Genomic DNA, 72,089 nt, shown 5'->3' with positions numbered 1-72,089 from the left:
CTCTTCTATACAGCCGGTTATGACAGGGAGAAAAAATGTCCTGAAACTAAAAGCGCCCTTGTTTTCCGTATTTATGAAAATAAAGCGGCCAAGAACTATGAACAAATTAGTCTGATAAGCATTCTTTTGAAGGCTATAAAATAAGCTTTCGCGAACAACTATGTAAAGAATTATTTAAAGTCAACCCCATCGCAACTGGTCTGTAATGGTTAGCGGCCCTATGGAGTCTCTAGTGAACTGAACAAATTACTGATGTAAGCCAGATACAAAGTCACAAGGAGAAAAATCCAAGTAAATCTTGACTCACAGTTCAAAGTGAGAGATTCCGTAGTTCCGTATTCTGTTGAACCACCACACCAAGAATNCAGAAGAAATTCATAGCACCGCCAGGTCCTCACTTCGTACCCGCAAGTGGTGCAGTTGTGCTGGATGTACCGGCTTAAAGCATTGACCAGAGGACCGGAAGCAACCATCCACTATCCTCGACAGATGATTTGGACTGAACAATTCGACTCAGCTGTTTTACTGCACCCCTTTATGGATGAATGAAAATGTAAACTTTATGAATATCGAATTAGTTTTTGCGCGGACTCCGAGTAAATGAAGATAGTGTACGTAGGTAGTAAGAAAACCATGTACGAATCAGCGTTCATTATTTTCGTATGAATACTTCCCTATTTTTGAGTTTTTGTGCCAGTCTTGATAATAAATATGCTACTCCTGCAGCCACCACAGATTTCGCTCGAACCGTTTAAAATTGACCAAAAAAAAAATATGTTAGACAGTAAATCCCGTCTGATTTGTACGTTTGCTTGTGACCCAGCAGGGCCAGCGCCCTAGGAGCTCCCACCGGCAATAGTGGATGGTTAGTGAGTATTCAGACCAACATATATTGCCCTGCTCATATTTTTTGGTGGTGATGAACCTGTTGAGCTTGTTACGAAACATGCTTCAAGATAGTCTCAAGAAACCGGGCTGTCTATCAAGCAGTCAAGGAGCCTTTTAGAATGAGGACGCGGCACACACCTGCATCACGGGAGCCACTAATCTTGAGGTTCGCCAAAGACACTGGTACTTTTGTTGGTGCCACTTGCGGAAAACAGATCATGTTATCCTAAAAGTTTGACCAATCTGGAAGGAAGTATAAGATTATAGTAGAAGGTTCATGCTGCTCATCCGGATGAAGGTCCCAGGGAACTAAAATGGGGAATGACAAATGAGCTCTCTCTGGAGAAACAGCGACTGCTATGTGAGATGATCTATGCTGCTAGACAGTACACAATCAAAATTTTCATCCGTAACGCTCTCCTGCTATCGGACGGCGGGATTTTTATCTGCCAGTGAATCCAATTTAAGCGCCTGGATAAATAATAAGCCAACTACCACAAGTCTCAAGACATAGCTTTATATATCAAGCCTAAGTTTTCGTTTATAAAATTCATCAGTACGGCTCACACAGTCTTCTTCAAGGCATCCGTTTTTGAGACCAACTTCGTTAAATTCCAGCGATACAGAAATGCTCAGCCACGCTGACACATTTAATGCAATGAACCCTTGAACATTCAGCTCTTTGCTAGTAGTTGCGAGGACAAACAACACAACGAATGTAGCCACTGTCATTCTCACACTTAGTTGCAACAAGTTAGTTGGATCGGACGATGTTATTCTGCAACCATTGAAGCAGTTCCTAGAACAATTGCGACTCCCTTTCTCTTCTATACAGCCGGTTATGACAGGGAGAAAAAATGTCCTGAAACTAAAAGCGCCCTTGTTTTCCGTATTTATGAAAATAAAGCGGCCAAGAACTATGAACAAATTAGTCTGATAAGCATTCTTTTGAAGGCTATAAAATAAGCTTTCGCGAACAACTATGTAAAGAATTATTTAAAGTCAACCCCATCGCAACTGGTCTGTAATGGTTAGCGGCCCTATGGAGTCTCTAGTGAACTGAACAAATTACTGATGTAAGCCAGATACAAAGTCACAAGGAGAAAAATCCAAGTAAATCTTGACTCACAGTTCAAAGTGAGAGATTCCGTAGTTCCGTATTCTGTTGAACCACCACACCAAGAATAGTTCTATCTTCCTGTATTCCAGATCTCCGGTGATCGAATTGTTAATCCACAAGTGCGAATATATTAGTCCAGTGTTTGTAGCTGAAATGTTGGTTCACGTTTAGTGTTAGCAGCAGTCAAACATAGCCAACCGGCGGCCACAACAACAGTCACTCAGCAAAAGTCTCAAAGTCACGTTGGAGCCAACGAGCGGGCGGTAGCGGTTGTATTTCAGTAAAACAAACTTTTGTGCAGCGATGTGAATGATAATGATGGGAAAAAAGAAGATGATACTGAGCATGAAAAAGAGCAGTTTACAAGTGCTACAGGTCGGTAAGGTGTTCGAAAATTTCATTCGTGCCTCACAAAAATGACATGCTCCTTGAAAGAAGTGACGAATCGCCTAAAGGGGGATGTACCAGTGAATATGTTGTTTTGGCTTCTGTAGAATTTTCTACTTCGTAGACTATCGTATTTTGGTGCCAACCCATTGTCCTTCAAGGGGAATCTCATCATTATTAGCAAACAATCAGCAATTGCTTTTAACTGGGTAGCGGGGATTTAGACTGAAATACTCATGCCTGACCAACCTCCTGCTCATTCAACATAGCTAGATCTAGGGAGTTATTTGAGTTGTAATTGTGCGTGTTACTTACTCCGATTTATTGAAAGCTTTTGATATAGCTCAGTGGCAAATCCTATTGCAGAAAGCAGCTGCACACCGTGTAACTGAGTTTCTTCTTAATTAGATTAAGGGCTTCCTGCGGCGCCGCGTCATATGTATCCACATTGATGACACTATTGTAAAGCCTTGGACACTCAGTATGGAGCACCTCAAGGCTAAGTATCAGGTCTCATATAGAATATTTGCCAAGTTACCGAGTTCTAAAAAGCCATTTACTCTTCAAGATGCCAAAAATCCGTTCATTTTGGTCTCCGTGTGATGACACATTAGTAGCCGTTTAAGGAACATTTTGATTGGCTATCCTAAGCCACCGTAGCATTTTCTGATACACTTCTGGTTGCTGTTTGAGAACGTGGTATGGATATTATGACCCAGAGCTTTTAAAAAAGCATAGTTTAATGTCATGTGGCCGCAACGAGCGTCAAAACATCTCCTTAAATCTTGCATACAGTCCTTAGACTATTCGAAAGAATCCTACTCAGGGCTACTACTGCTGTTTACAGGAGGCCGCGCATTGGATATGCCGCCCAAGCCTGGAAATCCTGTTTGAAGCATGATAAATATCAAAATAACTTGAAAGGCATGCAGCAAACTGATGCGCGGTCCACATGGCCTACTGTACGATCTGTAAAGAATTATTTAAAGTCAACCCCATCGCAACTGGTCTGTAATGGTTAGCGGCCCTATGGAGTCTCTAGTGAACTGAACAAATTACTGATGTAAGCCAGATACAAAGTCACAAGGAGAAAAATCCAAGTAAATCTTGACTCACAGTTCAAAGTGAGAGATTCCGTAGTTCCGTATTCTGTTGAACCACCACACCAAGAATAGTTCTATCTTCCTGTATTCCAGATCTCCGGTGATCGAATTGTTAATCCACAAGTGCGAATATATTAGTCCAGTGTTTGTAGCTGAAATGTTGGTTCACGTTTAGGTTTAGCAGCAGTCAAACATAGCCAACCGGCGGCCACAACAACAGTCACTCAGCAAAAGTCTCAAAGTCACGTTGGAGCCAAGAGCGGGCGGGTAGCGGTTGTATTTCAGTAAAACAAACTTTTGTGCAGCGATGTGAATGATAATGATGGGAAAAAAGAAGATGATACTGAGCATGAAAAAGAGCAGTTTACAAGTGCTACAGGTCGGTAAGGTGTTCGAAAATTTCATTCGTGCCTCACAAAAATGACATGCTCCTTGAAAGAAGTGACGAATCGCCTAAAGGGGGATGTACCAGTGAATATGTTGTTTTGGCTTCTGTAGAATTTTCTACTTCGTAGACTATCGTATTTTGGTGCCAACCCATTGTCCTTCAAGGGGAATCTCATCATTATTAGCAAACAATCAGCAATTGCTTTTAACTGGGTAGCGGGGATTTAGACTGAAATACTCATGCCTGACCAACCTCCTGCTCATTCAACATAGCTAGATCTAGGGAGTTATTTGAGTTGTAATTGTGCGTGTTACTTACTCCGATTTATTGAAAGCTTTTGATATAGCTCAGTGGCAAATCCTATTGCAGAAAGCAGCTGCACACCGTGTAACTGAGTTTCTTCTTAATTAGATTAAGGGCTTCCTGCGGCGCCGCGTCATATGTATCCACATTGATGACACTATTGTAAAGCCTTGGACACTCAGTATGGAGCACCTCAAGGCTAAGTATCAGGTCTCATATAGAATATTTGCCAAGTTACCGAGTTCTAAAAAGCCATTTACTCTTCAAGATGCCAAAAATCCGTTCATTTTGGTCTCCGTGTGATGACACATTAGTAGCCGTTTAAGGAACATTTTGATTGGCTATCCTAAGCCACCGTAGCATTTTCTGATACACTTCTGGTTGCTGTTTGAGAACGTGGTATGGATATTATGACCCAGAGCTTTTAAAAAAGCATAGTTTAATGTCATGTGGCCGCAACGAGCGTCAAAACATCTTAAATCTTCATACAGTCCAAGTTACCGAGTTCTAAAAAGCCATTTACTCTTCAAGATGCCAAAAATCCGTTCATTTTGGTCTCCGTGTGATGACACATTAGTAGCCGTTTAAGGAACATTTTGATTGGCTATCCTAAGCCACCGTAGCATTTTCTGATACACTTCTGGTTGCTGTTTGAGAACGTGGTATGGATATTATGACCCAGAGCTTTTAAAAAAGCATAGTTTAATGTCATGTGGCCGCAACGAGCGTCAAAACATCTCCTTAAATCTTGCATACAGTCCTTAGACTATTCGAAAGAATCCTACTCAGGGCTACTACTGCTGTTTACAGGAGGCCGCGCATTGGATATGCCGCCCAAGCCTGGAAATCCTGTTTGAAGCATGATAAATATCAAAATAACTTGAAAGGCATGCAGCAAACTGATGCGCGGTCCACATGGCCTACTGTACGATCAGCCTTAGTATATACTTTGTTGCTTGCAGAAAATTACTGGCGTACCATATCCTCAGTGCCTCATCTCAGGAAAAAACTCCATAATTATTACTTCCACCTTGACAGCTCTATGAATGTTTTTCTCTTGCTGCTTTTACCACTGAAATCCATCAACTGCGGATACTGCTTTTGCCTATGACTTACGATCATCAAAAACACAACCCGTTTGGCACCTCAAGTCACTTCAGTTCTCAGTCTGCTGGTCAACACACAGAAACATGACACAACCAACGCTAAACCAAGCTTGACATGATAAGTTTAAGCTAGATGAGTCATGAGCGGAACCCAACAAAACTCAACTCATATCATAGTTCAGGTTTACAGTGTTCTTTTTAGGTTGTAGAACACCATCTTCTAAAGTGTTCTGAAAGCAGGTGACAGTAGGGATAACTGAACTACAAAATCCAATGATCTCAGCAAAAAATGATGTGCTCTAAAAGTGTGATGGGATATGTTGCGCGAAATTTACTTTAACTGCTTGAGTTGCTGTGGCATTAAGTCACTTTCCTTGAGTTGATCACAAACTGAAAATTGAAGTTAACACAGAGGGTTTGGGTTTGCTTTGCTTTACTTTCCGTCTGTTATTGAGCAAACGAATAACAAGATGAACAACATTAGACTGAACGTGATGCTGTATTAGCGGCCAAACTAAAGATGTGTAAATCTAGTCCAGTCAGCGACTCAAATGAAGAACCTTGACAGGTTTTGAGGAGCTTATACAGCCTTCAGGCATCACCAAGCTTCAATAAAACAAGCTATAAAGTGAACTTTCTGAGTGATACATCCCGCAAAAGACCTTCTTCCGGTAGTTTAAACGATCAAAACACAAGTTATTAGAAGAGTACAGGCATTTACTTCGTGAGTGAACCAAAACGAACGTTTCACCTCGTTTTTGCAGGTGACACGCGCAAAGCATCACATCAGAGTAGAGTTTATCCACTCTACGTGAATATTCTGTTCCCATTTTTTCATATCCACTTGCGTTGCTATTTACATTGGGGCTTCAGAAAAAGATCTTCCCTCCTGCATTGCAGGCATCACTCTCCTAGGCAAAGTTGCTCTTTGAGATACTTGAATTTTGTGTAGATTTATCCGAAGTTAAAATTATGTGAGTAATAAAAGCAGCCCAAATTTGTTCAGTGTCACGGAAGGTACTGACGGGAAGAGCAAACTTTTTGCACAAAATTCTAGAAGGAATAAGAGGGACTGAAATCCGTTTCATTGTTTTGGTCAATTAGTATGCGAATCTGAACTAACGGCTCAGGATAGGGCAGTTTTCGTTCTGTGTTATTAATTAGCTATTAAGTTGACTGTACCCACTCAGCTGTTCGTAAACCAAATTTACCGATTGTCACCAAACTTTTTCGAAAACGATGACCACCCAATCGGTTTCAAGACTGCGTATACTTTCATAAAAACGGGATGCCTAGTCTTTTGATGAAACACCAATCGCCATGAAATATACTGATTACAATATGCAGGGTTGAGGTTTGGGAAATGGGAAGGTGCTGTGTCAAGTTGTGTGAGTGTGAATAAATTTACTATCAATGGCATTTTGGCTGGGACTCTGCCTGAGAGAGAAGCTTCAGATTAGTCACAGGTCGCCCCTTATCATGGAACCTGAAGTAATCTGTCGACTCATCCTCAGTGAAAGACCCGTAAACGCTTACGTTTGTTTGGTCTCTGAAGGACAGAACAAGTTGTAAATACTAAACCGGATCAATTTTGCGGTATCACGGAGGGCGCAAAACAGGATAACACTTTGGCTACTCATGAGTAGCTGGCAGAAAACATCATGACCGCCACTCTCTTGGTGGCCTACAAACTAAATTTAGTTGGAATTTGGGAGCCTGAAAACTTGTGTTAATTTTTCCTTACTAGGAAATGCGAAAGACGAGTTGAAATAGCACGATGCATGAAATTTTGGTCCCCTTATATTAACCTGCCAAAAAAATTAGCATAAATAAGTGCAACAGACAAGAGATTCAGCTGGGTTCTAGATGAGTTTCCTGTCAAAACCAAGTTAGTGTGCAACTAAGTGTGCTTCGATAAGAGCAGTACCCCTCAGAATAATTTGCCAGTGGAAAGAGGTAAACTTCAAGGGCAAGAAATCTCCAGCTAAAATTTCGAACCAAGTCCCTCACCAGAAGAGAAGCCCCACGAACAAAGTCAATAGAGGTGCAAGGGAAGTGATATGGCAACTAGGATCACTGCACGGCATGGGATTCCCGGCAATTATGATGCGCGCTATACGTTGTAGTTTTATAGGCTTCAGGAGACAGGTATAAGTTTTCTGCATGTTCTTGAGCTTTGAAGGTAATCAAAACATCCTTCTGAATGCCACAGTCACACAGATGGAGGGCGAAGATAAAATGTGAAGTTAAGGCATTCGTGATAATCTTAAAACTACTGAATCCATAACCATACAATGGCAATGGGCTGAATCTAGTGTGAAACAAATAAGGTGTAATATGAGCACAAAATCTTAAGGGGATAACTACTGTTTAGAAAATTCGATAACGAAATATTAAATGGTGTAGAGTGGGTACCAAAACATGATTAAGGCGTGGATACCAACAATGCGGTAACTTCAGATTCTGCTGTACAGTTAGATAAACAGTTAAATCGTCGGGTTAGTCGCTATCACCTAAATCAGCGAGGGCCTATATGACCGATGGGTCGTACGTCAAATTACTCTTCTCTGAATCTTAACTGTCGTTTATGGAATCGGTATCCTATTGTGTGTAAGCTGACGATGTTGCATTGAACATAGAAAGTTTGGAATTTTTCGACTGTTTCAATTTGTGAGTGTTCTTGGTTCATATAAATTCGTGCAAAATAATTGGATGTGTGTATTGGAACAGGAAGTCTAACCAGTTTCGCAACAAATTTTGTAAAATGTTGCTTTGTCTCACAATGATGCGCCCAAACAGGATGAAGTTCGTCTAGGATTGACAAATCCAAACACCTATCTAAGACCCGCAGTGATACTGTAGAAGCCCAGAGAGGTTTTATACCGATCGATTTGAACAACGGATGAATCGGACCAGCGATCAATCTCTCTCTTTAAGTTTGGGTTTCTGTTCCTTTTCCCTGAGCCTATGAAATTCCACCTTGGGAATTACCACAAATTAAGAAACTCTGCCCTTTCATTTGAGTTTGAGTGAAAGTGTATGCCTTAAATTCGGTCACTTAAGTTTCTTACTATGAAGGAGAACAAACTCGCCTAAATTTCTGTGGATTTTATGGTTGTGCGTAAGCACAAATTGTAGTGACCAGTAACCTTAGACGAAACTTTATTGATTAGAGAGCCACATTGTCCTATGAGCTACTTTGTACATTCCAATGCAATGCAAAATGATAGCGTCGCTGAATGGTAACTTTTTGATTGCAAAAAAGAGCAATACCTAAGGGGCGTCTGTTTGTTTCTGTCGAAAAATCCCCATGACGCTTTATCCATCCAGTAAGATATTCCTTAAAGCCCAACATTGGTCAGGTAGCTACCAGCTTCCAGTTAAACCAAATACACACTGTCATTAGGCAACCAACCCATTAATATCTCACATAAAAATATTGTCACGTGGGCTATCATTGTTGTTATTTGTTGTTAACACAAACGCAGCATAGATTTTACCGGAGTCAACAAGAGACTCTCAGTTGTAACGCAATGACTCCTCCATGCTCTGATCCGAACCTTAAGTTTACGTTTAAGTATTGTCGAGCAAGATAACCTGACCCTTATTTTTAAACAGGTGTAATCTTGAGAAGTATTACATAAATGTCGTGGCTAACGTAGCTGACTGACGTTCAAACTATACAGACGTTTCGTCCCAGTTTAACGAGCCTGGCCACCATTCAAAAAAAGAAGCATTTTAATCAGTATTTTTTGGTGACATCTGTAGTTCACTTTTCAGTGCTCGTCCTGTTCACTTATTTCTTCTGATGAGTCATTCAAACAATCATGTTTTTCTGACAGGTATTGTATTTAGGAGAACATAGTTCAAGCTGGCTACGAGAACACCACCGTTGACTAACACCAAACGGGCCTAACATCTGCTACCAGATTACAAAACAAATACCGTAAGTCCACTGATGGTATGATTTTCAAGACCATTATTCCTCTTCAGATATATCCTTCTCAAAAAGGCATTTCTTTCGTTACCAAATAACTGTTCCTAATAATATGTCGATAAATACATCAGAAAAGGTATCCGTTTTGGATAAAAATGCCGAAAACAATATAATTTACTGAGCAAGATTCAGTGTACAGTCCTGTGCTAAAGCCGTGATCTCAAAGCAAGGAATAGGTTACTTAGCCTAAACGCACGATCTAGATGTCCTATCTGACAGGTAAGGTGTAGTATAATTCACCAACGGACGGTCAGTAATAATTGCGGCGAAACCGAATTCTACGAACTTCACATGCGTTTGTTCAGTAGTCGCAATTGGGCAGTGAACAATATATTGAATTGGACTTGGGCAGAAAGTACAGTTAGGTAGACCGTGGTTCTATAGGAAATTAACAGTAAATCGTGAGGAGAATTAAGGAAAGGCTTAAGGCTAGACTGAACCTTGGGCAGTTAGCAACACAGGATGGCACACGAAGGACAGCGTGCTATCGGACAAATTAAGCGGGAAAATTTTTGTTCAGTTCAAAGTGGGACAAAATTTCAACAACAAGTCCAGAAATAAATGTAAACAAATCGTCTATAGAAATGGTTGAGGTAGAATCAGCTTTGTATAAAATAGAACGGTTAAGTCTTGAAACTGAAACAGTCACGGAAGGGTGATGAACTAGCCTGAGGAATAGGGAAATAAATAATTACGTCACGTAATTAACAGTCAGTATTTTGTGCAGTGTTTCTCATGGTCAGAATTGCTTAAGTGTTGAGTGCAGTAGTTCGTATTCTCTTTTCTGTGAAACAATGAAAAGTTCAGGCACATTAGTAGATACAAACTTTCATCAGAATTTTATACAAATAAGGCATTTGCGTTCAAATCGCATCTTACCATCTTTACTATTATATTTATATTTTTATATTTTATATTTATATATCGGAATCACTTCTCAGGACTGACCGTTTTGCAACATTATCTCTATTTCTAAGAGCTCCAAGCTTTCAGCTTGATTAATAACAGGTGCTTTTTGAAGATCATGAGAGATTAATGGCAGCTCCGACTTCATTAGAAGCAAATATTAAACGCGTGTTAATCGGAAAAGCTTTTGGGTATGTGAGTAACAGCAAAGCAACCGGAAAAAATGGTTCCCGATGCGACTTTGCGGTCAAATTTTACGTTTCGACGGCTCAGCAAATTACTTGAGCGAAAATTTGGGCTGTTGACTATCACGTAAATTAACAAAATAAATCATCCAAGTTAGAAAGCATAATCAAGTCAAAAACCGATTAGAGCGCTAGTTTTTCAACGTTTTTGCAATAAATAAGAGGTGCTTTTCAAGATTTTGCGGCAAAGCGACTCACAGGTACTGCAGTGAGAGAAAGAAGCATGAGAAAACTGCGAGAACCTACAAAGTTACAATAAACCCTCTAATTTGTAAAAGTTCTCCCAAATGCATAACTTTCTAGGCAGTGAAGGGACTTGAGATTGTTAGCGGGTTTTATTTTCCAAGTAGGACCAGCTTGGGATGGAAAACATTAAAGCGCTGTACACCTGTTTGCTCTTTAGTACAAAGTCTCGAGCTCCTCATTTGAGAGACCCATATTATTTGCAGGGTTTTAACTTTCTGTAGAAATCTCAGAATCAATGAGTATCGAGAAGACTTTGGAGTTTTGGTCGCTGTTTCATCCTTCAAGTGGAAACAATTAATTTTAAATCATCTGAAAGAGTACAACCGCTGTTTTATCCTTATTAGTAAACACTCCTGAACATCGGGAATCTGCAGTAAGATTCCAGTCCACATAGTTGAACACTATACCTTCGACGATGGGACTACACACGCGGTCCTAGAAATCTATGGTGCGACAGTTCGGAAGAACCCCAATTTTAGGAAAGTTCACAAATTTGGTACATCGTTGACCGTAAATGTAAGCAGGATGAAAATTAACATGGTGAAAACCTTTGCTTTTGGAACCTAATCTGCTCATCCCACCACAACCCAGGTTATTTGCTAAAATAGTAAATAATTCTGCAATACATTTTCGCGACGTCATTGCCATCACAGCTCCCGTTCTCATAGCATATCTAGGTGTGCCTAGGTAGAGACTTTTGTGAAAATAATGAACATGTCGTCTTCTTGGTATTGGTCGTTTGTAACTGCAGGGTCATTTTAAAATGCTCACATCTACCAATTTCTTTCCTCTAACTGTTATTTGAATTCAGTAATTCGGTGTCTTTTTTCAGCTCTTCCCCAAATTCTCTTATGGTAGACGAGTCACTTATACCTAGATTTCTTGTAGTTAGTTACTCTACTTAACCTGGTTGGCTTCCTAACTACTTTTTCTCTTGGTTAAACAGCAATGTTCTTTGCCGCTCCAGTATTTGTGTTGCAGTTTTCTTCCACAATCTCCTCTATGCTGATAAGTCCGTCAGTATGGAAGCATTAACAAAAGATTTCTTGCACATTGGAAGTATCTTACCTACACAAATGTGGGACTAAATGTAATAGACGTGATAAATATATGACTAACTCAGTCGTCACTTGTATGACCTGGTTTGTACCGAGGTTACTCTGGTATGAACCACTGACGGGCTTTTCAACCTAAAAAACTATTTGGTATTCTACCCGATAGGAATGCTGAAAAACCTGGATCACCGCTGCCACACTTCCGCGCCAATTATACGTTCTGTTAAGTAACTTATAGTTGTAATGCACTCCACCTTCAGTTCCGTCCTATCGGGTTCACCTTCCGAATAAGCACAAACTAATCTGCAAACTCGGTAGTTCTTCAGATAAGCCATGTTCTATGTAGTATTATGTATGTGAATGGACGCATCGCTACGACAAAATGTAGTATTCTGCTCCGATTGTTCTGCGGCGACAGATAACGGAGGAAAACATTGATTATGCTAAGTCGATGAAATTAGATTTGATTTTTTATCCGTTTATTTCAACCGTGATACTAGGCCACTGAAAGCCATCAGCAAACTGTCATATTTCAATGTAGAAGCGTACTTTTGGTACCTGGGCGGTCTACAACAACTGCCATGTAACTTGAGGTCGGTTTTACTATTGAAAATATTTTTCAGTAATAATTTTGGAGAACAGGACGCATTACTCAGTTATTTTGGTATCAAACTCGAGATTCTGATGACAAACGTATATACCTTTTGGTAAATGGGCATGGCAAGTGTCTGGTAATTTCCCGGTCTCTCCTCATCTAAAGCCTTATTCTTGTTTTATTTTACCAAAGAGGCGAAGTGCACCGTTAACCTGTCCAGACAGTTTTGACCCATCACATTCTGAAAATCATCCTTCCCCAAGTCCCTTTTACGCTGGCCTGATTGAACATACCTTCAAGAGAACTGTCCGTATCTTATTCATTCCGATGGACAATCATTTGACTTCTTCGTCCTGCCTCGCCGAAAAGCAGTGTCTTTTTTTCGACTGAGTAATTATTGAGATGGTGTTGCCAGATAAATTCATACACCGTCCTTTCTCGTAACGCTTCATCTACATGCCGAATATTTCTTATATTGATGTTCGACCGCACAAGCTAAAGGTAAATATCTCTGATGGCGTTGAAACCTCCAGGACAAGCGCTGTCAGACGTTGTTTGAATCAAAGCCCATTGAAATATGATGACTTTATAATCAGTTCGCACCCATTTCCCACCGGCTTCTTTCCCACACTTTCCGAAATGAATAGTATCACCTCAGTTCTATTCTCTTCATCAAGAAATGGACAGGCGCTGGTTGCCATCAGTATTCCAGTCGCTGTAGGTCTTTAGGAGAACTTGAAAATATATATGGATATTAGCTTAAATAAAATATTTTGCTGAAGATCCACTGTTATCTTGTCATGTTGGACTGTTTGTAATTGTATATACAAGTTTTTGAAACACACGAAGGCCCGTTCATCATACACTGCAACTAAATGTTCAAAACTATATTACTGTATACTCGTTTTTTCTGACGCCTGACTATATTTTTTCTGGCCAAGATTATATCCTTAGCAGCCAGCGCAATAACATCTCAAGACAAACGTGTTCACTGGAGTTATCAAGCGTAATGCTTGTATTGATAGCATCGATACAATTTGAGTCCAGATGTATGGAAACCTCGACCATCTCCGCTGCTGAATTAAAGAGATGGAGCTTTATTCACTCTACTCGACGGCCTGCACGGGCAAACGCTTTTACAAAGATAGTGACTATTTGGACCCTTATATTAACGTGAATGTTCACCACCGTAGTGAGGAAGAAGTAGGGGATCTAACGTACATTTGCTTTCAGTTGAGAATCATAGAGGTCGATATAAGGCAGTTGTTTTTCAGAGCAGTGAGAAGGCAATCAGGCAATCAACATCAAGAAACGAGTTATCATAGAAAACGAAAAGGAGATGAAAATCCGTGAAAGAAGACATTCAAGAGGACGTCAGGACATTCAGCTCATCAGCTGAATTAGCTAGTTTTTCTGTATTCCTGGTCTAATGACGTGCCGTAGCTAAGTTTATCACGGGATGCCACGATCGAAATGTCAGGTGCTAATTTGGGCTTCACAAAGTAAACGTATGGCCTAACACAGAAAAGTGCATTGGCTGGTACCACCGAGTAGGACATAGTGACGACTGACTGAAGTGTGCTTAACTTGTCCTGTGTACCACGGACAATAGTTAAAAAATGCACCTTGCATGGCATGATGGGACTGCTGCCGCGCGAAACAGACGCACAAACAATCCAGACAAACGACACCTTAAAACAGCACACTACTGTTTGTCGGTGCCTGACTGTCAGTGTGCACTGTTCAAAGAAACTGTTTAACTGCTCGCGAAACACCCAACAGTGATGTGCACATGTAGGTCGGTGCAACGATCCTACTCTCAGTTGGGACGATATCTGGTGTGGTGCCCTACCAAACCTTCTAGCTGAAAGGCAAATACCGTTTTATCAGGGTAGACTATGTTATTTTAAATCATTGTGAGTACATTAAATGGTCGGTCGATCTGTCTAACCCAGGTTACTGAGGCTTCACTCGTTGTGACGTCTTACTGCAATTTTTATCAACGTACATGAATTCACACGGTTAAGCAAAATAGGCGGATTCGGTGTGGCACGTGACAGCCACACGTCACTACGTCACATGAGCCCTTGGCGGAATAGTTCAAACCGTCTGGCATTGCTCGGTGCCAGCAAACCTGAGAGGCGAATAGTCATTTGTACGAACGTCTGACTCAAACGCCCAGATCATGTTTAGGAGGAAAAACCACGATGGCTACATACGGCAGAATCTTTTCACCTTCAGGCAATCAAAAATCGTCAGATCAGAATTTACAGGATGTAACTAAACAAGAACAGCAGCGTTCAAGTGTAGCGTAGATCAACCAAGAAACATCCAGATACTGATTCAAAACTTTGTTATGATTTGCAGCTAACGTTTATTTAAGAATCAGTTCATAAACTTATTCCCGGCGAATAGTGTACAGTGTAGTCCAGAATCTTCAGAAAATAAATCGTCTTACATTTGGCAATGTGGAGTTTAGAGACAGCTTTAAACAACCACAACTTAGGGTCGAGTACTCACCTCGCTCCACCTTGGAACATATTTTAAACTATCTACTTTGATTTGTAAACCCCGAGTGCTTGTTTAGGAACCGCTGACTGGGGAACCGATGGGTGCACACCCACCCTTAAATGATGCATCAAGACTGGAGTGTACCATGAACGAATAACCCGCCTTTTTGAAGTTATCACTGTTACGGCGTGATTTCAAAGTGCATGTACAGCTTGCCGCTGCTGATCGGTCTAAACAGGATTATGCACTAATCGGATGGGCCTTACATTTTGCTCTCATGTGCGTAATCAAATGTAGTTCCCAGAGCATTGGCCAACATGTTGCCCAGCCTGCTTCACAATATGTTACCACGTGATTTGTCATCATATACTCGTACTACCAGAAAGAAACTTCGTAGCGGTTGTGGGGTTTTGGAATAAATTCGGCAACAAACACGAACGCCAACCAGTCAAGGCCTGAAGAGATGTTAACTACCAGTTACCTTCAGAATCCATAATTTTGTTATGCAAAGCAGTCCCAAGTAGTTTGTCAGCACGAAAACATCCAGGACGGATACAAGGAGCGGTAGTATTTCACTCGACACAGCCTGATTAACTTTATCATAAATGTTTTTCTCAGATGTGCACGTAGCGGATACGTGCAAGGTTGCATAATATTTCGACCATTCGTGGCATTGAAATTGAAAAAAATTATGTGGAAAACCGATACAAAAATCAAACTTAGTGAAGACCAAAAAATATAAAGGCAAACAAGGAAAGTGGGTATATCTCTGTTCAAGCAGCACCGCACAGGAGACACGGGGATGGTATAATTTCCAGCTGAATCCCAAATGCGCCCATTACAAACTTAGATGGCACTCGAACTACGACCTCCCCATTTGCGTCCATCCTTCCGTTCACATTACGTATACTTGGGTTCTTTTTCAGCGGCATATAAATCTCCATCTCGAAGCAATGTGCCTCGGTATCCTGAGAGATGTGAACATCTGGTGCATGGAGACAGACACTAAAGAGGCTCACTATTAGCTCTGACAGGCCATCTATTAGGTTCAATTAGTGGAGTTCTGGAGAATCATTGTGGAACTCGAGTGCATTTGCTCATCGATGGATAGTTTCCACAGTATACAACTTGGTACAATATTTGTCTGGTGAGCGAGGGTTCGATCATCTTCCGAGGGTGCCCATCTTTAGGTTCGGATTGTGCGTTCTTGGTTTCCAAGTCAATGTGGTAGAAATGATATGGATGTTGAACTTGGATAAGTGATACCGGGTTCTTCTTATCTCTGAACAATTTAAAGGACAGGTAACCGTAAGAAAATATGCACAATGAGCGACGCCTCGCCAAATTCAATGTTTTTGGACTGCTCGTTGTTTCACAGTTTTTTTGATTAACACACTGGTACACAGATTCACTTCCAATTTACTTGCTGTCAAAAGCAACATCTCCCAAACAGCATCACATCCTCCTCGTTTAGTTAAAGGCGCATTCTGTAATGTCTGTTCCAAGTCACTACCAGTGAAAGGAAAAAGGCCTTCACTGCGGAACTACTCATTGGTTTATTAGAAAATGCCAACTGTCCAGTTACAGACTATTGGACAAAACTCTCATTTGCATCTTATTTACAAAAACTGAACATCCATCTTCTCCTGACCGCGTCTTCTTGAACTCCCATCGATATTCATTGACTCCAATCATTCATTGCTCAAATCCAAGCATATGCTACACAGCGACTCCACAAAGTCCGCAACAGATCTCTGTTTTCAAGAGACGCGAGGCGAATTTACAAGAAGAAAACATACTACTCGTACGCCTTCCCCATCAGTAGTATCACCGTTACATCAGTAATAAATGCAACTCTCCTAACTACGCAAGACAAGAACTAGTTTTACAGACGACACCAACCAGGATAGGTGTAATCTTCGTGCTTTCCAGTTTATTACTTACAAAGGCTATTCTTTCCCTAGATAAAGGAAATCCAGCAGCAAGGACCACACTTAAGCGAAAATTAACATCAAAGCATTACATGGACAACCCTAATTAACTGGATTGTGGAAATCCCATTTTATGCTCACTAGATGTAACAATAGTCCTCGTAACCACTTCTCTCATAAATCCAGTTTATAGCAATTGGAATCGTTCAGTTGTTCCATCGTTCTGGTCCTTCATCGTGAATTATAGTATTAGATGCTCAAACAATGACGGTCATGGGTATGTGCGAGCAGCGACACACAAAACGACCAAGCAAACGAAGCATAGCCGCGCAATAATGTGCACCGATTTTTTTTTATCATGATAACATCTGAACAGGACTCAGTGTGTTGATTAATATTTCAAAACGAAAAAACCGTTCCTCTCTTGCGTCGCGCAGACTACCTATTCCAAATGGCTGAAAAAAAGCCAGTGATTTTATCGGGCAACTAACAAGCCAATTCGCTGTAATGAATAGAGTTACTTTTGTACATGTCATTAACTTTGTGGTTTGTGGCCGGGCATGTGTACTTTTCTCGTTGATCTTATCTTACGCAATGTTAAGTGCCTAGAAAGTTCCGAAGAAGGAACTGTGCTTCAGGGCAAAATAATTAAAAATCCTGGCCAGGGTTGGTAGTAGGAGGTCTGGAGCTTTCATTAAGGAGTTCTTCCTACAACTGTAGTCAGTTTATGTTAAAAAGCCACAAAACAGTGTATGGCGGTTTTTTTCTTATTGTGAGTCATCATCACCGGTCATCCCACGAATCTTCTGGGAGTTGTAAACCTGAAATCTTTCGACTAGTGGTGGTAATCAATGATGTAACTCAGCTGAAGAGCATTAAAGTTCATCCCGCTCGCAATTCGCTCTCCAGTTTGAACATGTACCAAAGTCGTCCGGACTAGCTAAGTATCGGAAGAGAGCACCAAACTTTTTGAACTTTGTGACACTTTTTGAAAAGCAAAATTTTAATGTCAGACATCCTTTAACCGTTCAGAGTGAATCCACTAAAAGAAGAAAACTTAGGAAAAGGAAGCACGCAGCGAGGTTTCTGAACAATATATTTATAACCCTCGGAGGTACGAACAATATGCAGAGAAAGTTTAGCAAAATGTAAGATGGCCATTCAACTGCAAAACCTTTTCGGTGTACAGCTACCATGCCAATCGAAGGAAGCACGGTTGCCCAAGCCAAGAGAAGAACAGTTGGGATGCTGAGGGTGGGTTCGAGCCATGAATTTTTCAGTTAATGAATTTGTGCCTTAATCACTGAGCCATCTCGAAACGTAACCTGATAGGCCTATCGAAACTCNGTTCAGCAGGATTCAAGACATGAAGATCTAAGGTTTTATCTGCAGTATTCACGGCGGCCAAGTGGGAAACTACCGCTGATGTTTTAATATTTTGGTGCAGCTCTACCCCTCTACTGACAGAGGTCACCCACTGTCATGCCCAATCTTACCGTACAGCAAAAAGTAGAATTGCTCTCCAGGGCGAAATTTTAGTAGTCAATTCCCTTTTACGAGAGTACTGCGTGCCTCAAGGCTAGTGATGGGAGTGTTTTATGTCAAGAACGTTCAGGACGGCCTATCATGAAGAACTACTGCAGCTGGATTACTCACCACCGGAGTTATCGTTGATAAACTGCGTAGCATTATGCGTAGACCTACTGAAATGACTTGCACTAACAGCTTCCATATCCGCAAAAGGACTGTTATGTGAAAAGAAAACTATGATGTCTGTCACCCAAACAGTTCGGCATATAAGTGCAATTTCATCATGTGGCGGAATGTTCATCGCGGTCTGCTTGTCACAAAGCCGCGGTTCAGTTGATCATTACTGATCGAAATACAACAAACCGAATATGTGTTCTGAGTAGCAAGGCGTTCAGTTTTACGTTGAGAATTTCACTCGGCTCACCATATGTTGCCGAGTGGGCATGCTATTTTTCAATTTGGATCACGACTAAACTGCTCTAATCAATGTTGTCTGGCTTATTAACATTCTTCTGAAAGCCCGTTCTGAAATGGATATCATCAGAAAAGCTTTATACAGCTAGAAATAGCGGCTAAAGATGAATCGGACCTTCCATCATGTGGTTGAAACCGACAATTTCGTACTTTACCTTGATATAGTTAACTGATATCCGCCTTTCACTTTTTGATGCTAGAACGGTTTGAACGACTTTGCCACAAATATTACCTACTTATTTGCTGAACCTCACTTTGTTCCGACTATATTCTGCACGAGGATGAAGCAGCTCATTAGATTCACTGGATTACAGTTTCCCTCGTAAGTTGGTCGCGCAAAAGTCGATGAAGTCGCGATGTTTGAAAGTCATTTCACAGAGGCCCTTCAGACAAACCAAAGAAGTTTACGTTGAATTTCTGCAGCAGGGAAACTCAATGTAGAGATTTCCCACTCTAATAATTTGTCTGAAAGTATCCAATACCCTGAACGAAGAAGAGTTGTCAGCCGAAGAGCCAGTTTGGATCAGATCACGGATTATCAGTTGTGCGATTGAAGGACGAGTAGTGCAACATCCGGTCTGCTGAAGGTCACTCAATTCACCCATCCGGCAACAGCGGATGAATCGTAGTATTCAAAGTGTGACCTACAAGGCTACGGAGTCAAAACTTCCTAATGAATCCTATAAGTGATTGGCCGCAACAAGAATAAGACAGTCGTAAAGAGCCTCTCAACTCTGAAATAGGAGTTCTCTAGTCGAACACCAATGGCTCCCTAGTAATGACAGCAGTACTACTGATGAGGATAGCGATCGAGGGTGGACACTACCGACAGGATGAAATCCCGATTATAAACCTTTCCAGCTCATCAGCAACAGAAGTGTAGCCAGATGATTTTTTGTTAATGGCGCTGACGATTAGAATGATGTTTCGCTTTCTCAGGCTAACTGCTTGGCATACCGGCAACGAGTAGTCGGTCTTTATGGTTACCTGACATAAATTTTTGCAAAAGCGCACGATATACACCTGTAAGACTTGGCACTAATGATTACAGCACGGGGGCTACACGTGCTATTAAATGTGCATCGTAGAGACAACCTGAAAATAACTAATGTGCTCCTATTGAAATCGTACTAACAGCGATGCTCTGGTACAGTAACTCACTTTGATATAATGCGTGGATGTAACTGAAATTGCTAGGAGTCAACCGAAAATGACCGATTGCTTCATTCTGAAGTAGCATTTAGATCTGAGCTCACCACGCTACCGTCTACTGCTCAACTTGCACATCGGACACTCATCTGTGGAAAATCCGCAGTCACAACCAAAGTTGCGGTTGACTAGGATTTCGGACTTAATGAAGATGCCAAATATTAGGTGGATAAACAGACCGTAACTCAGCTTGTAAATTCGGCTTTTTTACAACAAAATTAGCTCCGTCCTTTCGCATCTTAAAACGGCCCAATCGTAAGAAGATAATGTGTCTATTTATCTGGTTTGTGAGTATCCCCACTTCCATCAATGTTGTGTTCAACAGATTAACGCCGGGTGTGATATTTTTGCCGGGATTTATGGATTGCCTTATTGATCGTCGGCAGGTGGCCTGTGGTAAAATACTCCCGCCTCCGCTCAATTCCGCTTCTCCTCGATTTTCCATCTGTCCATCATATTTGCAAAGAGCACTATTGCAACACCACAAATTAGTCAGAAGGTCTGAATTCTGCCGTGTTTTAAAAGTAGCAGTCAACAAACATCACGTACTAATGATGACATCGAGTACCGGCACGAGCCATTAAGCACCGGTATACTTCAAACTATTGCTGCACTACTCACAAAAATGAACATCTTCGCCTTTGCTTGTTGTGTTTAAAGCAAGCTGTACTGGGATAATATGAGATTGTGCAGTATCACCAGCATGACGTTACTCTGTGTCTCAGGTGTTTAGGAAGAGTTGGTTTGTGAAGAAGAATAAACAATACTCTTTCCGAAGGAAATGAACTATCAAAAAATTCCACGATTTCGAATGCTGTCTCCTGAGAAGCACTACACATTGATTAAACAGAAAGTGGTAAGCAGAGAAAGGGATAAGCCCAAGTCTGTCGTGAATAAAAACTGGGTCGTGCGATAGTGAAGACTGTAACAGGTGGGCGATCCAGTGTTGTCATCAAATTTTTTCTCGGATGTGTTTATGGATACAGTTGTCCCCACTGGAAGGATCGCCCGGCGTGACATCTTCTTGAGGTGACCAATCAAGCATAAGGAAGATAATTTTTGGGAAAACTGTAGTCTCTCTCTGGTGGTAGACTTATGTGTTGTTTGTACGTTAGTAAAAAAGCCAACAAATTCTAACTTGTACTTCCATAGAGAAAGTTACAGTTCCACTATTTTTCAAAGTTTTTCCGTTGGTGTCATCTCATTAGACTCCTCATCCCTAAAATTTGACTGGCGAAACTTTTTCCCCTCAAGTTCTATTGGCAGTTTCTTAGTGTACTCAATCAAATCTACAACGCTGAGCACAATTAGTTTCGGAGAGTAGCTAACAGACTCTGTAAACTGAAACAAATCACGTTCTACTGTGATCATGTTGGGTCCAGAAAACCTCAGTTACACGTTGCCTTTTTTATACATTGAGGACCATCAGACCGGTGCGGCCAGGGCTGAGAGACCTTGAGTGGCTACTATACCACTACTATACCACGCCTCTCTGGTTAAACACAGTAGCGATCGCCTAGTAAGTGACATGTTCTTCAAGGTGCTCGGTGACTAGCTAGGAAAGCAGCTTGACGATTCACGTATGGGTTGTTACGGCCTAGTAAGCGGCTAGTTATAACAACGCCCACAATTTTCATCACATCTCTTCCAAAAATTTCATACCTTTCTACCCAATGATCATAGTGAGTTCTTGGTCAACAATTCTTTGAAAGAAAGCCTACTCATGGAAGGAAGGCATAGTGTTTGTGAGTTCCCAAACCACTGTTTGAACATATATTCTTACATATGTATGGCAGTTGAAGCCAGCTAATCATTTATGAATGGCCATTCCGTAATGTCGTCACTCAAGTGTTGTCACTTAAGCAGGCAGACGAACTATCTAAAAATGTCTCAGTGCTCACAGGATTCCTTCATCAGGCATGATATTTGATGGTGGCAAAGAGTGGGTTTGCGACACCGTTGTCCTACCTGCTCAGCTTATGTTTTCGTTTTTTTGAACTTTATTCCAAGTCGCTAAGGACTGTGATTCCGCGAGAGTCTCTGAAATGATAAATGCCATGTGTAGGAGAGTACCAAGCGATTCAAGGTGCAATCATAATCAAGCGGGCGAGTGGTCTTACTGAATATCACCCAACACTTCTAGCTGAATGACTCCCGAGTGAACCACCAAAATTACGTGAACGAATTGCGTGAACTGCGTTTCCTCAAGAAAGATTTTTATATAGAAAAAACTTGCAACCAAACACTCCAAATGTAAGTTGGCCAGTTGCAGTCAATAAGTTGGCGGTTTTTTCTGCGTGAGGATGCTATCAACGTTTGCTTTAAAGCAAACCCCTGCTCAGAAAAACGGTCCTGAAATCCAACAGAAATACAAATGAATTTCGCCTCTACAAAGAATGGTATCTTCGGAAGGGTATTTGGATCTTATTTAGTGGAACAGTGCGTTTAAGGATCAGGTAGATAAAACAATCAGTGGTTGATATTATGACCAAGCTTGGATTGCAGGTAGGGTAGTAGTAGGGTGGGGTAGTAGGGTAGATCATCAGTGCGTGTCTGAAAATCAACGATGAAGCGTCTGTAAACCAGCTGCCACCATCAGAGAGCGGCCCAATCACCATGAGTGTACACGGCTTACGAATACGTCTATATATCGTAGTTGAATAATGTAGTAGCTTTAGTCGTGAACGATTGCTTTGTTGGCTAAGTTTTCTATCACGTGTTCTGTTTTCATATGTGTGGAAATTTGTCCCCTATACAGTCCTTAACGTAGTCTGGGTGACAAGTGGGTCATGGGATCTTCTGGAACATATCCAAGCCCACCGAAAATTCAAAGCTTGGGGTATTAAAAACTAATGAACATGGTCTGGTATCGGTACATGCTATGTATCTAACTTTATCTTATCGTCCTGAAAAGAAGTACACCTTTCAAAGTGGCCTCAGGTGACAGTAAGGTGTACGAAGACTGGTGGTTCCTCTAAAACGGAATTCCAACAGTAAATGTGTTTTATTGTCTGCAAAGTTCAGCTCAGTTTGTTCTATTCATCAACTATAAACCGTGTGCTAAGTGTACCTTGGTTATTGCTACTACAGTCACCAAAAAACGGAGGAGCGGGATGGATGCATCCAAGCGCTGGAGGTGTTGTATAATCAGTTATCCTTTGTGAAATCAGCCTAGTTTTCTTAAGGGATCGGGAGCCCTGACCAAATACGCATTGAAGGCGAGAACTCTGATGCACGAGTGCCACTAATTGCTTGATTGAGCCATGTTCGCCAGTGTCAATAACCATTGACGAAATGAGACCAGGGGTCCCCACCCAGGGCGGTACCAAGTGTCTATTCATACTTCGTTATAAGTTAATAGGCTGTCCGCCCATCGGTTATTTCTACTCAGCACAGGGCTAACTAGAACAAGCTCTGTGAAGTAGTTGGTCGCTTGGCACACAATATACGTGTCCTGACCAGTGTAACCTACGAAGCGTGCATAGCTTGGTTATTGCAAAAGCTTTCCCACTTTGTAAAATCATCCGGCGTACAACACCAGACCCGGACAATGGCCGGGAGGTACCCCATAGTTTATCCTGGGTAAGTAACCTGCATTGATTACATGATTTCCTTATTAATGACGCACATTCAGGTGCAGATTCGCTCGATCTTATCAAGTGACATTCGCATTGACGGTTTTCTAAGCAAAGAGCTGTTATTCCCATAGTTTTCTTCCACTGGTTATAGAAGACCATAGCTTCCTCTATGGTATGCTAAATGTACAGGAACTCTCCAACCAAGGTGGTCAGGCTTTTCGGATATCCTAATAGAAGCGCCCGGGGTAGAACAGCGAATATCTCTGGCATTACAACTGAATTTGGGATTGGACTGTTTCTTTTTCTTCTTGGTAAATGCACTTCCTTGAGAAACTATTCTGAAGGTGGCGCTATTATATTTACCCAGTACGATTTCATCCTGCAAACTGGTGTCAGTGGTGTCTTTAATGTCCGTTCCCCGAGAGCTCTAGGCATGGCTATCCCGATTATGACAGGCTATCATTAGTTCCGTTCTCTCTCGCCAATTATACTCTCTAAGTGTCTGCGCTTATGACGACGCTATTCAGCTTTTCTGCATGGGGAAACTTTGCCGGACAGAGTGAACTCTGGATCCGTAATCTCGTTACTGCTTGCAGAACATATTTGCTCAAAATTCTGGTGACAGGAAGTAAAACATGGAAATTAGAAAATTAATCTAAAATGTCTGTTTGGTTCAAAAGTATTAAATGGACTACGGTGAGCATTGACAGATGTACCGTCGTTGGAACGGTAGTTTCACTTTGGAACACTGCCTCAGGTTTGACTGAATATTCTTATACACACTCGTGTAACTGTGTACACAAATTAAGCAGATCAGATTTATGGACAGTCCAAATGAGGCGGATGGAATTTCACAGCTGAGCAGCAAACGTCAGGTTAATATGGACATCGATTAGTACTTCACGTCAAGGAAATGATCAGTATCTATTCTTGGAAATAAAGCATTAATAGAATAACGCTATATGTGTATATAAATCCATGCTCTCGTTACTGGTTAGTGACAATTAAGAAGTCTGTTTGATGCAGGAAAACAAATTACTTATACGCTGGTAGGAAACTGTTCGCAGTATGAAGACACAAGGAACTCACTACTGGGCGGAAGAGTCAGACGAATAAATTCGTTTTCTGCATCCAGAGAAAGAACCTAGGCGAATCTAACTTTTTCTGCCAGTTTTATCGCAAGCTACATCATTCCATATTCAAAGTGAACAACTACCACCCTCATCACCATTGCTGCAAGGAAAACAGTGAATACTGATGTTTTACTATCGTAGAATCACATCAACTCATGTGAAGAAAACCCTGATTTGTATAGTAGCTAAAAAAGGGATGAGAGAATCTTTGCTGACACGCATGCAACCCCCGATGACAGTCTATACCCACAGCAGGAGCTTGCTGAAAGTTAGTCCTAAAAAACCTTTGATTTTTGCAGAATAACCATATCCGTTTCGCCAGAGTGCTGAAAAATATCCACTGCAAGTTTCCTCCTAAATGGACGTTAGGCTGCAATCAGGTCATATTTTATTTGGACGGAACCATAAATGAGGCACTCATTGGGGATGGTGCACCTGGCAGTCCACACGTTTTGTTGTGCGAGTATGTTACAAGACGTGTGTAGGTGTTTTGCACTTTACAGTAGTCTCAATGATGAATTACCAACTATGAGTGACTTCCTACACGCGTATCACCTATCAGATAGTGCTTAAAGACCGAAGCTGAAGGTCTACCAAGAGTCATGCGACACTGCAAGCTATGACTGTTCAGACTGTCTGTTATGCGGTCATAAAAGCCGAAATCGAAACTTGGGTCTGTTATTGGCAGAAGTTTTCATGGCCATTCTTAGCAAATTGGGGTAATTTACCTTTATCACTCTTTATTATCCAGTCGTCTGTACGTGGGTAAGTGGATATGAACTTGGGCGCACAGACGAATCACTATTAACCCAGTAATTCTAGTTCCATATCTGGACTATGATTCAGAGTAGTGAGAATTTCACTGCAGTGATTCCCCCTGATTTTGAATCTTAAGCGCATTTGCTTTCGATAGTATGTGATTCGTAGAACCGACGAATTGCACAGCGGAATGAAAAGGAAACCCAATCAATAGGTTTTTTGGTTCAAGCTTCGGAAACTGAATCCGATCCGTTTACGTGAAATAATTTGCGCAGCATGCATCCAAACAAGTGTTCTTGAATAATTTTCCAAATGCAATAAAATGTCCAGTGGCTGACGATCACGTACACGCTATTTTTGCATGAGTAGACACCCGAGTGTGCAGCTGTATAACGCTAACCATGAATTCATCTTTTCTTCTGTGTAAATGACTAAACCGCCGGTTTTAGTCCAAATGTCTGAACCTTAGGAACCCGTCTAGACTATCTGGATGAATACACATGTTCGTAAATTATGACAATTAAACTACAGTCAGTTTACGGAGTATCCTGCATTTAATTTTGCTCCAAGAAGTTGCCTTGACACTTTCCTCTCAATCTACCGTTCTCTTGTCAGACGCATTCAACCTACACGCGAAGATGCGCTGGATACTTGTCTTCACAACGCTCTTCATAGCATACAAAATCAGAGCCTACGTGAAGATGGACTATCCCGACTACTGTTTTTACGACGCAATGCGGTTCGATGAAGACACCGGATTCTACATTTTCCTCAACCCTGTCAAACGGGACAGGTATAATATTACGGAAAGCCAGCTTTTGTCCACCAATGTGATGCGCCTGGACTTCGGATTCGTGTGTAGCGTGGTGTTGCATGGCACGCGTGATCCCATGAGACCTTGGGTTCTATGCTGTAAGATGTACTAATTCGATCAGACTAAGTAATCTATGTGAGGCAGTATTGATTGCCAGTGTATACACAATACAGCGACTATGGTGCAGCCACATCAGATTTAACTTCTCATCCATCGAGATCTTCTTCACAAGCCCGTTAAGCCAACCGGTGGGGAAAGGGTTGTGAATGGATACGGAACAGAACCGTGAAAGTAACACAACAAAACTTCAGAAACTGCCCCAGAATCAGTCAACGAGTGTGCTGTTTTGTGTCACCGGGCTCGACGGTAATCGAAGGAGTTTCCCTGACACAACTCGGTGGGGTTTACTGCACACAAAAGCTGTATATGCCGGAGCACAGTAAACGAATGCGTGGCTCATGATAAAAGGTCCAATGGTATTTAATTTGTTACAACTGGATGCACTAAACACTCAATGGACACAAATATTTCACCGTAGAAGAGATATCTCCAACTCTTAGTAACCGACCACCCAACACAAGCTTTGCAACCATTCATATGATTACGCCAAAGAGCAAGTCTTTCCAAGGATGTTCGTCAGATAGACGGAGGATTATGTGAGAACAATAGCGCCACCTGTTTTAATGAAGCTGGTTGATAGGTATTCGTCAGCATTCCTAACTCTTTTTCTACCATTGGGTTATTGTCCAACATGTCCGCTAACGAGTGAGTTCCAACTCGCTGAAACAGCAGTAACAACCCAACAGAACTTCAATATTTTCATTCGATAGACTGACAGTTCTAGTGGGATGCCGTCAACAACTTTGCTCTAATACCGAACCACAGAAATAAGTGAAGGGAACTTTCAGCTACTTACTAGTGAAGTACTCTATCACAGGATTTAAGGCGACGGGGATAAAACGAACATGCACGCGACAGTGAGACATTTCGAAAAAGATCCATCGTTTCCATCAATCTTCGGAATCCGGTCAATTTAGATGCCAAAAAAACGAAATTCGCATTGAGGAAAAAGTCACTGTGTGATAACTGAAAATTTTCTGGATGCAACGTAAGGGTCAGAGTTCGAAAACCAAAAATTATACAGCGCTGGAGTGTCGTGTCGATTAGGACAGGAAACGGTCTTCGTGGAGACGATGAAGAAGATGAAAAAGAACATTACGAGTGAAAGATTCAGTTGAGTTTCCTTGTCAACATTCGCTACGATATACTGTAAATCCCGGGTGTCATATAAGGACTACTGAGCGTAAAATGAGAAGAATCGCATGTAGCTAAAAATATTGTCACATTGTAAACGAGCCTCTAATTTCCTGCTTGACTGTAGGATAGCACCTTCTCTTATTCTTTCACCTGTGTATCCATATCTATTTCAATTGAAGATTTGATTCACTGTGGTCATCATTAACAGTAGACCACCATACAACAGTGAGGAAAAACACCACATTTGTAAGTAAGGTTTGGGCAGAGAGAATATTTATTTTTCAGAACTCCTTGCCATATTAGGGGGGATAAGCGTACAAAACGTGCCGAAAACCCTTCACACACTTGTATAACTTGTCGGGAGTGAGCAAGCGCTCTTTACTTAATTTACGTGATACAAGCCTAAGGCAAGACGACATGCCCTAGATTATTTGCCCGGCTGGGGTGGGGGTCTAGTACGCTTGCCGATGGGCTTTGTGGTAAACCACGTATCTTGGAGTTCCCATTCATGTGCACGGAGAGTGGTGTAGACCATAACTAAAATGACTGAAGATCTCTCATTTTCCGGTTTGAATGAAACTCCTTTCATTTCGTGCTGTCGAGTCTTTTCCCGCGACTCGAACAAAATTCGCCACCAGTGGCCATTGTTGATGAAAATACGATTTCATTGGCAGGTGGCGTTTGAATATGACCAGTATGACCACCCACCTCAACTCAGTTAAGTTTATTCGCTGATTAAGCACAGCTTGCTCTTCGCATGTTACAGAAATGCCAATAATCAAACGTTCGTGGATTTCTGGGACATTTGGATCCAAGGAACCAGATTTTGCAACCAAGGTGAAATGCTCTTAGTGTGTAGCGTACACGCACACTTCATCCTTAGTTTAATACGCATTTACTTCCATAAACTCTGCAAGCCGGTCAAAACTGCTCATGTGTTGATGTTATGTGGATCCGATTCATCTACTACAGTATTATCAAGGCTTTTGCAGCCCCCAAGATGAGCAAACCGATCAAAAGAAAATAAAAAAGCAAGCATTTTTACCCTAGGGACGCAAAGCGCAGGTCGATACAGGCCACTTGCGATATTCCCTGTAGATTACATCATACAGACAGATGACCTCAAGGTAAAGAAAAGAGATCGTTTGCACTGTTTTTGTCCAGTTTGATTTTTAGATTTACTTTCCGTTTAACTAGGCATCTATACTGAAGTCAGGACAGTCGATCACAAATCTCGCTGGACACTAAACTATATTTTCGAGGTTCACTGTGAACTCATGTCCAGACTTAAAATAGAATAACATAGTCCACAGACATGGCTTCCTGTCCATGGTTCACCTATCTATAAAACCCATCGAAAATCACAAAACGGAGTGAACGTCTGTCGGTGGTATGTGTGGAGCTTCCTAAGTATTTTGATTAATATGAAGATGTGATCAAATCACACACATTGCCTCATCAGAATTCTGCCTGATGCCCTCCAAATTGCTATCCGAAAATTGAAGTTAGGTGTAGCAGTGCTATTCATGTATGTAGTTGGTGGGAACCGTCGTTCTGAGTCCCTTTTTGAATTGATATAAGGCAATCGATGTTTTGGATTCATTTCAGTATGAAACGGCTATCCAACACAAACGCTCCAGCCACTAAGACAGGGGCGATCACTTCGATGTCTTTGTCTGCTTTTTCTACCTGAGATATTTAACTACCATTTGTTTCAATAGCTGATTTTTTTTACTATGGTATCTACTAACTTGGTGAAAGCTAAATAAAAAAACACTCAGTGTTGGAAATCTGAGAGGAGCATAAGAAAGTAGTCATTTTCACTAACTTTACTTACGTTAGCAACCAAAATATACAATGTCCAGGGCAAATGCTACTATGTAATCCCAAGCTCTTCAGGCAGTGGAGTAGTGGTAATACGCCCGCCTCGCGTCAGACGTGCAGAGTTGAAATCCCGGCGGAGCAGGAGGCATGCGCCGATGACGAGAAAGGGAAGCTCAGTACCAGCGCTTCTCTTCTTTCGATTTGAACCAGTCAGAGTAAGTGCACCAGGGTAAGAGCGAGGCTTTGCGCGAGTCCACAAAGCACACAAACAGTGACGAGAATAGTGGAAACTACGGTCGACTTTGTTCCGCTCGAAAGTCGAAATCATAAGGGTTGAAACAAAATGAAGGACACATTTAGTGACAAATCTTGCGACGTTAATCACCATTTTTATTTCGCATGTTGTCCACAGACTACAATTTCCGTTCACATACTCATAGCAGAACAACGTAAGAAGGCAGCGGGACTCTACGAACGAAGTATAGAAAAAATTACCACTCTGCACGAAACGTCATTGATGTACAGATATAGCGAAGGGACAAGAATTGAATTCTAATTTTACAGTGGTGGCTTTTATTCTACTTAGGGTAAATCTTTTTACCCATATAAAATTTGGGTAGGTGTAGTAAAAACGGATTATTTCTCACGAATTGTATATAAAATTGAATGCTTCAAACTACATATATATTATTAAAGTTTGTAACAGACGGCCAACCATTGTTGTTTCCACTTGTCAAACCCCAATATTCGCTTACCTAGAAGATGAAATACTTTGGTTTCTTCTGGTTTGGTAGTGGAAAAATAACAGTATATGTCACCCCAGTTTATTGCCACAGATTTCATTCCTAATTGTTACCTGGAATAAAAGATGAGTCTAAGATCTGAAAACAACATTCAAAAGGGACCGAAGCTTTGCACTGGAGGTGTAGGTAGGTACCCGTAGAAAAAACGCGTAGTAAATTATTTGGTCTGAATATACTTGGAACAAGTAGAATGAGACTATTTTGAAGAGTAGCTACCATGTATACTAATGCTTGATTTTCATTACACAGATTCTACCAAAGGCTTATCAAATTAAGAACTGTCGCATAGGAATAAAAGTCAGAGCACAAGTCACCCAGGTCGAAATCTAAAACCGGCCTAGAGAGAAGTCATCAAATACAGTTTTTTTCATAGTGAGCAATCAGTGAAGTGAGATTCTGGCGCGAAACACACTTAGTTTTTTCTGTCAACTGTAAAACCAGAATTATAATTTGTGCGAATGTTAAATTTTGGTAGCTCTTAGAGGAAAAAGATGCTAGACATCATTTTTTGGTACCTTACAGATCGAAACAAGTGTTACCCGGTAATAAATTGAAAATAAAAGTTGTCCAACCGCGAGAGGTTAAGAACACAGGTTCCTTAGAGGGGTGTTTGCTTCGATGCGCATGCAATCCGTCGAACGACAGATAATCACAGAAAGTGCTGCACACGTCTAATTAAATATACAACTTTGGGATTAATACAAACTCCCAGCCTGAAGGCTGTAACAACAGCGGTAAAAATGGCATCCATATCACGATTTCCTGAGGGGCAACATTTCAGCCTGTACTGTACCTGGTGCAAATCTACGGATGCTTTACATGAATTCATGATACCAATTATTGGCTCGCCGGCAAGCGATTGGAAGCCATAGTTTTATTCGCTTTTGCCAACCAACTGGTAACCCACACTAGAGGGAATAAGAAGCGAACTAATCTAATCTCCTACAGCGGCACCTCTCGGACGACAGTAAGGACTGACTACCGCACATACAGTTGTCAAAGCATGCATAACAACCGTTTCCCCCTTCACTTTAGCCGTCTGCACAATATTAATACGTATTTTACTGATTCTTAAAGTAATCGAGCTGGCAAATAGTCGAGGTTAAGTTCGGTTGTTTCGACAACCCGGGTTCCATCCAAATGTGTGCGCTTGAATAAGCTGCCAGCCTCGGCCTCATTAGTCTGATCATTTGCTGTAGCAGAAAGAAGGACGCATGAAGCCAATCACAGCAAAACTCCACACAGCCTTTCATCTGTCCCCTCTGACATGCCTGCTGGCATCAAATGCTGGCCTTTAATCGGCTTGGCCGGGTTTTTCCACAGCACATAGGTTTCGTTGAGTGAAATGACCTCAGGCCCATTCAGCGAGTTCAAAGCATTGCTTAGACATGATTTCCACACCTGGAGAGGGTCATTAGTAAACAGCAGACGTTTAATGATGACAAAAATCAGAAAATAGGCGGGATCTATCAGAATGAGTTTGTCATTTTAGAGTCTAGTATTGCAATTACCATCTGTCCATGCAGGCGCATTGCCGAAGGTCAAAGAAATGACATCAGGAGATTTCATCTTCACCACATTTTGGGATAGCATTTTTGGGCAAACAAATGGGTTGTGCACTAGATAAACAAGACTGATGCAAAGATTCCTTATTACCTCAAGACCTAAAAGGTTGCCGGTTCACTTGAATTCGGAGGAAATAGCTACGAAATATTCCAAGGAACAAGTGGTAAATCTAACAATATGTAGGGCCTAAAAAACAGCAGAGATGCCGAACTTATATTACCAGTAAACCAACTCGCTAGAGGAACGGAGGTTGTGAAATTGCTCAGAACAGTAAAAGAATACATTGGAATTCGCTGTTTGTCTGAGCATATAAATTGTACACGGCTACGTCAACACAGGATCAAAACGCTGGAAAATCACATCACCTTCTGCTGCGCATGAGCGGCAGCGATTTAACAAACACAGAGGTCCTGTAAATACTCCGCTGTAGAAAGCTTCAACAAATCATACATTTGTTCACTGCCATATGCAGTATAAAAGCTCTGATAGCTCAAGTCTCAAGCAAACCGTATAAAATTTCATAAAGGAAATTACTCACAAGGTTGCTGAAAACTCATTGACAGTCCACGACAGCCCGACTGTATAAACCTGTCAGACATCAACACCTGAATAGTCCATAAAACAAAGTGACAGAACAAGCTCTTCAGTCAAACGTTAACTACGTCTGAATAGGATAGACACTCAGTAGATAGAAAAATTATTACTTGTCAACAGGCTGTTTTTATCCCATCAGCCGCGGTACTGAAGCAACAACTACTTCTGACTCAGTTTCAACTCACACCTCAAATTAGCTGCATGGGGGACAGTGAAATGGAGTCGGTCAAATGTGTTATCAAGTCCAAGGTGAATTTGTCAATGTGCTTTGTGTGCACTATGGGAGTTGTTATTGACTGACTGAAGTCCTAACCGATTGAATCCATTCCGAGTTGACATTCCGGATTAACAATCTGAACTCAGTTTTGGGGTCAAGCCTGCAGCTGGTGTTTGGAATTTGCTTGGCGATCGATGAGGTGGACTTATGTTTTGGCAGTAAACACTGCTGTAAACACTCAGATTTATCTGGTTAACCCTTAGAAATTAGTGCTTCTATAGAACTCTGCTCTCGGGCAATTAGCAGTGAAAATACAGTTTGTGTAGTGAAATATAGTGCGGACGCATTTTGGGCTAAAACCTGAAAACTGTAACTGTGGGTATGGGTGCGTGCGTGAGCCCGCGATTCATAGGACGTCTAAAAGTGCAGTCCACATGTCTACCACTAAAAGTACCCCAACACTCTTACTGAGCTCCCCCTCAACTCATATGGAAATGTTTGGATGTAGAGTGCTCCAAAGTGGGCGAAGATGCCCCTATTGGGTACAATGTCAACTGCGTGTTTCCTAAGTTGTCGTGTTAGGTCTCTTCAGAAAGCTGGCTTTTAACGATGCTTTCATGAATATCCGCTAATAAAGGCCTAAGAAATTTATCTTTTGTCGCACCATCACTTTGTACGTCTCAGCACTGATATTGAGGTATGTCTAAAATACGTTATAGAGAAAGGTATGCAGAAATGCTGGGTACGTTGCTGTTCTGAAGTAACATTCGTAAACAATGGCCTACGACCCGTACAACACGTCCTTTTGGGAAGCCATGGAGTTAAGCAGAATCCATTAGACAAAAATGCAGATAAACCTTAACGATAGCACTTGAGATATCTATTAACCATCATATTTCGTAGTAGGGAGAGTTGCGTTGCCTGATAGGTCTCAGAAAGACTCCACTTATGTCCATTCGAAGTATTCTCCTAAGTCCTAATGGAGTCTAATTGATGGTAAACTATAGTTTCTGAAGGAATGCGAGTGGAGTGACGACTTCCCACATCCTTTACTTTCTTACTTTATTGATCAAAAGCATAAAGAGCATGTAATCTTCTAAAGCAAACACGACTGGGTGCATTCATTGTCTGGTGAAGGGGAAGTGTGAAACGGACACATTGAATCAGCTTCCAGTCGATGAGGGACCCTATAAACTGAAGAAACTGATTAACAATTCCTGTAGCCAAAGTGAAAATGTGCTTAAAGCTTTACACGAACAGTTACGGCTGACAATGGGTGGGCTTGCTTAGCTTATCTATTGTCCTAATCTGGGCAGTGAAGCTTCCTAAGCACTGCTTTCAACCCGAATTTCATGAGCTAATCGGAGCTAGACGCTTCTTGACAACCCTGTAGGATTTGAGGCAATACCAAGGAAATCGAGATGAGTTAAGTAGCCAAAGTCAAGAGACAACCGAGTCCACACGGTACCGTTAAGATCAAACATTACTCTAAGGTAAGGTTGACTAATGTCAATATATACTTACTAACCCATTCGATTGTACACCAAAGCGTAATCATGCAGACTGAGATCTCTGTGGTCTGTCTCCTCTACGCGTTCCACGATCCAACCGTGTTCACGAATATTTTAACCTTACAGGAAAACTATCATTTCTAAGAGAAGCGGTTAAGTAAGTTCAGCGACCAGGGTAAATTAACGTGTGTCTGTGAAATTAACCAAAAAAAACAGGTCCAGTGGGAGCACTAAGGTGGGATAGCGCATGGCTACCACCGTTAAAATGATGGTAAATAAATTAATGAACGTTGTATCGGTTTGATTTTCAAAGACCCACCATCAATTGAATGAACTCAGTCCCTTCGTTTCCGTTGTGTAAAGTTGTCGTCAACTAGTAAAACTTGTTTGGTTGTTGGTCTGTTCGCTGAGCTTGGCAGTTGGATTGCAAACGTTTCATCACCAATCGAGGTAACATCGTCAGTGCAGGTTTGAGTGGGTTGACNAAGCTCGGCGAACAGACCAACAACCGAACAGCGCACCCGAGCTACCTACATTCCACAACATTCCTAGTAAAACTTGTTTCTTAATACAAACTGTATAGACCTCATCGACATGGTTACGAATCCAAATCTCTAATCCCAAGAGAAGATTTTATCCACAGACCCAAACAATATAAGTTTTACATTCCAGCTGATACTTTTAGTTTTCTTTTGTATGAAATCTCAACATGACCAAACGAACTGTTCTTATTTTGATTGAAAGTTAAATAAGAAAACACCAAAGTATCAGCTTTTCCTTAATCTCGATGGCCAACATTGTAAGTGTGTGGTCAGTTAAGTTTGTCTGGAGGTAGGGTCGAACTGAATTAGTAACTCGAATCGATTGTATAGCAGAGATGTCAGGCCAGTGTACATACACATTTATCTGCAAGCGAAAGATAGTCTGTTAAGCGATCCACATTGGTACACTACTCGTGACATTCTGCATTCATTAGCATCAAATCAATGAAGACCAAAACAAGCTATTTCCCATAGCGCTGACGTGATTCTCATAGGCACCAATTAGCTTGAACCCAATTAGCAAGCCAAAGCCTCTCTCCAAACAAACCACCAAAAAGACAACTGCTTGTAAGATATTCTATCCGGTGATGATGCTAATAAAGTGTGTCCACTAAACTGAAAAGGTAAGGTGAAAATCAGTCAGTTTGTGAGTAGGCCAATAGGATATCTTGCGTAGACTGACTGCGTACATTTTATTTACCGCATTGAGAAACCTAGCTATAGGCATGACCAGAATCCAAAGGCAATGCTAGTAAAAACAAAATAGGAGGGTTTAGAGGAATAGCATTCTGGAATACCGGTGCATATGGAGGGGCATCGATAACGCATGAATGGCGTTCATGGCACATTTGTCAGAAATGAGCAGACACAATGGACTCACACCAAAACTGAAACCGCACCACTTGACTCATCTAAAACAAGTTGACACTACTGCCGCACTACACTGCGTGAAAACTCCACTTGGGCAAGGTCCGTGAAAATTAAGTCGAGTTGGAGTGGTGCTGGTCCAAAAATGCTCTTATTCTATCCCTAAACATTCAATAAATGAAGTACTTTCATTTGAGAGAAGGTTAGAAAAGCACCTTTGGTTCTATCCCTAAACATTCAATAAATGAAGTGCTTTCATTTGAGAGAAGGTTCAACATAAGATCCACGGAATTTCATGAAGCGCAAAATCAAAGTACGGATTGGCTCGCAAATGAAACATCATTTTTACAGCTTTTGAATGAATTCTATCAGTCTACTTGCTACTAACTGCATGCGCTAGGAAGAATGGTGACCTGCGGTCTGCAAACCCGTAGTCAATGCAGACTTCAAATGGAGCCGAAAAGAGCCATTGGATTTCAGTTTCACCAAATGAAATAAATCGTTAGCTAACAATCTACGAGGTGAAAAGTAATGATAGGAAAAACAAAGAACAACTTGACCAATCCAAGTCAAGTTAAGTGGAGCTTTAGGAATACGTATTCACGTCGTCGAACTCACGTTGAAAACTACCTGAAACATTCAACAGTGGACCCTCTAAACACGTAGGCCAGGAGAGATACTATTACACAGGGCCATGATATTAGCTAGAGAGTCAATTGGTTGGGTAGGTGGAAATTATGGCCGGTAGAAGTTAGAACCTGTAACGGGTGTATAAGGTGGAAGTGATCCTAACGAATAACTGGTAGAGAGCGTGCAAAATATCGAAAGGAACTAGCTGGGTGAAGCTAGAACAAACATCAAAATGCCTTCTTAGTGCGAATTTAAGTCAATACTTGAGACTTCACTAAACCTCAAGAGTCATTCTAGTGGTGCCATTTGGCAGTAAGATTTCAGAATGTAGAAGGAAACATTACATTCATTGATGGAGAATACAACTGAGGGGAGCAGAATGTCTTCTCAGTCTCTAGCCTAAACGGCTAGGATTCGAACTCTATTAAGGACAGCTTGAACAGGGAAGGAGAGCAAATAAGATTACTTGGATGTGGTCACACCCAGATAGGTCATAATAAAGGTTCCGAGAAAGGGAAACCGAAAACAATTAGGGGTTGATGACTATCAAGTAGATCGTCGTAACATCAACCGAATTCGACAAAAGAGACAACAGTTTGGCATTTCGCAACACTAAGGGTGACAAGATGTCCACATGAACGACCAATCTCAATTCAGTGCCGTTTGTGGATGCAGACCCACCTCGACCGCACGATGGCTAAAGCAAGTTACTGGTACCAGCATAATTTGCACAGGAATAAGGAGCTGATGGAATTGTGGAGCAGTCGCGATTAGGTTTGATTAGAATCTATTCATGGCCAGCGTGCCGAAAAGCCGCAGTAATTTGGAGTTACGAATAAATTTCCCGCGCATATAGCGTGACTTTTTGAATCATTCCTTAAAAGGATGGTCCTGACGGCATCTCTGATTGTCTCGTTGTTGTCACCGGGTGTAACCAGTTTCCCTTCGAGGTGTGATACAAAGTGGCACACCGAATCTTGAAGGAAAATTTCCTCCGGTGTGGTTTTTCTTTTATGCCACCCGGCATTGATCTCGGGTCGAACGACAAAGCCGTTCACATCAACCGTAGTGAAGAACGGAATTACTGACCAACAAACTCTCATGACTGAAAGCCACATGTGACCTTATTCACTCTTCCTTTGTTTCTACTCAAGTCACGGATGGTGGAATGTCTCCCCCTCACTCGATTGTTTAAGCTCACAGATGTGAGGTTTGTGCTTCACATGGTGAGATCCACGTGACGCAGTGCCCATGGTTTTCATTGCTTCACCGACGCCTATTTTCGTTCTTGCTTGGAATGCAAATAAGTGTTAGTTGTTGTACTGCCAATGTCGACAGTGCGATATAGCTGTACAATGGCCCACACGTTCCTGACAACGTGGACTTTTTGCTTGCTACTCAGCAGAATTTCAAAGCCAGATGACTGTTGCCCCAGATTCACTTGGTTGACCAACACGCGGCTCTCAGTGGAGCGAGGATGCAGACATTCGCGGGCCACTGCAGCGAAACGCCTGCAGGGTGAAATCGTCTACTTTGACTGGGCACATCCGCCTTGTTCTGGATCTAACCCACAAGCCACTTTCTTATAAGTAACAGGTGTTTGCTTTTTTATTAACATTGCGTTTGAAATCAGGGTAACATATGCTTTACAGACGATAAGAATAAGTGTCGTAAGTTATTACTACGGTGATGCCGAATTTCACTAGAACTAAGAGGGGACTTCCTTACAAATGAACACCTTCCCCCCATTCAGGACGGTCTGTATGGTCAACAGCAAATACGTGGACGAAGAGTATGCACAAATAGTCCAACTGGCTACTTCGGTTATTGTCCGTTTAGCTCCATATGAATGGGTAGATGCTCCTGAACTTTTAGTTATGCTCAGGCTCCAGTAGTATATGGGCTGACAACAAGTCCGAATGTCGTACTTCCAGACGCGTTTGCCAGTAATCGAAACTGTCACTGTGTATTTTTTCGGGGGTAAGATGGAAGTACTTGAACCAGGTTTTATTGATTCATGGACAGCGGACAAAAACGTCAAGACTGTCACTCAGCAGAACAAACTTTGTGCTAGAGAAGTACACCTAAGCAAGGACGAGACGAGAATTTGGCGGATATAAAACACTTCACCTCGGATCAGATTGGTCAAGAGAAATGACGGTGACACTTTTTCGTAGACATAAGACCAACCGAACTAATTGAATTTCATCTTAAACAACTACCGACTTTAAGGATATCATGACTTTTCATGCAAATTTGGAAATGCTGAACCACGTCACCCCCAAAAATGGAACCTAATGGCCCGAAAAAGGCTTTAAGTAACAAATGGTCATCCAAGAGGAGTTGAGGCTGAAGACTCACGGAGAGCAATGCGCGAGGCCACAAAATATACAGGTGGGACAACCAAACCCGTCAGTTCGTCTCCAAGGGGCTCTACGCACGTTGGCTCAAGCGGTACTACTGTTCGGAAGACCAACGAATATGGCAATCACCCTTAATAACACCAGGGGCTATGTTCCGCTTTCGTGTCGATTCGGCAGAGCGTACCTAGGTGGTACTATAAAGTACCCAGTAACCTCCTGTCTACAGAAGCATATGGCCAAGTGTGCATCACGAACGGGTAAGTTAAAGGTACATATTGTCCGACGTCAGGTGTATGTATCGCGCTTTACCAATCATCGCTCAGGCTTTCCACCCCTTCCAAATTTCGTCTAACCCATGCGATGCAGCAAACACCGAACGGCACCTAAGTCCTCATCTGAAAGGACGAGATAAATTCAAGTCGCGAAACTTCACACCATGGGGAATGAGGATAGTACTCTGAGATACCAGCGACAAATCAAGCCATTAGAATGGACAGGCAAGGCTTAACTGAGATGCGATGATATTGGCATTGTATCTTTGCAAGTCTGCGACAACATAGAAACTGTTCTGACAGGCGACACAAGCTAGACAAACTAGGCATCAAAAATACATACGGACATAAGTAAAACTACGCAACCAGCGTCGTGACTTCGCTGGAAATGAAATTGTTCTCATTGTGCAGAAATAATCAGGAGTGGGGAAACGTCGTCGTGAGTGGATGGAAGGCGTGCAACGGAGCATCGGTCGGAGTACACACTCAGACGTGGAATGTTCGCTGTTGCATGAACAAGGTGAATGTGAGCGACGGATGTGTTGACAGAGAGACAGCAACAGCATCGGAACAGGCACCCACAAAATATACGAAAAGGAGAAAAAATAAACACTGAATAAAATGATAAAAATTAAAATGACTATTCGGAGTATGGCCGGAGGATAAATCATCACAAGGATAAAGACCACAGTGAATGTAGAGTGGATGGAAAGCAGGGGAACCGGTGTGTGTGTTGGTTCGAACCAGGTGTGGTCGTTTAATGAAGCCAATGGTTGAGTGGGGCTGTGTAAGCTGGGTGAGGAATCTGGAACACGTACAAATGCAATGGATCATTCCATTAGCGGGACGACTAGCGCACTGGAAAGTGGACAGGGGGAGATTAAACAGTCTCGTACAATAACCGCAATCCTAAACGACGGCAGATCAATAAAGATGGATATAGATATTCAATCATGTATACATCGGCAATCAACGTCCGAATGGAGCAAAATCGGAGAAAGATTGATCAAAAACCGTCTGTGGGTTCGGACAAGGGGCTTCCGTTTTTGTAGAAGGGAATACTCCGTTCTGTATGCGGGGATGGACACAAATGTAGAAACTAGTGTGAATAATGGGGTGAAATTGATGTTAAACATGGTAAAACAATGTAGATGGATTGTATGCTCAAGTACTCAAGTGATTTGTACGATTATCTTTTTGTTGTAGAAACAAACTACACGTATCCGACCAAATGCAAATGAAAAAGCTGTAATCACATCAATAACGAGACATGATATGTCAGCGTTCGAAGTAAGTAAATTGCCTAAGCCCACCTCAGATTGCAAGCGATGAGAAAACCAATGTTCTGCATGTGTATTTGAGTTCGAATCCAAAAGTTTACGAACCCAGTAGGAATCCGTCCTTGAGCAGCGGATGGAAGCATGACATTCGGACAAGGCGAACAAAAAATCGCAAACCAATAGCGCCATTGTGCTCTCAGAGCATAACTTCCTGCCTCGTAAACTGGTTTGAAAAGTTATTCAAGTTCGAAGATAATGGTACTCCAACATAATATATAACACCCCCCGAATAACATACAGCACTGGCGCCAAGACAGTGGGATACATTGTGAAAGGACCGTATGATGGTTATCTGCAAACGTGACAATATACTTCACTGGACGAAAGTTGGATGAACCGTTTGTAAGGTATATATTAACAAAACCGGTTACTTCCCGGTTTCTGATGACAAATTTCAAGTGGATAAAGTCGAAGTTGCCAGTTGATCTACTGGGTAGACACGATTCCCCCTACAGCACAAAATGAACGGACCGAGTGAGCCATACGGACAGATGGCTGACGAAATCACACCTCACAATGCTTCGCCAGGTGATCTAGGTATTTTTTCCGGTATATTATACGGTCGATGATACATAAGGCGAGACCCTCAACTTCCGTCGTGATATCACTGACCGAATAACTGAAAGATCCCGGTTGACCTGCAAACACAGCATGAGCTGTACACAGAGCCACAACTACCGATCGAAGTCTCAGTTGTAGTTATCTATCCACACGGTGGTGTTGGACGACTCCACTAAAATATTACCTCGTCCCGTTCCACATCACCAGTGCATATTACCCGACTAGTCGAGGTCAAGTCACATGTTCCACGGAGATTGTCAAACGAGGAAATCTGAATCCATTTCTATATTTTTGCCAATCGACCGACCTGGTTGATTGGTAAAAAAATCCAGTTGATCGCTAGTTTGTGTTTTAATGTGTACCAGCAGTAAAGCTTAAGCCACATGCTTCGACACACAGTGATAAGGATGAGCATAAAATTGGCTGCTTCAACTCAAATGAATCTGCCAATTCGATGGAAAAGTAAAGTAGGACAGAAGATGGGCCCTTATCATGAAGCGGCAATTGTCTCGTTCCTGTTCATGTTTCCCTATTTGCCAAAACCTGAAAATTTGCCGAGAAATGGCCTCCCAGTTTCCATCACAACCATGCACAAATGGATTGGCTAGGGCCAAGTCATGTATTCTGACAGGAACAAAAAGCGAGTAGTTATGACTCGACCGACTAAGCTATCATTGGTCGCCTGATGTGACTAATCGGCAAAACGAGGAAATCTGTGAACCCCCATTAATCCCTCATAGCTTAGAGGACCGCCTTTTACACATTAGCTGAAACAACCGCCTTGTTGTTTTGGCGATCACTACCTTTGGACATCCCGACTTGAAAAAGTTTCTCCGCCCGGAAACCAGTCCGTCTCAACCGACGGACCGAAGATCTGCTAACCAAATTTCGTCGAGTCCAAAGTGATGCACCATGTCAAATGGAAAAGAAACAGTGACTGATATTGGTTCTGACGCTCATTAATTACGTGCTCAGGAACACTAAACAGTTGAGTGCATAGCAGAGATCATCGTCTTCAAATTACGGGTGATGTTTTCGAAAGATACCGTGGTTAAAGCTTCCGCAGAACCATATTAAACTATGAATTACAGAACTTGTACCGGGTTTACCTGAGAAACTTACTAAAAACGTAAAATGGGCGACAACATGATCTGAATTAAAGCGAGCACTGCGAATGGGGAACTAACAAACTCCGCTCCATAGAAACCGGTTAAGGACATTTGCATCTTGCAAACCATTCTCTAGAGCCGCTCACCTGCCACAATTGGAGCATTTCTCACGGAATTGTTTAGTATTGAATAAGGATCATAGTAAATCCACGAACTCAAACGAGATATAAGGCTACGTGACCTTTTAGGCAGTCGAACTAATCAGTGAATCTAAATCACAGGACTTCAACCGCACTGTGTATAGCAAAGTGAAAACAACAGAGCCAGTACGTCTATAGACACAGAAACCCATCTTTACAATGAACCCCCATTTACGCCGATGGAAACTTATGTTGCTATTCACTGCTGCTTGGAAATCTGAATACTTCGTGCTGACAAATCATGAACTAACACTGAGTTAGAAGTAAAACAGCCGAACGACTTGAAAAAAAAACAAAGGTAAACAAGCATTTATTGAATCAAAGTATTGCATCCAACTTCTTCGCTTGATTTCGTAGGTCAAAAAGAAAAAAAAGTGAACACGTATGATCGCGAGTGAATCTCTCCACCCATTATGGACAGAATCCTGCCCATCCAGGATAAACTGAGACAAGAAAATTATCGTGCACGTATGGTTGAACGCAGTTCACACTGTTTGCTCAACCAAGCTACGGTTTTGTCAATGGAAAACTCCAAAAAAGTCTGTCCCTATCCTCCTCTGTATCCCTATCAAAGCTAAGCATGGCAATCAAATTTGGCTCTAGTGAGCTTAAAAACGTGCCTGTTGGTTGAACATCAAGTTCCGCCTTGCACCCTGTGGCGTTTAGACAGCACCCTTAAACAAAAAGAAGTAGTCGAAATTTAAATCAACCATTGCAGTCATCCGGAAAAGTGGAGAACAATCGAGCAATGTTCAGAAAGAATGTCATACACTTTCACAAATAAAAAAAACATCGAGTATTTCATAAAACTATGGTGTGAAGTAGAAGGTGAGCAACCAGGCAAAGGTCACAGTTGCGCGGAATACATACGACATGTCCAACTAACGGTCGCAAATGATACTAAAATTCGTGTTTAAGGAGTCCTCAGACCCACTTCGATTCTGGCTTAGTTCCAAGGTTGTTTCTTGTAAGAAGAGGCGACTGCACCGCGAGTCCCTCCAGATTTCGAAAGTAATGGTGGTGGATTTACGACCAAGTTAGCGTCAAAAGTGCTAGGTAATTTACTGCTCCATTCGCAACAAACTGCTTTTTAATATGGCCTAAATATTTACAGGGACAAAAATGGGGAAACAAGAGGGGAAATCGTAGTTGACGAATGACACTGATGACTTTCCACGCCCAATCATTTTTGGTGGCAGCGGGGTTCGGACTAGGGTAACACTGAGACAAGAAAGTCTGTGTTCCTGGTGCATGTTGGAGTGTTTTAACAAACGTCCCAACACGAATGTGAACTACAAACTCCCGTAGCTTTGTTCACAAGATTCCAAAAACTATGGAAATCGATAGGATGTATCAAGAGAGCACAAAAGAAAACTATCATACTTTGTCCCCACTACTTCATCCAATGGAAAGCAATCAACCCACATCACTCAATCAGGGTTGCCTTTTCAATACAGAAAAGTTTGAACACAATACGGGCAGGTGTGAGTGAGCCGCTAAGAACCCTTGTGAACGTCAAAAAGTATGCGATCCTGGAAAACCCTGTTTTGAAGCACAGCTACGTCGATAAGCAGACCAGTTCTGTTATGTGTTGAACTAGTTCAAACAGTCACTCTCAAGGCATTGTTTCGCTAAAGATTCTACAGCAGAACCTCTTGTCCCAATGGATAATGAATCGTTCAACAGCACAAGCACAGAGCATTGCATTTCACCATCGAGAAACTCCTCATATAGTGAACATGGATATCGTGCACTAGATCTGTACAATCTTCACTCCAATGTAGATTCGAATGCCATTCGCTAATGCAGGTGGGACAGAGCAGGTTAAGTTGGCTTGAAACGTGAGCATCCCCTATGGCGAAACGGTATAGTAGACGGATTTGCCTGCCTTATCAACCCTTCTCGTGGGGCTATTTGTTCAACTATGCATCCGCTGTTCTGTGCAGCCAATAAAACGAGCGGTTCCGTACTTTCGACATCCTCCTGAACATGTGGCTGTGGTCAAAATTTGCTTGTGCTCAGGTCCTCAGTTAGCTATCAGAGTAATCAACTCGTTCGCGCTGAGATCATGCGGCGTCTCGCCACTATGTCCTTACTCTCCCAGAAGAGATGCAATAAACCTATAAAGTAGTTTGGAACTGCATGTGGTGTGACTTGAGGGTAACTGAGCATGATATGAAGCGGAATCATGGGACTGAGTTGAATGGAATTTGACAAACAGAGGTTGAAGAATATAGATTAGCAGAAATTTCAAGGACAGTGAAATGCCTATACTTGACAATAATTGTTGTGTATGGAACATAAACCGGCAGTTTTCGAGGTAGTAGGAGTAACGAATGGTTCGATCGAAGATATAAAGAATCTTGATCAGAAGTTTGATCACGAGACTATAGCTCCGCATTCCACGACAAGATCAACATTAACGAGCTTGTATGGTGTTCTGTAGTGTGCGTAACGAAAGATACGCATTTAGTTGAACAACTCACCGTCGACAAACCGTCACTTGGGTTAAATACTCCACTGGAGTGCGAAGCCCACGGATATGATGACTTCCCATTAGAAGTTCCTGACTTTTCAGCTGTCGAAAACGGATTCGTACTGTTGCTCGGCCACTGCGCACGTAGTTGGTGGTCTGAAAAGAATGGATTCCGCGGAGTGGGTACGACAGCCGACAGTGGTGGAACTGAGATTGGTGCGGTGGTAAAGGGAGAGCCGAAAGATTGTGGTGTCGGAGGAACAGGACTGGTGAAAGGATTAGAGGCACTGTACTGTCTGGGTACGGACGAAGTGTTCGCCACAGCAGCGACAAATGGGTTCTGAGATTGTTGACTCATTTGGGTTGAACTGAAAGTACTGGTTGGGAAAGCAGAAGACAGCGCGAACGGCGCGCTGGGTGAGGTAATGGGGGCAGAAGGGCCCGGAAAGCGAAAAACAGTCGTAGATTCGGGGCGCACCGGAGCACTTGACGCAACCGCGTTTTTTAGAAGACCATCGAGTTCTGCAAGAGCCGCGTACTTGTCACCAGTTTGGGTAGCTGGCGGGAAAACAGAACCACTTCGTTTAGAGTTCAAAGGGGCGTTAGTCAAGACATCAAATGTAGTAGTGCAAGCTGATTCACTGAACGGTTTCGTTAGAGCGGTATTTGGACTGGGAATGGAAGGTGCTGTACCCCACGGAAAGTCTGCAAAGAAATTATCCTGTGTACCTGTAACCCCAGAAGGAGCAGACGATACAGAAAATGCAGCGAACGGGTCTTCTACCGTGGTCACTGCTTTTGGAGAAGAAACTAGCAGGGTGGAACGAGAAGACTCCAACTGGACACCGGAACACGGGCCAGAACGCGGTGGAGATAGAGGAGGTGGGTGCTAGATGAAAATGAAAGAGATAAGAATGATACAGAGTGAAAAATTCCCCACTCGGAACAAAACAACATGCCCATCGTTCCATATAGGAAACACAGTAGCTTTTATCTGATATGGCATCTCCGACAGCAACAGACATCTTTACGGATTGAGTGTTTATTTTATTCTCCGTATTTTTGTCTGCGCTGAATTTACCAGAGAATTATTAGAACGAAGTGAATATCCTCATTCCCATGAATTCATCATATGATATTTTCCACTTTCGACAACCGCCCTGACCAAATAATTTTTGTTGACATGAACAGTGTCAAAAGTACTGGTTATTGACGCTTTAATGTCTCGTTTCCATCGTAAGTATCCAAAGAAAACCCACTAGAAACTGTTATGGATCGCTGTGAGAGCCCTCTATATCCCCTTAATAGAGATAATTAGGTGAAGATTGCCTGATCATAGTCCACATTCATATATGTGTACTTGGATTATCAAAACATCAACCATAACCAATCTCTAGGGCTTGATGTGGCTGCATTGTTGTCATTCTACGAAGACAGCAGATTGGCGAAGTGTGAGTTTAGACAAAAACATAGCCGAGCCGCAACTCAGTCGATCAACTGCAGATTTTACCTCTGAGTGCAGGGGCTTAGTTTGGCATTGTGCAGTTGAACCAGAAAGTGTGACGAAGATATCGAAGACAGGTGTGAGTTTCTGCTCACGACTGATCATAGCAACGAACACAGAAAGTGAGCTTATGAGAGATAAACTGGTGCGGAGACATCTGCAGATTTCTTATGCGCAGGCATGGATGGCCACAGAACATGCAGTTTGTACACACTACTCGGGGCATTTTGTGAAGGGCTAAGTAGTTGGGTCGTGATTGGTTTTGACTGGTGGAAATCGAAAAAAGCAGAGGAACGACACGGGGAACTTAGTAAACTAAAGTAAGACTTCTACCAATAGTTGAAGCAGTTGTGGTTCCACTGTTACTTCCTCCTTATCAGGGCGGGTTTCCAAACCGGTATAAGCTATCCCTCGGCAAGAGAATGAGCGGAATTCGGATAGTGACCCTTCGCCTAATGAATGCTCATCATTGTCTTAGACAGTCGATAAATATTGAATAAAGACGGAAAGAGAATTACGGTCCTAAATGATGTGTACATAACTGGCACTGTGGACATAAGGAAAAAACAATAATTCTGAGAGTGTAGGGAATAGCCGTCGTAATAATGATCGCGACTAGTGAAAACTTGATATATTTGTCCCCCATACTACTTACGTGATCATGTTTAAAGTATTTTCGCACAAGTGAAAATTAACATGATGCTAGGACTATAAATGGGGCCCAAGTGGTTGGAGCGCGAATTTACTGACCGGAAGGTCCGTGGTTCGAACCCGACCTCTGCCTCTCGACTTGCCCTGCCTAGGCTTGGGCAAATTGGCAGTATCACAGCCCTCGTGCTTCATTCGGGTAGCATGGAAGCTAGGCACCGGAAGGGTGCTACAACTGAACAAATATGAACAGAAAAATAAATAGGAATCCAAATTCTCACCTGTCACACGAAAGCTTATCAAATTAGGTGCTCTGTGACTCTTGGCAAAATCCGTTTGTTGTTGTCTCTTATTCTATCTTCCTTTCAGCTGTTTGGTCGGTCACTCTCAGACTTATCGCCACGTAAAAAACGTTGTCTACGATATATCAAACTTGAATCCTATGAAAACCGAATGGCAACTATTCGGTCAACTGTCCTATAACCTAGTGTCGAAAGTAATCCAACAGGAGGATACAGATACCGACAAAACGTACGGTTGGGGTTCCAATGTGGATAAGACTGGCATGAATAGTGGACATTCTGTTTTGCGTGTTTGAATTATCAGAATGGTCGCATACCATTAAAGCAGAGTCCTCATGATACTCTTGATACCAAAGTATTAACTCATGCCGAAGCATGATCAGGTGGGAATTTTACGGATTAAAATTGCGTTGTGCGTTGTGTAGTTGGAAGGGTGCTTCAGGGCAGAACAATTCTACACTTACTCGTGTGATTCTGGCGTAAGCAAACTGAGACGCACATGACTTAAAACTGTAGCCTCAGCAGACAGCCTGCAGAAAGCTTTCGACAGTGCTGCAACCAAAACGTGAATAGTCATTAATAACTCTACATCCATATAGCAGGGATCAACGACGTCCTTTCGACTGAGCTGAACGATTTTAGTTCACGTAGCAACTTATATTATGAGGAAGTAGTAGGGTTAGAGTTGTCAAAAAATTCCCCTGTTAAGGGTATTCGACACTTTGCTTAACAACCCGATGGTCGAGTTTGCAGGACCGAGACAAATTTATCTTTTCAAAGGGGTCGCATCCGGGAGAGAATACAGCACCATCGTCAAACCTATCATCTACTTCGACTTGAACGCAACAAAATTTACGCGTGGATGAGCGTGGTCTGCACTGCGTCGGTATTTTGCCAGCTCCCTAACTGAGTTGTCCGTTACGACCATCGGTGGTTGTAGTTAACCGAAGTGCAGCCTCAGCACCATCATAACCGTACTCCTCGGTATCATCAACAGATGACCCATTACCAGATAAATCGGCTCACTGAATATCACAAGAGCTTCTTCCACATACAGTTTTGTGACGCTTTCAGCAACAACTGTAACCGCATCGATTTCGTTTTGCCGCATTCAGACATACTGACAGTGCTTCTCGTGTCTCATCAGCTGTCTAGCCAAAACAATCTTGGAGACTGTCGGACACTTCTCAGGCCTCCCAAAGCTGCGCACAGCCAACGTGCGAACCAGACAGTATTCGCTGTCACTCGATCGATTTCTAAAAGACCAAGACACACGGGGCCGTTTAAACTAGTGGTTTCATTCGTTCACCCGTGAGAAATCGTACGCAGCATTGCGTCTCAATACATGCACTAAATACGTTAACCAACGGACAATCGGCGGGGGTGTCCCAGTCCTTCAAAGGCACGAGCAGTGGAACCGTTGGGCTGCCTGCGCCGACGATTTTCTTACGAAGTAGCTAGCCTCACTAATGAAAAAGGGTGAGACGTCGTGCTCTAACCAGTGTGAAATGGTCTAAAGATTTGACTTATTTACTCATCTGAATACCAATTTGGTTTTGATGGGAAACTCACCTGGAACCCAGCCGAATCTTTCTTTTATGTTGATCTAAAGGTTTTTAGGCTTTGGTAGCACTGAGAGGCTATGTTTGCAGGCAAAAATAACCGTTTGACTGTGCGAAATAAGTACCCTCCCCGGAAACATCAACACAAAACCACTAACCCACCGATACGCACCACTACGCCTCCAGTGGTGATGAGACGTTTGCAATCAAATTGCCTAGCTCAGCGAACAAGCCAACGACCACCTACGTTACCTGAGCTACCAACATTTTCCTCCATAGAAAACATCAAAATCTAATACGGCGCGCGGTATCTTCACAATTCTTCAAGGATCAGTCCCGCTAAATCAGCTCAGTGAACAAAGCTAACATCAAGTGTAGCAACTATACGACGATTCGGTGCGTTTGATGGGGCTTTTGAATTTAGTTGCGACCAAACAATCCGTTGACAGAGTATATGCCTTAACCGGAGTTCCAGTTCAAAAGCTAAGTATGCTCGTGAAATCCCCAGTTAATATGGCAATGAATTGGAGTCTGGAAGACAATCGAGTCGAAGACGTGGATTGCTCATAATAATAAATAATAATCGTTCAGCTGTAGCGCCCTTTCGGTGCCTAGGTGCCGTGCCACTCGAAGGAAGCAAGAGGGCGTAGATACTGCCAGGTTGCCCAAGCCTAGACAGGGGAAGTCGAGAGGCAGAGGTCTGGTTCGAACCACGGACCTTCCGGTCAGTAAATTCGCGCTCTAACCACTTGAGCCATTTCATGCCAAGAAATTGATGCAAAATACGCACATAAATTGACCAGCAAATTTGAAAGCTGTAGCTATAATGCACGAACGGACAGAATCAATCGAAAGACTCAGGACAGAGTGGAAATGATAGTTGTTCCGATCCACAAATCGGTTCATTTCGGGCATAACATCCAGTTTACTTCCGCTGTGGTTGTTACCCACCTTCGTGCTGTTTCCACATAAAATATCAGGGTTGCAGAAAACTAGTTCCCAGTTTTCCCAATTCTATATTCCAACCCACCGCGGTGTGTCCAAGTAATAAACACAGACAATAGATCGGTCACATATTAAGAGTGACCAAGATAAAGCTCAACCGTAGCGACTGTGTGAATCCCTTGCATACTGATATACCTAACGCAGTCCACCACTAATTCACACCGACAACGATTGTTGGTTTGTGGGCAGTTCTTGGCAATTGAATTGCATACGTTTCTTTTCCAAGTGTCACATACAGCTAAAAAACAACAACCAAGCTACCCATATTTTGCGAAACTGCCACAGCGATAGAGTAAGTAACTACCAATTATATCGACATTACGATGAAAAGATGAAAGTAACACCGAAAATTGAATGGTTAACGCATTTTACCATCATGGGTGAGATGGCCTCAAGAGTACTCTGTGTGTGGTTGTACTGAAGTATTGAACTTTTGTTTTTCTCGAAACTCTGGGGGCAGTCGAGTTGCAATCCTCACTGCGCACGAAGGCAACACAGCCAGTAATGCCAATATAGCTGTCACCGTTAAAAAAATCGTGCTCGGAGGCATACTTGAAAATACAGCATAAAGGTACAGTGCGAAACGATCCTCAACTAAAGCCGAATGACGGTAAGTTCGAGATAGCTCAGTGGTTAAGACGCGAATTTAGTGACCGGAAGATTCGTGGTTCGAACCCAACCCCGGCACGTGGACTGCTCCTGTCTAGGCTTAGGCAACCCGGAGGCATCTCTCGGGAGGAATGGCAGTTGGGCACCGGAATGGCGCTATAGTTAAACGATTAGCATTAGTGTGAGTGTTAGTAGTATGATGTTGGTGCACCACTCCACGACAACAAAACGGAACAGGCCTACGAGGAAGCTACGAAAGTCTTGACTGAGTAATGAGACAGAGAAAAACATATACATTTCGAACGTACAACCATTGATTACCGGCCACAAAATGTGATTGATGCGACGGTACCAGGCCTGTGGGTACGCATAAAATAGCGACGGCATCGGATATACAACGAAAGGAGCAACGTATTATCACGCTCGTTTCGATACACTATCACTGTAAACATGTGACCGAGTAATGAGCACATTGTGCGGCCCTGATTGACTCACGTGCACTATTCAAAATGATACTGTGCTAGGCACACGATTAAGGTCACCCGTATTTTCTGATCATCTCTGCTTACATTCAACTCCGTACCTTCATATTTCATTAGGATTAGGACCCATTTTGAATTCACACGTACATAATTCCGAAAACACAAAGATGCGTGACGAAAGGATGAGAAAACCTACCACAACGATTGATGCAAGCAATCCTGATCTATGTTAGCAACAATCAAAAAAGAGTTAAGCGTTCTAAGATCACAAATACAATGTTTTCGACGCTACTTTTCTTCATTGGTCAGCCACATTGGCGCTGAGTGACGCCTCAATCAGAGTGACACGGAGAGATGAAGAGGAACAATTCAGAGTGAATACAACAATAACAAAATACCCATGAGATTGTTGAAAACTCTTTGACGGCTGACTGCTGAGTAGTCCGACTTGGGTAGTAAGCGCATTCCAGAGTTTTTATCAACCTTATTTTCCTCCTGAACGCCATATTGTAAGCAACTGACAAACTACGCTGATTCGCATCTAGTGAATCAACTGAATCTCTCGTTTCTGATTTATGAGGCGTATGGGAGAGCCGCCACCAAAAAGTACCACCAAAGAACATGAGAATAGCATTACAAACTTAATTCGTGCTTGCAGATTCCACCACGGAAAACCCATTTTCTAAAGCAATTCTACCATGAACCATTTCAGCCAGACCAACAGAAGTTCCATTCATAGATCTACATTTCTCTTAAAGTAACCAAATTAAAGGATATTGCACCCCATGAGTGGAATTTAATCTTTGAACGGGAGGCATTTTTCAGCCGAAAATGGAGAGCGCATATCCATTTACATTGTATGCATGTGACGGATCAACATGTAGTCGCGTACTGGGGGCACAAAAGACAATACAAGCGGGAATACCATTCGCCGGGACAGTGCAGCCTGACGGAAGAATAAAAGGTTGGGCAGGGTAGGGCTGAAATAGTGTCGAAACAACCTCCATATACATAAACATGCGAATCTCGTTTGGTCATCGCTGGTGTAGTGCCAAAACCAAACATGAACAAAAACCGAAAGATGGTGCAGGGGAAATAATGAGACAGCGAATCAATGCATCACAGATATTGAAGTTGAATATCCTCGCTTGGACCACAGTGTTTTTAGCAAGGAAGCTCGTTGAGAGCACTTGCTCGATAAGGAACTGTCCGGTGTGTAATTGCGAAAATGGAACAAACTGCACCTTAGGATTGTGCTGAAAATTCTCAAAAGGGTGGGAAACAATGCAATCCTGGAAGGTGTAGCAAGGCACCGCGCCAGCGTAAGTACAAAATTAGAAAGAACCACTAATGGAAGCTTTAACGATTCCGCTCAAAAACCATACGATCCCTCTTACGTTGAGGGGTAGACGGAAGCCGGCAGAATATTCCACCGATGGCGGGTTTACCGTAGAAATATGAAGGTTTCACAATCACTTCAGGTATTGGTACAAAGTGCACATTGAACTACCGCTGAGTTGAAACTAAGCGCTCCGATTGAAGCCATGAGCCTGCTTTTGGCTGTGAAAACCCAGATAAAATTGAGTGGACACCAAGCTACACACAGTTTGCTACCAGGATAAGGCGTCAGCTTCGGGAGGATATCCAATTGCCGCCAAACAACTGGCCTCAGCCAAAAACATGGTGGGGATGAATGTCTACTCAGTCAGTGAACTCATGTTCGTTCAGTTAGCGAAATTGGTACAAAAATGCACTGTACAGAAAGAATCACTGGTAGAAGTGATATTAAATGCAACCAAGAAAACACAACTGACCGTCTGTAATCCGTTTGCAGAAACAGGAGGGCCTAGGGAGGCGGATGACGTACTGCCTATGCTGCTGCTCGACACCGAAGCCTGTCGTGAAGGCAGTAACAGACCAGCAGCGGCGTTCGTCGGTGGATTACGCGAGCATTTTTGTTGTGATCCCCCCTGGTCGATTCTATCTAATATTTGCTGATTTTCTTGAATTGCCTCGGTATCCAGATCTACGGTTGGCTCACGGTACCTGAAATTCGACAGATGACGGAACCAGCATATATGCGAATGTTTTACACAGACATCACTAACGTTTCCGATACATAGTAAATGATAAAAACGACTAAAAACAGGACAATAGGTGAAGTTACTGATGGACACCAATGCGTTGCTGATGGCTATCCAAAAAATCAGCGGAGAGCTGTGATGGTAAAGCTTCCAGATTGTTTAGCCGGAAGAAGTTCTGTTTTCCGATTAGGTCACGAAATGTCGAACAACGCAGCGGAAGAATCCATAGCTTTCGATGAGTACAGTTAATTGTATATCAATGTGATTTTTATTGGAGACTCAACTGGATCCCTCGTTTACGATATTCTTCAACTGAATGTGCTGCATACAGGGTCCCTCATGCTTCAGTTCGTACGATATTTAAGACATCGCAGTATATTTTCATATATTTTCATATTTTCACCGGGTTTCTGGAAACCTTTCGATAGCCCACGACCGGTTTTGCCCTTATTGGGGCTTATCAGTGAGGCGCAGACCCCAAGTTCCCGTCTACCTTATATTCTACTATAAACCGAATTGGATAGACGTCGACAAATACACTCAGTTGTCGAAAAGTTTCCAGCAGTCTTGTGCGTAGTTACCTTTATGAAAATTCGGAGATTCGTTCGCAGCTCTCAAATGGTTAAAGCGCGAATTTACTGGCCGGAAGAGGGTCCGTGTTTCGAACCCGACCTCCATCTCTCGACTTCTCCTGTCTAGGCCTGGGCAACCTGGCAGTATCTACGCCCTCCTGCTTCTTCCAGGTGACATGGCAGCTAGACACCGGATGAACGATTTTTATTTTCACAGCTTCTCAGTCGAAACTATAACACGCGTGCAGCGAGAGACTAAGCCCTCCTAAAGACTGTGCCAATAGCGCATAATTTAAATCAGTGCCACTGACCTATGGAGGCGGGGAAATATGGCGGGCAATAGGGTGCAGCCATTTGACTCCTGGTGCTACTGTACACAGATGCGTCGGTTTCCTGGGAAAATCTACTTATACCTCCGTACTAAGGGTAAAATTTAAAACTTTCGATCACTCTGAGACATTGATTCCAATGATACTTTCGTGCAGTCGAAGACTTCGGTGACCTTCAATGAACATGAACATCGTAGCCAGTGAATCCATTTTATGCAATTACGAAGGTTAAGAGTCACACAGAGGTACGTCTGCGAGTTAACTTTGCTACTACCTTAATCCGGAACTGTTTTGGACCAATGGTCGAACGACCATAGTGTAGTTCACTCAGTTGCATTCATTGTGATATGGTTGAGTAAAAAGTGTAGACAGTATACCTCTCTCCGTTCACCCAAGACACCTGAAACTAACCAATGCAACCCGGCTGACAGTGACCAAAATGGCATGGGAAAAGACAACCCGGCTGACAGTGACCAAAATGGCATCCACAAACAATGGGAAAAGGAACTCAAAAAAGGTTCTTGAAACGCAACGAGCTGCTGAAAGGGAGCTGGTACTACCTGTAGTAAGGCAACCCTGTCAGTCTAACCACAAACGAAAGACGACCAGCGATTGAATAACCTGGACAAATAAATGGAGCGCTGAGTAATAAATCTAGATTATGAACATGATTGCATGCTCAAGAGTATGGTTTAACACTCCGTGGAAGCAAGACACAGGCCAAACGATGCCAGAGAACTATGGTAGGTTCATTCAAAAACACTAGTCTTGTTTCCCGCATCAAAAACAGAGAACAATGTCGTCTGCATATTCAACATCAGTGACGTTTCGTCAGCAGCTACCTGAATGCAGGGTTTTGAAGACTTTGTAGTGTTCATCTCATCAGCCCGTCAATCATCAAGCCAAATCGGAATGGAGAGAGTGGGTATTATAGTCGGACGCCACGTTTTATGCGAACGATTTTGGAGAGGCCCTGTATAACCTCACATTTCGGTAAATGTGGGGATGCAAAAAGCTTTCATGATAGACAGCATTCCACGTTGAACAAAAGTATTGAAGAGAACATATTGACCAACAGTCAAACATGCCTCGAAAACCCAAAGATACCAAAGCAGTGGTTGGTCTACAGGAATGGTGTTGTTCTAGCATCTGATGAAGACTGGTCAACGCAACTCTTACCAGGCTGAAATCCCTATTGCTTCTCTCGAGCCAATGCTTCACGGGCATCATGAAACAGTGAAACACAAGGGATACCAAGAGAGGAATCAAGAGGAAACAAGATGGTCCCTCTCTGATGAAGCTGCTAGCTCAACAATTAAGCTTAGATCCTGAGTCAGTGCCTCCGATACGAAGCACATGACAATTTCAAGTGAGTCCGATGTACGAGCAAGAGCAGTCCGTTGTACCTCTTGGTTCGAAGTGGCCACAAAAACCGAGCATCGAGGGTCGGTTAGGTTCGATATGCCTGATACCGTCGCGACTGAAGTCGGTGCAAGACGAACGAGCTTCTTACTCCTAACGGATTAGCCTACAAGGAATGTATTGTTGGTACAGTGAGTGAAGGGCGAAATACGTGGAAGGAAAAGAAGAGGAGCGTCATTGGTAGCCTGTTTTCGTCTACACACCCTCTTGTACGCACCATGTAAGGTGACTCGGTTGATGGCACCATGCGACGGCCTGTAGATGCTATTCTGGACCCCGACACCATTGAATTCACACAGAAAACTCTCCAAAACCTGGTGTGCACTCCACACCCAGAGTGCGAAACGATTTAACATAACTGACAGGACCTGACAGAATCACTGAAGCACATAAGTGATACGCATTGTGCGCTCGACAGCTTAAAACAACACTGGTCCGTCGTGACATCGGCGTGCAACTCCAAGGATGCTCAGTTTTCTCCTACGAGTGTGAAGCCTGGTCTTCCTGAAGGGAAGGCATTCAAAGCCTGCTCGTCCCCAATCACCAATGCCTACTCATGGAGGGACAATCATGTAATGATGAAGAACATTCATCGACATGTGTATAGACTGGAGCGGCTCGACAGATCACGAAGCACAAGTACAATTCAAAAGACCAAATGCTTAAGGCACGTTCCCTAAATTCTCAATCACCGTCTTCTAGGAAGTTTTCCCATCTTGTCTAAGCTTGTGCAACCTGGCAGTATCCCAACCCTCATGCTTCGTTCCGGTGGCAGCTAGGCACCCAAAGGATGTTACAACTGAACGACTATTTACTTATTGATATTTTACTCCCATCGGAAGCACATGGAGGCAAGATGGCTCCGACCTCCCTGAATAGGACCGACAGGTTGAGAACGCTGGGTTAATTTGGCCTGTTGATATGGTGTTGAATAGAACGCAGTGAAGTTGCGAATTCCCATCCTAACTTTTGGGGCCTCCTTTTCACATACATATCAAGCTATGTGACATAGGCGTGAGAGATAGATCAACTGGGGAAACAAAATGTTGTTTTGGGGGAGGGGGACACTTTGAGCAGAACTTGTATAGCTTTCTCTGTTCCGCTGGACTAACCACTGACTGATATGAAGGTATATGAAGAAAGGAGGTCTACTGACCTACGGAATATCAGGGCGTATGAATAACAATGGTCAATTAGCGTTATCTTTATTAAGAGATTTGCTGAATGAATATGGCGGTACTTGTCTTGCACCCCTGTTAAACAAGACAGAATATTTAGCAGATAAACAAACGGAAAGCGATGAACACAGTTGACACAGTTTTCTTCGTTGAATATGACTTCTCCGGTGAATTGCAGTTTGCTCTCCACCCCAACAAAATAACCTAGTTCCTTGTAGACTAAGTAATTTGTCCCGCTGCTGGGCGCCTAAATTCTTTAGATGGAACTCTCAAAGAAACCCAAAACCTGTATCCTATAAAAAAAAGTGGACAGGCACTTCGACAACGGTTAAGCTCAAAGGCTCTACTTGACGAAACCGACCTGCTTGTGAAGAACAGGCTCCGCTTACAAGGGGGAACAATCGGTAGAAGTGCCTTCGGCGTATGGTTATATATCTGTTAAGAACTGGAGTGAATTTGCTTCAACTCACACGCCGACGTTCTGTGGCAGGTCGGATGCACATTAAGGTGTATGCCAGGGTGGTACGCTCGTCGCTTACGAATGGATCGCTCATATTTAAATACTGTGGCCCTTAACCACGAAACGCACCACACCTGTGTGTATGACTTTAACCAGCTGTCCCTGTCAAGTGCCAGATTCTCCCATGATATGAACTCAGAAACGCCGTTGATGGAAGTCACCTGAATTCTGTTCCGATATCGCAGTTGCGGTCGAAGTCTGATCCGCGCACCATTCCTTAAATGTTGATATAACTGTTGTTCCCGCGTCACGTCTTCATGTCATCTCACGAGAAGATGTGAAATAAGCAATGCGGAACTCAATTACAACGGGGACGAGCTACCGCCTCTACGACTGCCACATTCAGTACGACAATTGTTCTTGGAAACGGAAGTTACTATAGACTCATCACAGTAGACTTCGACGGCCTCTTTCACAAAGACAGAGGCACATAAGTTACACAAGCGCGAACTTAGGGCCTCGCTTTTATTCCTAAACAAGATGGAGGAGAGTTTATTATTACCAGCAGCTCGATAGTGATTAGTGAAGAAAAGGTAGCCGCGTATTATAGAAGTCACCAGAAGTTTCGGGTTCGAGGTCAAGGGCTCCATTGAGCGCCGGGAATCCAATCGATCAGCCGCACGTAACCGGCTGAATTGTCGCTAAAAAATACAGCCGCACAATTCAAACTCTTCTTTTTCAGAGACGGCGTGTACGTTTTAGCGTTGATTATTTCGAAACTTGTACGTATCACTTTGAACAGTCTTCGAACATTACCAACGTTCACTGTTATCTCTATCTCTTCAGCGGTCTGGAACCACCAAACTTCTCGATCCGCGTACTCCTTTTTACTTGATTTCTGACAATTCGACGAGCTTTATTCTAATTTCGATCAGTAAGAACACTTATCCAAGCCTCGGACAAATTTGGAGTTCCGATGTTTAAATACAGTTAGTTGCGTCGTTGCAAGCAGAACAGCCGACATCTTACACGGTTGAAGATATTACTTCCCAGTAAAAATAAACACCAGAAAGTAGACTGTCTGAAAAAGATTAGGAACAAATAATCGTTCGGCTGTAGCGCCCTTCCGTTGCCGAACTGCCGTGTCAACGGAAGAAGGTACGAGGGCTGGGATACTGCCAGGTTGCCCAAGCCTAGACACGAGCAGTCAAGACGATGAGGCTGGGTTCAGTACGATGTGTTCCAGTACGAAAGCAATCAGTAATTGATCCATGTCACCTATCGCTGATGACGATGTGGTCTGACTGTGTTTGGGGTTAGCTCATATTTGGGATGAACCGTGCGGCTAAGTGGCATTCGTTTTTTTTAAAGTTAGTACAGCACATTATTAGCCCGTAATTAGCGTATGAGACGTATAAGACGTAGATGCGCCTCGATTTCAACTCAAGACGATCACCCTACTGAGCCTTAGCAACGCCAAGTCTACCTACCTGCATATTCGTATCTTCGTTAGCCACATCTGAGCTCCTGCTCTGCCGTGATGAAGCGCTCTAATCGAGGTAAAACATTTGTCTTTGATAGGATAAGAGCTACAGTTTGTCTAAGACTAAGCAGATTCAATGAAAAAGTAGTGTTCATCAGCGCGTTTGATGGACACTCTCAGACGTTGCAAAACGAACCACGCATGAGTAGCTATCATTTGATATCCAACGACTTACAGCTCAATACCAAACTCAGAAGAACCATTTACGGTGGTTTCCGGGTCACCAGAGGTTCGCAATCAGAAACGAAACCGGTAGACAAGCATGTTCAAAAATCGTATTTGGGTCATGAATCCTTGTTTTAGGAGAGCACAAATCGGTGGAAAGCGAGTCTGGCGAACAAGAAAAACAGACTATCGTCCAGCTTGTTTCACAGTGCAAGCATTAAGGGTCGCCAGGTGAACCGAGCATCTGGAGCTGAAGAATGACTTCGAGGTGCCTACGGTAGTGGCGGCCAAATTAATCATAGATATTGCAGCTAACAGCTATTGAGGACTAACGGATGTCATTCCTCAAGAAAGGCCCTACGAAGATGTCGCTAGCAATGTGGTGAGGCAGGAAAACAGAACCAACATGTGAAAGGAAGAAGCGAGGCGTCAACAGTAATCTGCTATTCCCTACCCCCTCCCTGCTATATACCAGTAATAAGGCAGCCAGGCTGATGGCAATACGAGACGGTATATGTGGCATGAGATTATTTATAAGTGTGAAATCAATGGTTGTGTGTGGACTGGAATACTGCCAGGGCATGGGACAACACAGCATCTGGCTTAACTGTGGCCGGTTTCACCTCACGTTCTCATGTTATGAACTGCCCCGTGCGAACCTTCGGTCAACAGTCGCTTGGAAAACAACACTTTCTTCGGAAAACGGTGGTTGTGTATACGTAAACTATGCCCCAACCACCTCAAGCTGACAAATTTAATCTACTGCACCACCTCGTTGCGGAGCCGCTTCAGCCACATAATTTGTACAACAAATAGACACTGGTGACCAAACGCTTGAAGATGCCCAACATTTACGGATGGGAAGGGCCAAATCCTAACAATGGAGTAGAACTGCTCTCAAAGTTGTTTCATATACATGGCCCTTTAGCCTCAGCTGAATTGGCTCCTGACGCTATGAATGACGCAAGTTGGCGAACGCTACTCGCGTCTTGATTATTCGCGCATCTGCTTCATGTTACTAAACAACCATAGAGTATGCAGTTGCCAACACACTCAATTTCACGAGAAGCACAAGAGGATCAGAAATCTCGAAGTAAAACTCTGCATAGTGAAGGTTCGAAGCACATTCCAAAAATGGGACCACCTCCTACACTGACTAAAGGACTTCGCGCGGACAAATAATCTCCAAGAAACAAAAGGATGTACTCTACATTAACCTCTCTCCAGACGTGATTGGAATAACTAGACCCGTTGTTCCTTGGTGTGTATTCCATCATCGATGACGAAATGGACGAGAGGAGAGGGGGATATACCAACTAACTCTAGCTGTTAGGACACTTCGGGACAGTTCTATGTATACCCTAATCCGACCGGAGTCAAAAGAATTAAAGAAACGAAAAAAGTTCACGAACGTCAAGGTCACCCTCATCTCACCAAAAATAATTAGGAAACCTGATCTATCCACAGAATCAAAGGCTGCTCCAAAATCGAGAAAAGCTGTGAATGTCAGTTACCGGTAGGTGTGGGGCGGTTATGGCCGACATATTCTTAAGATATGACCAACGCAATTGCCGTGAGGTCGAAATCCTGCTTGCTGCTCTCGGTCTTGCGTCTCGTGAGCCCAACAGAGGTATCGTAATGTAAGGGAAGATATTATCTGTGTTACAACACGCGCGAAGTATTCCAGAAATCAAATAAATTCTGAGGAAATGTGTCCGGCACCAGGAGCTGCGTTGGTCAGGCAATGTATTGCGCATGCCAAACCATCACTTGCCGAAAAGTGCCGTTTACCATGCCCCATTCAGAGTAACGGGATCAGAGAAGTGGCAAATCATTGATCTGGCAGAGGGGTATGGAGGAGATTACAAAACGTTTGAGTGTTGTCGGTGCTACACGTCTTCCAGGACCGAGTGACCCCCGTCGTGCCTGGAGTGAGACACGTTGCACGATATGGCTGCGAATCAATGTCGATACCTTTCTTGTTCTCCCAGATTACTTGAATGAGTGTACGGAGGTGTACGCACCTCCGAACGATTGCAGTAAGCTAACAATAAGTCCCTTCCAGTGCACTTTTTTCTCCGCAATAAGGCCTTCAAATAAATCAGTTGTACGACTGCAAAGCATCACTATTGAACACTGATTTCATACTGTTGCCTAAATCATCGAGACGGACAAGCAATGGAGATGTCCAGGTTGAGTTCAACCTGAGTTTCCCACCGTTGAGCTATTTGGAACTGTATTGTAGTTCGAAAGCTAGGAATAGAACCCCTTAAAAGAACCCACCACTCGCCCACTGAGTTGTCCGGTCCAGCCCCAAAACGACTTCCTTTGGTGCGGTGAACTTGGAGGCACCACTCATCCCCAAAGATCCGTGAACCAACCACAAATAAGCGTTGGTGGGATTGAAATCTCTCATGTTATAATTTCTCAAAATGTTGACGCATTTTATGCCTGTGATACACGCATACAAAACTCTAACGTAGTTTTACGTCACACACCTCCCGACACAAACTGCCTTTTTACATTTCACCCTCCGGATGTCCAAGGACTCGGGGGCAATGACGCCAGGTTTGTAAGGTGTTACAGTCGCATAGTCCTTGAGCTGGACGCAGTTAGTCGGCTGGATTGCGGTAATGTTGTCTCTGTGGTATTCAGTTGTTCTTCTCAGTCAGGTCGACGTCAGTCGATAATACAAGAATAAGTCACGTATAACGCTAGCACACACACTAAGAGACGCGAGACGTCAGGCTGAAAAGTATTCGTTCCACGGATGTCCACTTGAGCTTGTCTAACTTAGGAAAACACAGGCAGTGTCGTCCGTGTGCGGGAATAAGTTGAACGCGGCTGAATGAGTCCAGCGAAGGCTCACCTGTGGCTGATTAGGAAGAAGGATCACATAGAACAGCCAAGGGATCTTTTTCTTGTGCGCCAGCCATCAAGTGTTTCTGACCGGGAAGCTTCGACTGTGACCACGATTACAGATTATAGAGGGATGCCGTAACAAATCAAAAGGGCCCTGTATTACGATTTAGAACAGTCCTACCAACAATTATGACGCATTCAGACCGGCCTGACACCTGATAAACATTTTTACAACATGAGTCAGTCGAGGACTACACTGAGTGATTTGGAAGAAGAGTAAGAAACACTTTGGACTAGAGGCCCTAAGCAGCGGTTAGGTGGCCACTAGGAATAGCCACTTATGAGCGCACACTAGGGGTCCGATGTGAAAACTAGTAACCCATCGAAAGAGGGGAACTTACCACTTCTGCATCTGATACTTTTGCCGCAGATACTCATCACGAGCAGCATCTCCTAGTTCCTTCTCCACGAATCCCTGATCGTCACTCAGCGCCAAATATATTTTTCTGCATGCCTGAGAGAATGTAATTTACATGGGCAGCCAGACCTTATTTCCGCGTTTGCGTAAGAAATCCATTTCTGACTGTGAGAAGTTGGACATCGATATAGATTTAACTCGGTGATTATACTTTCGTCTACAGAGTCGAAAGGGTGAGAGACAAAACTTACAACGCTCCTCCGCATGTGGTGCAAACAAAAGAACCTACGGTGATGTTGACATACGTTGGTCCTCTCTGGTGGCAATCAAAACAGAATCTGTTCTCCTCATGCGCAACCATGGCGCGCAGGATCTTTAAGTTGCGCTCCTGCATCATGAAAGCCTCATGGACTGCCGGCACCGGACCAAGCTGGATCTTACCTGGTGATTGGTTAACCGCCAGTGATAGCTCAGTTCGGGTCACAAGTTCAGTTCGTAGTGACCTATTTTGGGTGACGGGGAAATTGGTTTAGTGGTGGCGATAAGTGATTGGCTCCGGTGTGATATTAGTTCCTCATTTTTGACCCCTGGAATCTGTACAAGTAAGAGGTCGTCAATCAAGACCGTCACGGCGTCTCTAGAGTACGGGTGCATGAGGAAGTCCAGGCTAATCATCCAGGGGTCGTTCTCTAGAGAAAGCAGGCCAACAAAACGGGCAGAAGGGCTTGAACACGAATTAATCCGCGCAGAGTGGATGTGCGGAACGGGAGGCAACCGAACATTTGAACCCACGGATTGATACGCAGGTGGGAGCTTTTGTTCAAGTCTCCCAGGTTGTTTTTTCTTGTCACTCAGCGGCTGCCATTCACATGAAAGGCAACCAGTTTTGTGCAACCCATCTTCCAGCAAACGAATTGCCTTGGACTTCGCATAAAATGTTTTTCGGAGTATTCGAGATGTTGTCTACACCGCTATCCTCCGTTAGGATGAAACTGCTATAAAACAAACTATACATGGCCGATTTGATGGATACACCTCTCCCTAACTGCTGCACGGAGGATCTTAGAGTGGGCTGCAGTATTTAAAAGGCCTTCCAGACTATCAAACGTTTATCCGGGTAGCAGCATAGAGACGATGTGATAGAAAAGCTTCCGCTTTGCGACAGATCGGCAACTCTAAACTTCAGGCCAACCCGATGCTAGTTATTAACATTATTAGCTATTATTATTAGCTATTAACAGCAAGCGGATGGAACCGGCTGCGAATCCAGATTGAAGTTTCTGCTCAAATCTGGCACACACACACACAAAAGGAACTCGATTGCGGTCCAATAGGCTACGCAAACTTCGTCCATAGGAAAAGCTGTTTGGTAAATTTGAGGTTCAGTCCTATGCGAAAGGGCGTTTTTGGCTGTGCCATCACATACAAACGGCCCAAAGCACCTTGCCAGTAAAACAACGCCAGGAAGCATCTGGTGCACCCCTGGTTCTTGAACAACAACGATTTCAGAAGTTCAAAAAATGTATAGTGCTAGACCTAAAACCAACGACAGTCGAATTTTTGAGCCATGATGAGGAAACGTTTGTATCGAAAAGCAGATTGCCGGCACAAAACTTACTCTCAGGGGACAAACCCCCTTCAAACCAAAAGTAGCTCTCGGAAACACTAAGACAGGAAGCCGAATTTTACCCTTCAGGGACCCCGTCGAAACCTTGAACTCAAACTCGACTGAGAGTGTCTAAATATTCTAACCTCTATGCGGTAGCACAGTACGTTTGAAATCAGATTCCTTTTTCCCCGTGCAAATTTGTGAAGGAATTTTTCGCTTATCAATCTACACACAGCATACACACGAGTCACTGTTGAATGTTATCGCTCTAGAATAACTTTTAAGAGATAACCTCTGTTATTTCGCGCTCACCATGTATTTTGCATCTAGTCTTAACTTTGACATCGGTTTATACCGATTGCCCCCTGCAGCCACCGATAGACCACAACAGCTGTGGGCGAGATGGCTGCACGTCGAACGAAAAACGCGGTACGCAGTGCCACAGCTTCACGGCCTGGTGGCACTTCAAGTGCGCGGGTTGACAGGACGACCAGATAAGCCGATTAGCTGACTCTCCTGACCCGTTTGTCTGAGCCAGCTGCCTCTACATTAAGGGTGCAGTTCATACCACGGCCAAGAAGAGAGCCCCCAAAGACGGTACTCAATCCCCATCTCAGAAACGGAAAGACTGGTGTGAGTGTTCTGCTCGGATCAGGATAATCGACACAAACTTGGATCTTCTTTCTAGAGCACTGGAGGATTCAAACACAGGGAATGCAGCAACATGGACGAAAGCTGCTGAAGAACTTTCTTCGTTAAATGAGAACGTCGCGCTATCCATACCGGGTGCGCTGGCTGCGAGGAAAGTCATACAGCTTTTTGACGCGGTTATAAAGACCGCCACAGCGTCTCTAGTGAAAAGAGCGCTTAAGGGAGAGCGAATCAATAATCTGGGGTCATCCTCCAGAAAAATCACGCCAGTGAAGCTGGCACAGTCAGTCCTTAGCAATGTCTTCACTAGGCCCGATCTCCAATCGCTTCACGCAGAATGGTTACGCCAGAATGGAAGCAAGCAAAACACTAGGGCTCCTAGTCACTCTTCCCTCCCCATCTGCTGTACGAAAGATCTTGGAGCGGGCTGGCAGCATTCAGAAGGCCTACCCAATGATCAAGCGTCTATCTGAGGCTCGTCCTCTGGAGGCGCCAAAGCTGGGTCACAGCAGACCAGGGGTAGAGGCAAGAAACAGGCTTCTGCTTGGTGCCAGTCTGGCCGACCCCAAACTCATGGCCAAGCCGATCTTGATCATAGCACTTGTGCCCCCGAAAGCATGCCGGCGAAACCGGCCGCGTCTCCGGGCAGTGGTTTTTATTCGACCACCACAAACCCCTCGTCTACCAAAGGCAATTGTGCCCTCGGGAGGCAAACCCTACATGCAAGCACCGCCTAAAATACGTGGTGCTAGCAACAATTATCTCCGTAACAGACGACACAGGTGCAGCCATGAATTCCCCACCAAAGACACAGCCGCTGAACTAGACTGAGTCAGATGTGCGTGGACAAGCAGTGAAGTCAATCCATACCTCCACTCCGTCAGAAGCAGCCTTTGCTTGTGGACATAACCGTCAACCAGGACCCCAACAGCCTAGGCCAGTTGACTACAGCCAAGCGGAAAATCTCTCGAACATCCAGTTGATTTCGCTGATCGCTGACGGATCGCGTGTCCACAAAAACACGAAAGAAAAGCGAATGCAGCCAAACAAGCCACATAAGATTCGCCAGATAAAAAACGACTGGCTGGCTTCAAGGTGCAGTCCTCCGCAAAAATGAGCCTCCTGGGAGCGCCACCAAGAGCATTACTTTTCGGTCCCGCCGCTCAGCGCTCGGAGCCTCACAGAAACACTTTTCCGGTCAAACCGCGCCAAAACACTCAAGAATCCAGGAAGGTGAAAGTTTGCTGCAGATCTCTGATCAACAGCAAATCTGGTCGCCAAAAAGACGGTGCTGAAACAGCTACAAGCATCAATCGTCGAAAGTTTCGCTCCTGGGGGAAAACTCCGTCCCATAAAGCTAAAAGCCCGTAAAAACCGGGCTCGCAAGGGCGAAAAAAGCTTGCAAGCCGGAAGCATCCCCAGAAATCCCGAACCTCAAACGTGGTTTCGAAACTTCTGCCGTGCAGACTTTTCAGGAATGCGCATCTTTCTTGAACAAGCTACACCGGGAAAAATTATAAAGTACCATTGTCCAGGATGTTCACGAGGCTGACGCGATGTTTCTATCAAAAAAGCCAGGACGCGCTGGGATGAGCCGCAGGCTGCCGAAAAGGATTCGGCGACTTCTGGAAAAAGGGTCCCAACTTTTTTCAAAAAGTCTACTACAGGGGATACACGATATGAGCTAGCATTCCGTAAAATTCGGAACCGCTGTAGATCAGAAATCCACAAATGGAACATACGACAGCGAGACACCACCCTAGATCTCGATAGGAAAACAAAAAGTATTGTTCAAATACATGAGACATTGCCGCAGAAACACGCCAACCGCGTTCTTTATGAGGGACAGGAACAAAGAACCTACAAGTGACCAAACAGTTGTATCTGAGGTATACAGAGGACAGGTACACAGAACAATATTCAGCCTTAGCGTCCTCGTCACATCCGCTCTTGTCAAGGCGTAATCACGAACAGCCTCTAACCGACTTGGTCTTAATTGTGGGGGACATCCATCAACCCTTCCACAAGATCAACCCATTCTGCGCGTTGGGACCCGATGAGGTTCATACAGAGATCCCGACGGAAACGTCGTCTACACTGGCAAATCATTACACCTGGTCGTCGTCTACACTGGCAAATCATTTACACCTGGTGTTTCGTCAGTCGCTTGACGAAGGCCGCCTCCCATCTGCTTGGAAGGAAGCAGTTGTCACGCCAATCTACAAAACTGGTGACCGACTATCGCCTGGCAGCTGCAGGCCTATAAACCTCACTAGCGTGCCGTGCAAGGTGATGGAACGCATTCTGAAGCGAGCTACCCCAGATCACCTTACTTCCAGCAACCTGATATCTCCAGCTTGGCACGGATTTTTCCCAAACCGTCTTTGCGTGACAAACATGCTCGTGTTAATGGACAACTTAACCCAAACCAAGGACGAAGGACTCATATCGGATGCCATATTTTTCGACTTCTGAAAAGCATCTGATAAGGTCTCACACTTCCAGCTGCTCCACACACTCAAGTCCTGCGGGATTCAAGGGGAGATCCTTCACTGATCCAAGGCCTTCCTATCAGACAGATAATTCCAAGTGAGAATAGGCTCTACCTACTCTTCTCCAGCGCCGGTCTCCATTTCAGTTCCTCGAGTCTCCGTCCTGATACCAGTGCTCTTTCTGAGCCTCGTCAACGACCTTCCAGATGTTCTTGCAAGTTCATGTCTACTCTTTGCGGACGACTTGTAATCCCGGGGTTCCAGTTCCAGTGCCCTCCCAAATGGATGTATACGCTGCAAAGCGGTAGTCGTTGGACTGGCACCTTCCTCTGAAGGATGAAAGGTGCGTCCATATGTCATTTGGAGGAGACTCAGCGAATGCCTTTTTTATGCACGGTGAGAAAGGATCAGAAAACATCGGATAGATAGATGCCAAAAAGATTTGGGTATCTGGGTCTCTTCAAACTGGTCCTTCTTACTGCACGATGAGGAATCAGCCCAAAAGGCATTCGTCCTTCTACGGATGATCCAGCGTACCTTTTCCCGTATTACTCGCATGGACTTCCAAATACTCTATGGGGCCCACGTCGGACCGCTCCTGTAGTGTGCCAACCAAGTTGTCCACTCAAGACGCCCGAAAGATGTCACCCTCATTGAGCATGTCCAGCGTGGCGCCACAATAATAGTTGCCGGCCTCAAATCCGTGGAATACGAAGCGCGTGTCGTGATGCTTGATCTCTCTTGACCTCGTCTCCGAGGAGACCTAATTCCCACTTATGCCCTGTTTGAACAAAGCTTGGCAAACAGGTCTTTCACTGTTGAGCCAGCGAACACACGGTGGGGAAATAGTAAGATTTCAAAGCTCAGAGCGCATACATTCATTAGGCAAAAATTTTTCTCATTTCGGGTAGTAGGTGCGTGGAATGGTCTTACTCCGACGTTTGTCCACGCTCCTAGAACCCAGTTCAAAGCACTATTAGACATTTATTTATGCGAATCCTCGCGCTGGTAAGCATACTGCCCGCACTGAGAACATAAATAGCAGTGATACACCCCTTTTTCACTTGTGCCTTTCAGGTGAACAACAGCAGCTGAGCGACAAGAACAAAAGCGACCCGGGGAAATTGGACAAAAGCCTCGATCCTGTGTATGAATACGTGAATCCGTGTATAGCACACTTCTGGGCTCCCCACCTTCGGAGGCAGTAGAGATTGTGTTTAAGTTCTTGTTCACAAACCGCGTCAGTCTTTAAAATAAACTTCCTAATATTCCACTGTCTGGCCACCCTGAACAGCCCCTCATAATCGCAATTACAGTACCCTGGCCCACACCAGACGCCTCATACGAAAAGGCCTCCATAGATGTCTATTCCATTTTTTACGCTGACTGGAAGTGAGAAAAAAAGGTGGGGTTGCTCTGTACTAACTTGCCGACCCGACTATCCCAAATGACCTCTCTGACACCAGTCTTGCACCTCGTTGTGATGAACCGTGGATTCAAATCCTGCTGCGTAACACCTGTTGTGACTTAAGTACGTTGGAAGATGACATGTTCTTCGTACAAAAATTTGAGCAACTCTTCTCTGAATAGTTCTTTAATACTCTCGCGCTGGTTGGTGATTTCAATGCCATCAATCAAGTGCAACAGGTCCAGTGCGGATTTTGCATCGGCGCTGACCAAATACGTTTAACAGGGTGGATGTGCCCGGAACTTTGTCACACCCAGCAGATAGCAAACGGGCCAACCATCGTCTCCGCTTGATTTGTTTGTCACCAAATGCTGCGTTGATGTATTGCTATTTAAGGCTCCGCTTGGATAGAGTGAACACTGCGGTCTGAGCTTTGCTAGATTTCGGAACCTTAAACGTGTATTCAAGACGTCTGCCGTACAGATTACCCGGAAGCGCGTAACTTTGTTGGCCAACTTAGATTAGGACCAGCATCCTTGGGAGAGAAATACAGGACCACTGCCCAAAAATTCAGGAGGCTAAAGCGGTGTTCGTCCAAAAAGCCTAATGCGCGTTCGGATGGATCAAGAGTCACCTAGAAGAATTTGACATCCTCTGGAAAAGAGGTTTTTCTTGTTTTTCACAAATATAACCGCTGGAGAGGCGGAAGGTAAGTTGGCATTTTGTAAAATGCGGAACCGCATCAAAAATCCGGTAAGGCGTTCTGGGATGCTAGACCCCGCCTGGAAATACCGAAGTCAACTGTTTCAGTACATGGGACACTGCCAAAGAAATAAGCCAACAGTCTTCGTCTTTAGGGACGGTAATAAGAAACCTACTAGTGACACAGTAGTGGCATCCGAAACCTACATAGAAAAGTATGGAGGCTCACATCCTGTCCCAGCCTCTTCGTCATATCAAAATTTGTCAAGACGTAGCTAATCACGGCCACTGACTGAATTGCTGGTAGTGAAAGGGGACGTTCGCCAACCCTTGAGGAAAAAATTCCTGAACGCTTTGTAACAAGATGACGTCCATCCGAGAATCCTGAATGCAACGTCGCTCACACCGGCAAAGCATTTTCACCTGGTGTTTCGTGAGTTCTTCGACAATGGCACCTTTCCTCTGTTTAAAATGAAGGTACTGTACGCCAACCAACACAACTGATGACCGCTTATGCCTCGGTATCTATAGGCCCATTGGCCACGCTAGCATACCATGCAAAGTAATGGCACTCGTTGTAGAGCCGGCTACCTTATACAACCTCGGTACCAACATTCCGACATCCTCAGCGCAACACGGGTGCCTTCCAAAACGTTCTTGAGTGACAAACGAGCTCAAGTTTACTGGCAGCTTAACTGAAGCTCAGGACAAAGGACCCACATCGGACACTGTATTTTTGATTTATCAAAAATTTTGATCAAGACCCACATGCTCTGCTGCCATACACACTTGAACCTAATGGGATTTAAGGAGAATTTTTACGCTGAACCAAGGGATTCTCATGAGATAGGACATCCCGAGCGAAAGTAAGTGTCAGTCTCCATCGGAGCATGACTTGAGCCTAACCTGACTAAGTTTTGTGTTCCTCTTCTATCACTTTATTTCTCGTTTTGAAACATCTTTTGAATGATTTTTATTTATTTTATCTTTTTATTTTCCCGCGGTTATTTTTATTAATCAATATGGAAACAGAGGAAGAAAATTGGTGGTAGGTAAGCCAAATTTTCGCATACGTTAACCATATTTCTTTCCCGTCCGTCCAGTCAAATAATTGCAACTCAGTCCAGCCAGGTGAGGACACTTCACTATGGAGTAGTTGATAGCCTGATGTGGAATTCGTCCACCTCAGTAACATAGGTGGCAGATTTACAACGAACCATATTTCAATCGGAAACACGCTACAGTTTGATGTAATTCTAATTGAAAAGTGTGTCGTCGTCCATAGTAGGCGGCTGTGTTGTTAGTTTCCAGTGAAGGCCTATGGCCTTCAGATAATTCACGTTATGAAGGTGGAAACGTGCTCGCCTGGCCTTCGAGTGTGAGCTTGTGCAAAAGAATAATCTCTTCACGAACGCTGCGTGATACAAGGCTGTGTAGTCTACGTAAACAGAGCATTCGCATGCTAAGCTCCGATACTTTCGGTTATTTTTTTAACATGATAAAACATTGCCTTGGGAGCAAATTCTTTGATGCCTAATCGAAGAAATCATGTCAGTCAATCAAAGGCTCTCAATGTTAGACTGGTTAAGGTATTTCCCCACTAATTTTACTTTCACGGGCAATTTCCGGTTACGTGCATGCTCGTACTCTCAGAGTCAATATTACTGGATATAGGTCTCGGCCGCGCAGAGTCAACGGAAGAACACATAAGTTGAATGTGTCTGCCGTTCCTGCACCTTAGCAGCATTTCGTTTTGGTTGTTGAGTCTCATTTTAACAAACGACGTCAATTCCCAGAGCAGACTGAGACTCATTTGATGTACCATTATATCATCAAAGCACATAGTCGGTCGACAGATTCTGAGGACACCTGCATACTCTGAAATGAATGATCGTATTAAAGACACGACCAGTTTAATATGAACACCGAAGGATTCAGAAACCAGTACAGCTCCCCGTGAGACAGCGCTACATGCGGGGTCTGAAGCCGACAATTTCTAGTCTAAGTAGGCCAAAAGTGATCATTGTGCCTGAGAGGTATGATGCACAATGAGGAGAAGGCTTGAAAATCGAACGGTACACCCAGAACAACGTAGCCGAAAACTCCAGTTACAAGTGTGTGATGAAAATGAGGTAATAAGGGACCACTAGAGTTCTACACGTTCACGCATTTTTTCATCGGGACTCACGTAGGTTACAGCCTCATTTGACGGATATTTTTCGGAGACCAGATGGTGCCCATAAGCGGCCAGGGTGTGCATGTGTGTTTTAGATCTGGCAGTATGTGTACGTGTGACTGTGCGGATTCGAGATGAGATGTGACTCTGAAAGCTGCGTCGGCCCTGTGATGCGTCACTTTTGAGATTCTGGCCTGGCTTCTGGCCACTACTCGTACGTAAGCGTGCAGTAATTCCAATTCGAACTGATAGGATGTTGTGTTACCACCATTGGCGCGGTATGGTTGTTTGTCGACCCCACGTGCCTAAGCACATAGCGGTTTCAACAAGACTGCAGCGTGCGCACAACTGCAAAACTGGTGACGGTTCTAGTAAACAACACTGGTCGAGTCGCATCCAGATTTCTTTAAGTTGAACTTTGAATTTCGTGTAGTAAAACGCGTGTAGCACATGTGCTCCGTTCATCTGTCCGGAAATTCTTTACGGGGAACTTACTTAGCCTTCAGCAAGTGTCTTTGAATGTCCATGTGGTACAAGAGCCCACTAGGTCAATTTATTTCGCCTGCTTGTGTGGGCACAGTTGAGTGTCTTTTTACAGGTTTCAGTAAAGAGCGCACAAATGCTCACTTGAAGCATGGTAGATGCGAGGACTAGTAGTGCAAGAGCCTGCCTGAGGAGATGGTTTTCATTTAAGTTTGCTCTGGAGGTACGCTTTGTTGGTCAAAAACGACCCGCAGTCCAAATAATCCGTAATTTCTTGTTTGTTTTCAGTTTCAATCATGAACTTCACGCACGTGCGTTGTATGTTTGAGTGTTGCAAGGGGGTTGATTGATATATGGCTGATATGATCACAAATGTCTTCAGTGTAACCCGGCCAGATTCGAGAACTACATGCTAAAGCGGGCGGCCGCCTAATTTAGTTCCCTAAATTAGTGGCCTAAGTGCGTGACCCGACGCCCGCATAAGGCTATGCGCCCAGTTACAAATTCTGAGTACTTCATCACTACTTTTAAAGGAAGGCCTTTGTTGCTATTTCCGAACTCATCTCCGACCAGACATAGCCATGTATCATGAAGGACGTACCGACCACGTTTTACATTTCACCAACCAATAGCTTCGCAGATATGGAATTATCTACCTGAAGGTGGTTTTATATTTCTCCAAGTTCCTTGGTGCTTGGCCCACCAAGCCAGTCGCTAGAACGACCGCTAGTCTTCATGTGAACCCATTTTTTATTATGATTTTCGGTCATATCTCTGTTTATCCCATATGACAACGCCAGGGATGGTTCACGCTCTTTGCCGCTTTGCTGCACTGAATAGCAGCAGAATAAGTGAAAATAATACACTCCCAATGAGCGTTAAATAGCACTGTTTCCGATGGCCATTCCACGCGAGTGAAAGTGTTATCAGTGATAACAAGTCGCATCCAGATTTCTTTAAGTTGAACTTTGAATTTCGTGTAGTAAAACGCGTGTAGCACATGTGCTCCGTTC

General features: G+C 43.4%; 1 protein-coding gene across 1 annotated transcript; it reads right to left on the bottom strand.

Moving 5' to 3' along the window:
- Nucleotides 1–38,976: 38,976 nt before the first annotated feature.
- T265_00068 (hypothetical protein) lies at nucleotides 38,977–61,996 on the bottom strand (the record flags this gene model as incomplete). The annotated part of the gene is made up of 6 exons (XM_009163725.1): nucleotides 38,977–39,792; nucleotides 44,421–45,299; nucleotides 52,337–52,568; nucleotides 61,539–61,651; nucleotides 61,685–61,772; nucleotides 61,807–61,996. 6 exons carry the CDS (start codon nucleotides 61,950–61,952, stop codon nucleotides 39,694–39,696), a joined length of 1,557 nt encoding a protein of 518 aa, XP_009161989.1.
- Nucleotides 61,997–72,089: the final 10,093 nt, after the last annotated feature.

Source organism: Opisthorchis viverrini (assembly GCF_000715545.1).
Source record: "Opisthorchis viverrini unplaced genomic scaffold opera_v5_1, whole genome shotgun sequence".
Taxonomy (NCBI): Eukaryota; Metazoa; Platyhelminthes; class Trematoda; order Opisthorchiida; family Opisthorchiidae; genus Opisthorchis; species Opisthorchis viverrini.
Note: the sequence above shows the minus strand (reverse complement) of the source record. Positions and strands in the feature narration are given on the sequence as shown.